Source organism: Sorghum bicolor, chromosome 2, assembly GCF_000003195.3.
Source record: "Sorghum bicolor cultivar BTx623 chromosome 2, Sorghum_bicolor_NCBIv3, whole genome shotgun sequence".
NCBI lineage: Eukaryota > Viridiplantae > Streptophyta > Magnoliopsida > Poales > Poaceae > Sorghum > Sorghum bicolor.
The window spans coordinates 41339776-41411864 of record NC_012871.2 but is presented as its reverse complement, the minus strand read 5'-3'; the positions used below and the strand labels follow the sequence as shown (position 1 = coordinate 41411864).

Below are 72089 nucleotides of genomic sequence, written 5' to 3'. Positions count from 1 at the left end.
ATGAAATGCATTTTGTTTACACCAAATTTTCTTTGTGGCAGACTACTGAACCACAGAGCATGCTGACTACAGAAAAGGAAGTTGTTGCACCTGATCAGACCATGAAAGCAAAGAGTACTTCAGCTAGGAATATTTTTTCAAAAAATATTGCTGCTGCTGGATCAACGATGAATTATGTTAGTTCCGATCAGCTATTGAGGACTCGTAATCAGAAAAAGAATCAACAGGTATGAATAACGTTTTGATTTGAATCCTCATAACTTGATCTACAGGTGATGTTTACTATGTCATTGCTAGATTTTTGCCTATGCCTTGTATTGTGTATGCTGTCTAGTAAAGAAACAAGTGATGTTTACAATGTCTATTTAATAAACTTTGTCATTCCAATTTCTTTACTGACTACAGCTGTTTTGCACTTGACATTTAAGTTGATTCAGTAACTGATCTGGTGTATACTGAAACACATTTATGTTGCTATTGCTTTTGTTTAACGTGTGGGGATAAATAAACTACATTTAACAACTCTAGTGTCAAATTGGATGCTCACAGAAATTATTTATAGATTGAAATGTTAAACATTTTTCCCAGCAATGACAAGACACAGCTGTTCTTGTAGGGCTGAATGTGTTTGGAATTGTTTGATCTCAATTGCTCTTGTTCTATGATTGCTAATTACTCCATGAATCTAATCATATATGTTTTCATGAATCACAGAGAAACTTAGACAGCCAAAACAGTTAGAGAATGCTTCTATGGCTTGATATTGATGGCCGACACCAACAAGAATGACAAGTTGCAAAGATGCTTATTTGTGATGGTGTAGCTGATGGGCGATGGAGCAACCAGCGAACTCATTTTTAGATCGATTTATTATATGCTAAACAATGTTGTAAACTTAGTTAAATATGGTGTCTTTATTTTGTTAGCTATGGTTATGTTCTTTTAAGCAGAATTCTGGTCATGTTACTTTGGTTTGAGACAATTTAATTAATGAATGCATCAGTTATTATATGTGATCTGCATGGTGTGAAAATAATTTAAAAACTGCTATTCAAATTCCTCTCGTTGCGATAGAATTATAGGCAACCATTGATTTTGGTTGCAATATGCATTATTGACACGAACTTTATGCGTTGCATTACCATATAATCTATTGCAACCAACAATTGTTTGTTGCATGTGACCTCTACTATCACCAACACAAATTCGTTGCAACCTACATATATTACCTCGAAGACTAGTTTGTTGCATTACCCTATCATCTATTGCCACCAACAAATCTTTGTTGCATGTGACCTCTATTACCACCAACACAAATTCGTTGCAACCTACATATATTACCTCGAAGACTTGTTTGTTGCATTACCATATCATCTATTGCCATCAACAAATGTTTGTTGCATGTGACCTCTATTACTACCAACACAAATTCGTTGCAATCTACGTATATTACCTCAAAGTCTAGTTCATTGCATTACCATATCATCTATTGCCACCATATATGATATGTTGCAAAAGCACTTTAATGCAATGGATCACACTTTGTGGTAATATGACCATATGCCCACGTAGTATTGGAGTGGCAATACTTTTCTATGGCAACACATTCATTCGTGGCAATCATGAAATATTGCAGCCAAGTGTTTCGTCTCAATAGAACCTTAGGCAACCAATCTAATCGTTGCAATATTTGTTCATGCAACCAACTATTGGTTGCATTAGGCTTTTTTGTTCATTGCAATAGCAAAGTCTTTTGCAACGCCACATAAGTGTGGTTGCCTGAGGCTATTGCACCATTCCAACTGCAACCATCTGTCGACCACCAGACTTAGATGCAATTGATTCCAGCTACAACCAAAAAAGCCATATTGCAACCAAATATAGGTGTTGTCCAAGACCTGATTCCTAGTAGTGAGTCCCTGCCGAGAAAACAACGAGTTATGTGAGCAAACTTTATTTAAATGCAATACATAAATAATATAAGAAGTAAAATCATACACAAACCTATGGTGAGGAAGAGGCGACAGTGACCTTCCTGGAATAATTATGAAGCGCTTGCGCCAACAAATAAACGTCTTCTTAGCTTCACCTAAGGTCTTCTCTCTGTCCCCCCCTTCTATTTCTAGAGGCACACTGCCACAACCTCTCTCAACCCTATCAACCGAGACGCTAGCATATCCAGCTAGTACTGGTCGATTATGGACTCTTGGCGTGCTCGTTCGGTCGATAGGGTTGACAACACCGATAGCCACCTTTTTTTGTTGCATTCCCATCTGGTACATGCAGCTCACAAGTAGTAAAAGCCTCTGTGACATCATCCACAGGGAAGTGTAGCTGCGTGTCATCCCAAATGGTTGGTACTTCCGTGGATGCACAACTGCTTTTCAACTGGCCCAAGGGGCTAATGTTGACCTCAGGCTGTGATGTACCTTGCTCTTTCGTCATTTGACTAAGTGCTTCTTGTACTTGCCTTTTAATCTCCGCCTGCATCCATTCTTCACAAGATTTCTTATGCTCTTGTGACTGCATAACAAAAGCTTCCAGCCCAGTGGATCTGCTCTACCTCCTCGTTCTTCTTTCTCTGGCGGCTTCTGTAGGTTTCTCGATCTGCTTCAAATGAATGTAGCCACGGAACTGCCTCATAGCCTCTCGTACGCCCACCGTGCTCAGGATTTTCAAGCGCATACGTGAGTTCATCCTTCTCCCTGTTAGGCCTGAACTCACCAGACTGAACCACCTCTTATGCATAGACTAGTATCTCTGCTGCTCTAGAGATTTCTTGGCCCCAAACTATCGCCCCGGTGTCTGGGTCCACGCTTCCCCCACGACCGTAGAACCAATGCTTGGAGCGCTCGCTCCAATTCTTTGCTATTATCTCGGGTGTAACCCTCCTAACAAGCATCTCCTTTTCCATTCGGTCCCACTTGGGAATGGCACTCTTATAACCACCTGATCCCATATGATGGTGGTATATCTTTTTACTTGTATTCTCTTGGTTCCTAATGGCTCATTCCTCGCCCTCTTCTGATGTTTTGTACTACACGAAGTCATCCCAGAAGCCTCTTAGCTTTACATATTGCTTGAGGTTGAAATTTAGGGCCTCGTTTTTCTTAACAAATTTATTGTACAAAGATTTCTTCCAATTCTGAAATAGTACCGCCATCTTCTTCATAGTCCAGTCATAAATTCGCGCCTTCAACTCTTCATCGTTGGTGTCGAAGGAGAAAAATGCGGTGACGGCTTTCCAAACTAACTCCTTGTCACGATTAGAGACAAAATTGATTTCAGGAGCACCTCGCTTCTCTCTCCATTCGCGAGCACTCATCGGTATTTGGTCTCTCACTAGGTAACCACAGTAACCAACATATTCAGTTGCATGTTCACCAAGTGGTCAGCCTATAGCTGTCTCAAACTTGGAGATTACGTAGCGGCCCTCCAACGGCTTCTTTGGCCTTCGTGGAGGTACGCTTCTCCTCGTAGAGGTCGATCCAGAAGGCTACACGTAGATATAGAAACAAAAACACTAAATTAATAACCAAGTAAGTCTAAAATCTAATGTAAGAGATGCATTATATATGTTTACATTTACATACCTCACCTGTATTTCCTTCTTATTGCACGACGAGTTGTTGCTCAGGCGCATTGCCCTCTTGTTGCTCAGTTGGATTGTCTTGCATGACCTCGTTGTAATCAGCAATGTACTGACTACCATCGTCGATCATATTTTGAATGGCATCTTCCATATAATCAGGATCATCGTGAGGACGGTCGGCCATTTCTATGGCTGCAACCATATATATATATATATATATTTCTATATAAGATAAGAAAACATTAATACTAGAATAATACTAGGATAATATACTAAAAAATAATTTCAGAAAATAATACTAGAATAATAGTACAAACAATAATATATACAGAACACAAGAAAATAAAATATATATTAGAGACTTATATACTACTACTAGTACTACTACAAACGAAAGTGTTGGAGTGCTCCAAAAAATAATAATAGAATCTTTTAAGCCAAGTAATACACTAGAATAATATACTAAAAAATAATACTAGAATAATAATACAAACAGTAATATATACAAAACACTAGAAAATAAAATATATATTAGAGACTTATATACTACTACTAGGTTAATGCCCGTATGTTGCTACGGGTTTTAAAATCCACATACTCTATATTTCTTCATTGTTATTTCATTTTTTTGTCTATATTATTTATTTTTCATTATTTTGTTTTGTTTTTTGATTTTATTTTATTTTCTGTCCTTTCCTTATTCTTTTTCTTGTTTTAGTTTTACCTTTTATTTCCTTTTTCTTTTGGTTTTATTTTTATTGTTCTTCCTTACTTCTATTTGTTATTCTTTTTCTTTTCAGGTTTTCTATGTTTCTTCATTCTTATTTTATATTTTATTTCCTTTTAATCTTCTTTTTATCCTTATTTAAATTATTCATTTGTTTTATTTGCTCTATGCACTTTTTATCATTTGTTAATCATGTTTGTTTTTATATTTTTCTTTTTAGTAATTTTATTTTTTATTTTTATTTTCTATATATATGTGATATTTATGTAGTATATATTTTAGTGTTCTGTGTTGTGTTATGTCATGTTTACGTTGTATACATGTGATGTTCTATGATGTTTCTTATGGTGTTCGCTTAGTATACATGTATATTCTATAATAGATGTGATGTTCTATAATATATTTAATGATATTCTATAATGTATTTAGTGATGTTAATGTTCAATAAATAAATATATTTATAGACATTATTTGAAATTTTTCTCCATTTTGTTATGCTTTTTACTCAAATTTTATTAATATTTTTATCTATGTCATGTATTTATGTATTTTTATGTATATTGTAACATCAGTTTCATAAACCTAAAACCAAAACACTATTCTTCTAAATCGATAACATATTTTTACAAAGACAGAACATTGTTTGTAGAACCTAGAATATTGTCTTTACTTAATAAAAGGAAATATTTTATCTTTATAATATAAATATTCATTAATAAAATTTTATCTAAATATATCCATGTGTGATCTTGTTTTAAAGGTTTTGTTATAAGAAATTTAATAGTGCAATGGGAATTTAATTTATATCTTTGATTTAGGAGTTATGACTTTTTTAATTCGCTAAAACAATTTACCATGCATAGGTGAGTGGAGCCTAGGTTGATGGGATAGCGTGTCATCGCGTAGTAAAAGGAATGAGAGTTGTGGACGGGTCCTCTCTATAATTTTTAGTTATAAAGATAAATATTTATTAATAAAATTTTATCTAAATATATCCATAGATCTTGTTTTGAATGATTTGTTATAAGAAATTTAATGTTGCAATCGGAATTTAATTTATATCTTCGGTTCAAGAGTTATGACTTTTTTTAATTCGCTAAAATAATTTTGCATGTATGGGTGAGTGTGGTCTGGGTTAATGGCATAGCGTATCGTGGCACAGTAAAAAGGACGGAAGTTGTGGCTTCACCATAGTATGATAGACGGGTCCTCTCCATAATTTTTAGTTGTAGAGAATAGTACCACTACAATTGAAAGTGCTGGAGTGCTAAAAAAAATACTAGAATCTTTTAAGTCAAGTAATATACTAGAATAATATACTAAAAAATAATACTAAAAAAATAATACTAGAATAATAGTACAAACAATAATATATACAAAACACTAGAAAATAAAATATATATTAGAGACTTATATACTACTACCAGTACTAGTACAAACGAAAGTGCTAGAGTGCTCCAAAAAATAATACTAGAATCTTTTAAGCCAAGTAATACACTAAAATAATATACTAAAAAATAATACTAGAATAATAGTACAAACAATAATATATACAAAACACTAGAAAATAAAATATATATTAGAGACTGATATACTACTACAAATGAAAGTGGTGGAGTGCTCCAAAAAATAATACTAGAATCTTTTAAGCCAAGTAATACACTAGAATAATATACTACAAAATAATACTACAAAATAATACTAGAATAATAGTACAAACAATAATATATACAAAACAATAGAAAATAAAATATATATTACAGACTTATATACTACTACGACAAACGAAAGTGCTCGAGTGCTCCAAACTAAAAAATAATACTAAAATAATATACTACAAATATACTAGCATAATATAATTTATAACCATTCAAAACACTACATGTATACTAGAAGAATATACTAAAAACTAATACTAGAATAATATACTAGCATGCATTATTTTTTAGTGTATATATATACTTAATATACGAGCAATCATTATTATTTTTTAGTGTATATATATGTATACTTTATATATATACAAAACACTATAGAATCATATATATACAAAACACTAAAATTGCAAAGTGCTCGGCATATAATTCATAACATTCATTTATTATATATATATATATATATATATATATATATATATATATAAACTGCAGTGCCATGCATATATATATCGATCGGTTTGGAGTGTCTAGTACGTGTAGGGGCCGGATCGGTGGTGGACGGCGCGCTGGAGGCGTAGATGGCGACAGCGGTGGTGGACGGCCGCGCGGCAGCAATGGTGGATGCCGGCGCTTGAAACGGTGGCGCGGCGGCGCTGGACGAACGGCGCGGGCACAGACGAACGACAGCGGTGAAGACGAAGGGCTCTACTCGACGAAGACGAAGGAACTGTTCAGATCCAGAGCGCCTATGCACTTGTATATGGGCGGACTCTTTAGGACCGGTCCGTAGCTGGAACCGGTGCTAAAGGGTCTTTAACACCGGCTGGTAACATGAGCCGGTGTTAAAGGATGACCCTTTAGCACCGATTCTAGCCACGGGCCGGTGCTAAAGGGTCCTTAGACGGGCTCAGGCGGGGTCCTGAAATTTTCAGAACCCTTTAGCACCGGTTCCGACTATGTGCTGGTGGTAAAGGGCGTATGCACGCCTATTTTTTAGGTTTAGCTTTTTAAAGTGTTTATATATACACTACACATTATTAATTGCATAGTAAATTAAATATTTTACATAATATTTTTTAAAAAGTGATATGTATTGTATTTGTATTTAATGTACATATGAAAAATTTTAACCTTAAATATCTTAATGTATTTTTTAAATTTTCAAAAAGTTTGTAACTAATGTTTAGTATTTTGTTAATGCAAAAATATATTATTCCAACAAATTAAAAAAAAACTATATCCAATCAACAGGAAATCTTTTTTCACATCATATTGACGTTAAACTTTTTATTTTTGTCATTTTGTGGGGGTATAAACCCCTATACGGCTAGACTTGGCACAGGAGACTTGGTCTATCGCGAGACAGATTCGAGGCTTGATCCAACTGCTCGGAGTTTGACGCAAGCAAACAAGACGTAGGGATCAAGTAGGATTCTAGTCGGTTAGAATAGGAATTGATATCGTGCTATCTATGGCAATTGTAACCGACTAGGATTAGTTTTCAGATCTGTAACCCTGCCGTCTGGACTATATAATGAGAGGCAAGGGACCCCCTAGGACAACTCATATCAACTCAACACAATCCAATACAATCAGACGCGGGACGTAGGTATTACGCCCACACGACGGCCGAACCTGGATAAAAACCTTGTCCGTGTCTTGCGTCACTATCGAGTTCGTAGCTTGCGCACCGTCTACCGATAAACTACTACCGTGGGTATATCCCAAGGTAGACTGCCGACCAGCTTTCGTCGACAGTGGCGCGCCAGGTAGGGGGTGTGCGTACAGCTCTCCCGACGAACAAGATGGTCATCGTTCCAGCTTCCGCGACCGTGGCTGAAGGCCTCACGTTCACCATTGGCAAGATCACTTGGACAACTCACATCGGCGGCTTTGCGACCACGACTTCGGAAGAAACCCAGATCCAATCTGGGACAGCAGAGGCGTCGACTCCGATCACGCCGACTCCGAGCACCCGACCTCCACTCCCTCGTTACAGGGCAATGCGGGTCGACAACTCGGATCTTCTCCAAGCCCTCGATCGTGCCGACCTCAAGCTCCTCGAAGCCTCCAACCTGGTGGATTCGATTTTATGAAGGTCCGATTAGGCGGCAGTAACAAATTTTTTCGACTACCATCGACCAACTCGTGTCTCCACACACGAATGGCTAGAGACGTCCCTGACCATAACGTTGACCACCGTGGGACGGACCGTCAAGCTCAAGACAAGCCTTCCAGACCAGCATTACCTTTACGGTCTGAACAACGCGACCGATCAGTTTTCGTGACATACCCAATCCCTATTCAGGAAGGCAGGCTTGTCGTCAAGCCAAAACAGGCAACCAGCTCGTCACTTCGTCAATATGGTCTCCATCCGCACCCTGCCAGAAGACAAGTCCAGCAGTACAAGCTCCAGCACAGGATCTGTCCCCACCGAGGTTCTACACCCCGAGGACGAAGACTACGATTTAGATCTGCCACCATACCCGCCGGGGTTCTCCTACTTCTCGGTCTTTCCACCTCGACAAGGACATCTGGTTTTCAACATCAGTAATGACGAACTAGTTGTTGATGGAGAAACTGACGAACAGAGACAGCAACGAGAGTAGAGCAACGCCGATCGCGCCCAACAACGAGCAGACGAGGAACGACAGCTCGCCCCACATAATCTCAATGATGCTTTCGACATGGTCGGAAATCAGTAGGTCTACAAGACACCAAGCGCCAACGTGGCTGTTGCCATGGCGAACTTGGATCGCCTTCCCGATGCTACTAAATATAAGGACATTCGAGCCAACATACGGGCGCATTTGATCGCGGCCATGGGACAGACCGCTACTTGGCTCAAAAGGGTTCAAGCCGTATCCTATACGGAGGTCACCTCCGACCAGACTCATCACAGCCGCACCTCACCGCGATCTGGTGGGCACCGTCGTAGCCGTTCATCTACCAACAATCGAAGGAAGGGCACCCGTCACGACAATCGTGGTCGGGACGCTGGCAGTTACCATGATCAAAGACGTGGACGTGGTCAAGTGGTGAACCAGGATCGGGATCTACGGCACAACATCCCCCCTAAGGATGCCCGCGAACGCATCAACAGGCGCGCTATGGAATGAGTGGTACATGAAAACATGCGACGCATTGAGTACGATGCAGCACATGGCCCCTCCGGCCTAAGATTGTTCTCCTCGCACCTTCGCCAAGTCGTTTGGCCCCGCACTTTAAGCTCGAGAAGCTTAAAAAATATGACGGCAAGGAAAACCCTGAAAACTAGATCACTCTTTACGAGATCACAGTCCGATCAGCAGCAGGAGACGAGCACGTCATGGCAAATTACTTCCCAGTTGTCCTTGACCAAGCTGGCCATCAATGGCTCCTCAGCCTACCCGAGGACTCCTTCGATTCATGGGAAGAACTGCGCCAGGTGTTTATTGACAATTTCATTGCTACCTATGAGCAGCGTGGAAACAAATATGATCTCGAGAGGATAAGGGACAGGAAGAACGAGCCCTTGTGCGATTACATCCGACGATTCTCGGATATGCGTCTTAAGATTCTAAAAATTTCTCACGACGAGGCCATATCAGCCTTCCTCAAGGGCCTACGCTTCCATGAAGCATTAAGGAGCAAGCTACTATGCAAAAGACCGACCACGGTTGCTGAGCTCCTCGCCACGGCCAAAAACTACGCTGATGCCGACGACGCTGCAAAACTCATCCGAGAAGATGTGAGAGAAGCCGATCAGCCTCCCCGGCGAGATGATAGCCGTGGACGCTTCGATAACCGGAATTCTTGCCACGGCGACAACCGCGACAACCGAGAAGGGTGGGACAGGCGCCGCGACAAGCGCGACGATTTCAGAGGCAAGCGACCTCGTGACAACGACCACGAGGTGAACACAGTCAAGCGTCCTAATGGATGAAGGGACTATCAGGAAGACTACAACAAGATGCTAAAAGGACCGTGCCAACTCCATCCCAAGTCCAATCACACGAGGGAAGAATGTCGTGTCCTCAAAAGCATCTACGCACAGCGGGCTGCTCAGGGGGATTCCGTCAAGAAAAACGGGTAGCATGATAAACATGGTCACGAAGACAAAGATGACGACTAGGATAGGGACCCACGACACCAGTATGTCAGTCCCATCGACGTGGTGAATTCCATCTTTGGAGGCAAACTTTCCATCGAATCTAAACGAGAAAGAAAGCTCCTGAAGAGAGCCTGCCTCAATGTGGACAGCACGGACGGCCCGATCACTGACCTAAAATTTCCTCCCTAGTCGCACAGAGAGATCTCCTTCAACAGATAGAACCAGTGGGCCGCTATCCCAGAACCAGGGCATTTTCCTCTGATCCTGCACCCTTGCATCAACAACTTGCTTGTCGACGGGGCAGCTCCATTGATATCCTTTTCCGCAACAGCCTGCCTGCTCTCAAGCTAACCCCAGCGCAACTGAAGCCGTATGATGCTGAATTTTGGGGCGTCCTGCCAGGTCAAAGTTTAGTACCCCTCAGGCAGATAACCCTGCCCGTCCAGTTTGGAACGCCAGACCACTTCCGCACAGAGTTCGTCAACTTTGTGGTCGCCGACTTCGACGGTACCTACCCCCGCAATTCTAGGCTGTCCCTCGCTGACCAAGTTCATGCCAGTCCTGCACTACTCATACCTGGTCCTCAAGATGCCAACCGAGAAAGGCGTCTTGACTGTCAGAGGCAACATGTACACCGCATACACTTGCGAGGAGGAAAGCTTCAAAGTTACCGAAGCAATCGATGTGTCGATTCGCATGGCAGAAACTGCGGTTCAAGCCGTGCAAATTCCACCCGACCAGCTCCAGCTACCTGAGCAAGAGACTCCAAGGAAAAGCTCCAAGTCCAAAGAGCATAAGGAAGTACAACTGGTCGACAGCAGCCCCGAGAAGACAGCTCTTATCGGGGCCAACCTAGACCCCAAACAGGAAGACGCGCTCGTCAGGTTTCTAAGGGACAACGTAAGTGTTTTCGCATAGAAACCCGCAGACATGCCCGGCGTCCCACAAAACCTGATCGAGCACTCCTTAAACGTCTCGAAGACCGCAAGGCCCATCAAGCAGAAACTACGACGGTTCGGTCATGACAAAAAGGAGGTAATTAGGACAGAAATAACACGGCTACTAGCAGCCGGATTTATTAAAGAAGTGTATCATCCTAATTTGCTTGCCATTCTAGTTCTTGTAAGAAAGAAGAATAATTAATGGTGAATGTGTGTTGATTACACTGATCTCAATAAACACTGTTCTAAAGATCCTTTCGGTCTCCCTCGCATCGACGAGGTGGTCGACTCAATGGCCTGATGCGAACTCCATTCTTTTCTTGACTGCTACTTTGGTTATCACCAGATCTCGCTAAAGGAAGACAACCAAATCAAAAACTTCCTTCATTACTCCTTTTGGCGCATATTATTACACCACCGTGTCCTTTGGACTGAAAAACACTAGGGCCACCTATCAACGCGCTATTGAGCAATGCCTCTGCGACGAGATACGTGACGACCATCTTGAGGCTTACGTCGACGACGTTGTCATCAAAACCAGGGTCGCGAGCACCCTGATCGACAACTTGGACTGCACTTTTATGGCGCTAAATAAATACAAGTGGAAGCTCAATCCCAAAAAGTGTATCTTTGGGGTCCCTTCTGGTCTACTACTCGGCAACGTCGTCAGCCGCGACGGCATACGGCCGAACCCTTCAAAAGTTAAGGCAGTGCTCGATATGCGACCACCCTAGAACGTCAAAGACATTCAAAAGCTCACCGTATGCATGGCTGCTCTCAGCCGGTTTATCTCTAGGTTGGGGGAAAAACGCCTCCCCTTTTTCAAACTTCTAAAAGCATCAGAGAAATTCTCCTGGACAGAGGAAGCTAAAGCTGCGTTCACCCAGCTCAAAACTTTCCTCACCTCACCACCCGTCCTCACTGCACCTCAACCTAACGAGGACCTGCTCCTTTACATAGCAGCAACCGATTGAGTTGTCTCCACGGCGATGGTGGTTGAGTGGGATGAACCAGGCCACGTCTACAAAATTCAGAGGCCCGTTTACTTCATAAGCAAAGTCCTAAACGAATCCAAGACCAGGTATCCTTAGATACAAAAGCTAATCTACGCCATCTTAATCACCTCAAGGAACGTGAAGCACTACTTCAACGGCCATCGGGTTTTAGTTACTACCAGCTTTCCTTTGGGGGACATTTTGCGCAACAAGGACGCCAACGGTAGAATTGTAAAGTGGGCGATGGAATTATGCCCATTTTCTCTGGATTCTAGAGTCACACTACCGTCAAGTCCCAGGCCCTGGTCGACTTCATCGCGGAATGGACGGATCTCAATGAGCCCCCCTCCAGATGCCTCCGAACACTGGTTAATGTTCTTCGACGGTTCCTTGAACATCAATGGAGCCGGTGCCAGAATACTTTTAGTTTTGCCAAACAAGGACAAACTCCGCTACGTCCTTAGGATCCTCTTTCCGGCATCCAACAACATCGCCGAATACGAAGCATGCTTGCATGGCATCCTATTGGCTGTCGAACTGGGAGTCAAACGCCTTTACGTCCACGGTGATTCTGCCCTAGTCATCAACCAGCTAAATAAGGAGTGGGACACAACTCACGAGAAGATGGACCTCTACTGCAAAGAAATCTGGAAGTGGGAATCAAATTTTTACGGCATAGAATACGTCCATGTGGTCCGGGACAAGAATCAAGCAGCAGACACGCTGTCAAAGATAGGATCATCTCGGGCCCAGATTCCCCAAGGCATTTTCGTTCAGGACATTCACACGCCAAGTGTTGGCACGGACCTGGTCGACAAGCCGTCCAATGAAACAATGCTCGTAGACAACACCACTCCGACAACCAGCAGCCACGACTGGCGCACAACTTTCATCAAGTATCTCTTGGACGGCTCGGGATTTCAAGACAAAACAGAGAATGAGCGCCTTATCCGACGATCCAAAAACTACATACTGGTCAACGGCAAACTTATGTGTAAGAATGCAAGTTCAGAAGTCTTGTTGAAATGCATATCCCAAGATGATGGCGTCAAGCTTCTAGATGACATACATGCAGGGTCCTGTGGCAATCACGCCGCCTCCAGAACATTGGTCGGGAAGGCTTTCTGTAGTAGCCGACGCTGAGAAACTGGTCCGACATTGTGAAGGATGCCAGTTCTTTGCCAAGCGGACCCACGTACCCGCTCATGAGGTCCAGACAATTCCGTCGTCCTGGCCTTTCGCCTGCTGGGGTCTCGACATGATCGGACCATTCAAACCGGCCCCCAGCAACTTCAAATTCGTGTTCGTGCTAATCGACAAATTCTCGAAGTGGATCGAGTACATGCCACTAGTCAAAGCAACCTCCGAGAAGGCTGTGGAGTTCCTCAATCAAATCATGCATAGATTCGGGGTTCCCAACAGCATAATCACTAACCTGGGCACTCAGTTCATCGGCACTACATTCTGGGACTTCTGCGATGATAGAGGCATAGTCATAAAGTACGTGTCGGTAGCCCATCCGCAGGCCAACGGTCAAGTCGAGCGAGCAAACGAAATGATCATCGATGCTCTAAAGAAAAGGTTGTACACGGAAAACGACAGGACACCAGGACGATGGATGAAAGAGTTACCGACTGTGGTGTGGGGTCTCCGAACACAGCCTAGTCGCAACACGGTTGTATCGCCCTATTTCATGGTTTATGGGGCCGAGGCAGTGCTCCCCTCGGATGTGGTTTTCGGATCTCCAAGAGTCGAACACTTCGACCAGTCTTCAGCTGATCTCGCCAGGGAGCTCGAAATCAACTGCACAGAAGAAAGACGCCTGACTTCTTGTCTTCGAACAGCGAAATACCTCGAGGTCGTTAGATGATACCACAACAGGAACGTCAAAGACCGTTCCTTCGTGGTCGGTGATCTGGTACTCAAATGGAAAACAAGCCAGGAGGGGATGCGCAAGCTATCTACACCCTGGAGGGACCTTTTGTGGTCACCGAAGTCACACGTCCAACGTCTTACAGACTGGCGTACCCAGATGGAACACGCTTGCCCAACTCCTGGCACATAGACAAACTGCGCCGCTTCTATCCCTAAGTTTCAGTACATTTTATTTATAAATCTGTTTTGATGAATAATATTTTTTGCCTCTTTTTCTATATACTTTTACATACGCAGAATACTCGACAAATACTACACTCACTTTTTAGGACAAGTTCCTAAAGGGCAAACAGCACGATTCAGTGACACATCACTCAAACAAATTCACAGCGCTCAAAACTATGGTTCACATAAATCACACATTATTACAAACTTTACATACAAAGTTTACAATAAACACCCCTCTGGGCGGATCCTAGTCTACTCTTATAGACTACTCTACACACCTACTGCCCGAGCTGATCACCCGCACGGTCTTCTTGCCCTACCGAAGGGGTCGCAGCCACCGGCACTAGGCTGGTCGAGACCACAGGCGTCGACCGCCCATCTCCAGCAATCGACGCACCCAATAACTCCCTGGTCGACCAATCTGATCTGGGCTAGTCGGGGGGAGTTGAAGTCCCGGAGAGATTTATATCGCCGATCACCGTCGACGACGGGTCGAGCAGGCCGACACGAAGGTCATCTGCCTCCCTCAGAACAACCTCTTTCGGATATCACCTTTCCAGCTGAGACAAATAGACCAGGGGATATTAGGCACGTACCATGCTGAGGACGTGCGCTCCGGCAAACTCCCCGGCGTCCTTAACGAACTGTTGAAGCCAGCCCCACGCTTGCTGCGCCTTTTCAACTGGGGTTAGCCTCGGCGCACGGGGCTGGTCCTTGGGGAGCTCGGGACTGATCAGGTCGAGCACCGGGGCTACTCCTTTCCAGATCTTGATACAGTTGGTCTTCCAGGAGTCTCGATCCTTGACCAGCTCATCCAGGTGCTTTTAGTGTTGAATTTGAGCACTGCGATTGAGTTTCCAAGAAAAACCAAGCAAATAGTCAGTTTAGACAAAAGGAAAAGAAAACTGTGTGATCGAAAAGGGCGAAATGGCTCTTACCAGCCAGCTCCCGACTCTTGTTATTCAGCTTCTCGCCAGCCTTGCGCCCGGTCTCCAGCGCACCAGCACGCTCCTAGTCGAGCCGATCCCTTTCTTCTCGGAGGCGCACGATCTCATCCTCCAGACCTGAAGCAACAATTACTGGTTGACCAAACCGACCATACAGTTAACTACAACTGCTCGAAACATTCGACTTACCCTTCTTCTCACGATCCTTATCGGCTAGTCGCCGATTCACATCCAATAGGCGCTCTTCCTGAGCCGCCTTCTCGGCTGCCTCCTTTTCGGCCTCCAACCAAAGGCGGTCCACCTCAGCGGCCAGGGCTTTATTTTCGGCAACTATACCTTCAATCTGATCGAAGCACCTCTTTCAGTACTTCGCCGTTTTCATTGCACCCTGTGAAAAATACACATGTCACGTAGTGAACAAGCAACGGTATATACATACTTTAGCAGAACACCAGACCACTTACCTTAACTTCATCAACGAGCCGCTTAGGAGCGCGCTCCACCCTCGCCGCCTCCTCGGTCTCGGTGAGCTCTTCGTGGCCGGCCCAGTGGTCACCACATTGGCGCCACATGTAAACATGTTGGCGACCATCGCGGGGATGCCCCTGGATCTCCTCCACTTCATCATTAGAGGCCGCTTGGGCCTCGGCAGCCTTTCCGCTACCCCCAGCCGTGGTAACGGGTATCATCGGACCCTTACCACGGCTAGGAGAGCCCTCTGGTGTGGAAGCTTCGACCGGGACCGGAGTCAGGGCCCTCTCCTCTTCAGCAGGAGGATGGTCGGGACCTTATCCCCCTCATCTGCAATGCTGCTCGGGGGAGGCGTCCTCTCTGTCTCATCACCCCTTGTCAGGGTCCTCGCCCCGGCTCTGCCTTGAGCCGGGTCCTCTTGGGCGGTTTCCGTCACGGACACAATCGTTGGCTGCTCCACGGGTTGCTCGCGGACGGTCTACTCGGCGGCATCCTTATCGGCAGCTGCCGGCTCGGCTGCTCCCAAGCCAGCAATATTGCCCCGGTCAGCATCCGAGGCCGCACTAACAAAGACAAGATGATGCTAACATCAAACTCTATACAAGACGCAAATATAGCGTAGAAGAAACGATCTTGAACTTACAGATCGGAGTTCCGGTGCGTCGCCGTGAAGAACCTCCGCCTGGTCCTCCCAGCCGCCGCCCCCGTTTCCGCTCCACCACGGCGCATCGGCTCAACGTGCGCAGTAGGCGGATCACTGGTCACTCGACCAGCGTCGATCGGCGTGATGTTATGGCAGCTACGCGGTCGTCGAACCAAAGATGGCGCAGTCTCCTCCTCTTCGTCCTTGTCGTCGGCGATCCTCACGAGCCGGCGACGCTTCGGGGCCTGGCTGGTCTCCGCCAGCACTGCCTCTGTGGGGGAGGGCTCCACGGCCATGGGCCTTTTTCCCGCCACCCTGTCTTCAGTGGTCGATGCTGGTCGGCCCTGGTCTTCTTCGATGGTGGTGTATTGGGGACACCGAGCAACATCATCCACCGGTGGGTCCACTCCAGCGGGCTGGTCCATACCGGCTGCTAGCGATACATACACTAAGCACCGGTCAATATCTCCTATCTACAATACAACAACGATAAGTCGTCAGTAAAAAGGCTACAACATTCACATAACAATGCAAATAAACAAAGGCATTCGTTCACCATAGGAGCTGGTTGGCCCAGCTTAAAGGCGTGCATCCGCTCATCGCTTCTAACGAGGTTGTCGTCGGTCAGGTTGAACAGCTCGTTCATCAACCGTTGGACCTCTGACTTCTCCAAACCGTCTCTATGCATCCTGGTCGGGTCTTGGCTTCCTGCGTACTCGTACGCGGAGTGCACCCTCCTCTGGCAAGGCATCACTCGTCTCACGAGGAAGTTGCCGACCACCCTAGGACCGTCCAGGCGGGACCAGTCGATCAGGCTCATCAGATCTGCTACCTGACCAGTGTATTCCGGATGGTCTGTCCAGCTAACCCTCTTCTCGGGAATATAGTCCATGTCGGAGAACGTGGCACTGCCCGGCTCTTCCCTGACATAGAACCACCTCCTGTACCACTCGGTGAGGGAAGTGTTCCATGGGCAGCTGAGGTAGCGGGTCTTCATTCAGTCACGAAGATTGAGGTATACTCCACCTGCAATCTTGGAGCCTCCAACTGCTCCCTTCTCCCTTAAACAAAATAGATAACGGAAGAGGTTGAAGTGCGGCTCTATTCCAACATAGGCCTCGCACAGGTGGATGAAGGTGGAGATAAGAAGAATAGAGTTCGGGTGCAGATTGCAAATCCGAATCTCATAGTAAAGGAGAAGACCTTGGAGAAAAGGATGAACGGGAACCCCAAATCGCCTCTTAAAAAAATCTTCAAAAACTACGATCTCATTGGCGCGAGGGTCGGGTTAGCTTCCCCCTTCGGTGCTCTCCAGCCGCCGAGCTCATGATTGTGCAGGAGTCCCATCCCGACGAGGTCGTTGAGGGATCTTGTGTTGCTCCGAGACTTTTTCCATTCCTTGGCCATCATCTCGGCCCTCTTCTTGGCATCACTCTTCGCCATTTCTTTCTTGACGACGGTTTCGAGCTGGAGTTTGGGTTTGAAGGTGCCGAGGAAGACGAAGGCTGGGCAATAGTACGTGATTGCCGGGTAAAAAAACAAGGGTGTGAACCTGGGCTTTTTATAACAACGGTTCCACCTCTACCACTTCCCGCATCATGGGGAAATGGGCCGATATTGCGGCAGGCGCGGCGTTTCGGTTTTCAATGATTATCACAGTTAATTTGGTGGTTTTTCTGCCAGATTAATGGTTTCCTTTCTTGGACCGCGCAAAGAGCGGCTGCACGGTTACCAGGCACACCTTTTTATACAAAAGCCTGACAATACAGCAGGATGCCCTGTCACATCTTACATTAATATGGCGATACGATTTTTTTCAAAAAGATAAGAAGGATCTTTGGTCAGACAGATATGATATACCTGGGGACTATACCGACCACCGAGCATTATATGCTCGGGGACTAGTCGACCAGTTCGCCTATTTGACATGCAGGGGACTATACCGACCACCGAGCATTATATGCTCTAGTTCGCCCATTTGACATGCAGGGGACTGCACCGACCACCGGGCATTATATGCTCGGGGACTGGTCGACCAGTTTGCCCATTTGAAATGCTGGGGACTGTATCGACCACTGAGCGCTATATGCTCGGAGACTGGTCGGCCAGTCTGTCCATTTGAATTTGGGAATTTACCGACCACTGAGCATGATATGCTCGGGGACTGGTAAATTCTATCGTATAACTTCAGCTCAGTAATTTTAATTTTTTAGACCTTGCTACAAGGCTCATACTTCGCATTCCAGCAAGCTCGGGGACTACATCGGTAAGATGCATCTGGCGATGCATTTAAGTGTCAGCTTTTCTATGGGGTTTTTCTTTTTTGACCCTGGCACCACGTGCCTATGTCACCTACTACCAGGCTCGAGGACTAAGTGGGCACACTTCACCTTGCGGTGAATATGCTTGCTTTTTGAAAGTCTTCACTTTCCAGAAAAGTAAAGTGGGCACACTTCATCGGGAAAGAAATATTTTTTCTCAAGAGCACCATGTATTCTTCGAACAACCTGCTTCTTCGATGTTAATGTTGATCAACTGTCTTTTGAGTTGGTCAAAATACCGTTGCAACTGTTTGGGCGACTTTCATGCTAATCGAAGATGTCAAGCCTCATTGGTCGAAGAAGCTCAAGACGGCGTGTTACATCATAATACATGGTGCTCGGGGACTAGCTGTGGGGGTATAAACCCCTATACCCTTATGGCTAGACTTGGGCCAGGAGACTTGGCCCATCGCGAGACAGATTTGGGGCTTGATCCAACTGCTCAGAGTTTCACGCAAGGAAACAAGACGTAGGGATCAAGTAGGATTCTAGTCGGCTAGAATAGGAATTGATATCGTGCTATCTCTGGCAATTGAAACCGACAAGGATTAGTTTCTAGGTCTGTAACCCTGCCCTCTAGACTATATATGGAGAGGCAAGGGACCCCCCTAGGACATCTCATATCAACTCAACACAATCCAATACAATCAGATGCAGGACGTAGGTATTACGCCCACACGACTACCGAACGTGGATAAAAACCTTGTCCGTGTCTTGCGTCACTATCGAGTTCGTAGTTTGCGCACCGTCTACCGATAAACTACTACCGTGGGTATACCCTAAGGTAGACTGTCGACCAGCTTTCATCGACACATTTATTACTCAGAATGCGAGTAGGGTACAATTTTCATCAAATAAAAAATCTATTTATCATATAAAAAATGTAGATCTTGATAAATACACACTTTGACCGAACTCTAGATGGCCCCAAATGGAAAAGTCATGAATACAAAGTTTGTTACACTCATCAAGTTCTACATTTGGTCTAATGGTCACCTTTTCATTTGGAAAAGTTTGAACCACTCAATTTTGAATTTTGAAAGAATTCATAGCCACGCATCGGTTTTCGGAACCCTAGATGGTCTCGAATGGAAAAGTCATAAATACTAATAGTGTTTCACTCATCAAGATCTACATTTAATATATAGACCATTTTTGCATTTGACAAAGTGTTGGGAAGGTGTAGTTGAAAATCCACAATTGTCACATATAGTTTCATATAATTTGTGTGAGATTCAAGATTTGGTGGGTATTGTTAACTTAAACTTTCTCAAATGGAAAAATTGTCTATATAAAAAGTTTAGATCTTGATGATATCTAGCAACTTGGTATTCAAAATCTTTTCATTTTAAGTAATTTAGTTTGTCATTTGACCAAGTTTGACAAAAACCCGTCTTGGATTTTAAACAAATGTGCTTAGGACTGGCTCAAATTTATCCGAATGAAAAAATGGACAATATATCAAATGTAGATCTTGATGATCTCTAACAACTTTGTATTCAAATTTTTTTCATTTCAAGTCATCAAATGGGTCATTTGACCAAGTTTGACCAAAGTCAAAGCATTGGTTTTTAGAAACACAAACTTTGACCGAACCTTAGATGGTCCCAAATGGAAAAGTCATGAATACAAAGTTTGTTACACTCAACAAAATCCACAATTCTCACATATAGTTTGAAACAATTGTCATAATTCTAACATTTTACAACACATACTATTAAACATGACTTTATATTAAGTGGGCACAACAATGAACTTCTTCTTGACGTATGCCCCTTGGTTATGATCCTGCCGTAACCATGGAGTATCCTCATGGTTTAACAGAATGCTTGGGTCTTTGTTGACTATGAAGGGCGGAATTCGATCATCGCTTTCGTAATCGCCTGACATGTCTGACTTGTCCTCAATTCCGACAATGTTTCTTTTCCCAGAAAGGACAATGTGGCGCTTTGGCTCATTGATGATTGTGTGGTCATCATTTTTTCTCTCTTTTGTTTCGTAGACATGTCTTTCACATATAACATCTGATTCACGTCTGCAGCAAGGACGAATGGTTCGTCTTTGAACCCACTATTGTTAAGGTCCACAGTTGTCATCCCATACTCCTTGTCGACTATTACCCCACCTTCAGTCATCTTCACCCATTGGCACCGGAACAAAGGAACTTTAAAATTAGCTACATAGTCTAGTTCCCATGTCTTCTATGCATCCGTAATATGTTTGTCTGTTCCCATTTGGATCAGTGGCATCTATGCATACACCACTGTTTTGGTTCGTGCTCCTTTTATCTTGGCCTACTGTGTAAAATGTGTTACCATTTATCTCATACCCTTTGTACATGAGGACATGCCACGATGGTTGCCTGCCCAACAAATAAAGCTGCTCATAAATGTTTTCATCACCCTGACATTTTTTGCGCAACCAATCGCCAAAAGTTTCCATGTGCTGACGCATTATCCAAGCTTCATTATTACTGGGCCACTGAAATAGTAGGAAATCTTTGTGTACCTCAACATATGGTTGCATCAATGAGGAGTTCTGGAGAACTGTGTAGTGTGCTTTATTGAAGTAATCATCTCCCGTACCAATATATGTTTTCTTCCCAAGTGTTCCCTTTCTGCTGAGTCTGCCCTCGTGTCGAGATTTAGGAATGCCAATTGGGTCAAGGTCAGGAATAATGTCAACACAGAACTCTATGACCTCCTCAGTTCCGTAGCCCTTGGCAATGCTTCCTTCTAGCCGGGAATGACTATGGACATATTTCCTTACGACACCTATGAATCTCTCGAACGAGAACATGTTGTGTAGGAACATAGGACCGAGAATATGAATCTCTTTCATTAGGTGAACTAGGAGGTGTGTCATTGTTGGGTATTCTTAACATCATTACTAAAAGTAGACTAAGTTCTAAATCTAGCAACGGTGCCAAAAATGCCAAACCTATCCCTCACACCACTTAAGCCAAGTTGTCATCCCCAGCATGATATAAGAGACGCGGTATTGAAATATGCAATTGCTCTTCTAAATAAATAATGAATGGGATCTGCAAACGCACAGATTAATACCGATGTAGCATTTTAACCGGGAAGTATTCCAGGTATCGTTATTTATATTTTTACCACTAGGAAGGGATTAGTCAATCATCACTATTGATTACAGAATAGAATATGAGATTGAGCATCTATCATTGCATGTATAATTGAGAACATTATATCTAACTCTTCATACAGGGATAAGTGTCACATAATAGATATATGAAATGATAATAGTGACAAGGATAACTAATCTGATCTAGCCACATAATAAATATGATAAGCACCTCAATTAGATACTCTAGAAAGTCATTAGCATGGTATTAGAACGAACTACAAGAATATTCCCTAAGTTATTCTCAACTATATAGTCTAGCATATCATAGTTAGTGCAAGCATACTTAGCAATCATTGCGAGACAAGACTACGCCCATGCATAGTGATATTAGCAAGGAATATGAGAAACATAGCAATCACTCCCCTGTAATAATGTTGCTCTGCCAGCCCAATACACGAGAGGGGGACTATATAAGAATCAATGAAGCTGTCACTATCACGAACTACCCCACGATCTGGCATATTGGGTACAATCGCAGATAAATACGGTATAAGCACCACGCCTACACAATATCTATCATTTACCCATGGATCCGATGGATAAACGCTATACGATCCTAAGCATGTATATAGATCGTATCTAACTAAGCCAAGTACATAACTATGATAAACTAAGAACAATATAATCTTGAATATAAGCAAGTAGAGCAAAGTCATAAGCAATATATTGAAGTAGAACAAAGTCATATTCATAATATTGAAGAACAAAGATAATTAGAAAGCAATTAGAAGCACAATTAGAGAATTACCAAGAATCCTCCTGACAGATCCGGAAACCAATCGAAGATTGACTCCTTCTAGTTCTAATCCTATGTAGCTATGCTAATCTAGATATCTAATTGATGTGGTGGCTCTAATCTTGATCAGAGGCTTCTTCTCCCTTGATGGAACAATGAATTAGGGTTGAGAGGCTCTCTCCTCCAGGGGCCAGGGGGTCTGGTTTTATAGTCCCTTCAAGTGAATATGGGCCCTTGGATCAAACCGACATAGATTGTATGGTTTAGATTCATCCTTTAGGTCGGTGGAGACTTCCCGCAAAGCAGAGTCCTGATTGGACTCCAGAGGTGGGCGGGTGCCCTGACCAACTGGGCGGCCGCCCAGGGTCTGGCCCCGTTTCGCCTCCGCTTCGGTCTCGTGGCTTCTGGAGTCTTCTAGATGTAAGATAATTGCGCAGCACGTTAATATCTTTACGTAATCCTGACATGTGGGCCTTTCTTCCATATTTCCTGATAACTCCCTGCAGAAATAGACAAACACCAAAACTCGTGAAATTCTGTCAGATAAAACCCTAAGTCTAGATCTTGATTTCATTTGGATCCTTTTCTTTATTTATTTGATAATTAAATTTGATACTTAAGGACCGTCAACAAACTCCCCCAAGCTTACCTCTTGCTCGTCCCTGAGCAAGGATAGACTCAGCTATGGATCATAAGTAGTTGCAATATCTTTAAAAATTTGACGGTACACATGCTTTTAAATAAGATCTCAGCTCTGAGTAAGAGTAAACTGTCAAGACTTAAAACTTACTTACTTTACCTTCACCATGGGACTTGTAACTGTCACTTCTGTCTTGAGTGGTTAAAAGATAGAACGGTCTAGCCAAGTGCCATGTCTCTTATTCTTGATCAGCTATAGCTCTGGGGTTTTTGCAGATTTTCAAATAAAACTCAGAATTCCTTGTATGATTCTCTCAGGTCTCTCTTTTGTGGTATTTTTGGATCCTTACCAAGGCATTGATGGTATATGCCTTCTCTCAAGATATGTGGTATTTGTGGTATGAGGCATAGTGACATTGCCTTCTCTCTAATCCTACTCTAATAAGGCTTTAATATCTGGAGCTCATAGGTGGGAGATAAAATATACATACTTACAAGACATTTATTGCATAGTCAAACCGTGGATCCAAAGAAACAAATCAATAAGCCAAATCAAGATGTGCATGTGTGGCGAATGAATGATGTATGGTGGTGATAGTGATAACAATGGTGAAAACAATGGTGAAAACAATGGTGGTGAAAGTCTAATTCTACTTTGCTCTTTTGAGGGGATACATACCTTTCTTGCTTTTGAAACTTTATGAGGAGAATGAGATGCTCTTCTTTTTCTTTTCTCTCAGGTGGGTATCTTGCACCCCTAATTCTACTGTCGGACACTTGTCCATTTTTACCTCTCGTCTCACTTTTTTCTTTTCTTTCGAGGTTCCGAGCACTTGCTCCTTTTTATTTCCTCGTATTTTTTTTAGAGCACTCATCTCTTGAGATAATATAGCAAGTGGTAGTAACAAGATAACTTGAGCATTTATTTCACAAGGGAAAACAGAAATATTTTTGGTTATTCTCTCCCGGATTAGGAGTAGAATATTTTTAGGTGGTTCTGGAGATGGAATGGGTGGATATATGTGGATGGTACTTCTGGAGTAGAAGTAGCATATATGAGTGAACGTGCAAGTGAAATCTTGATTTAACCACATGACAAGCTCCTAAGGGTCTACACAGCTTGACCATACTCAATGCTCATAAGCAGTAAATAGTAAATGCGTGGCTCAAGGTCTAGCAAGCATGTATATATGGCTGTGGTAGGAATTTAAACTCTCATCATACAGGAACTCATCATGCAACATTTTAAAGATTTTCAAAGATAAAATTCTCCAGAATTCTAGCATCTCTAGGAACAGATAAACAGCAGCTCAGCCTTTCCATATCGTATCCGTTAACAACTTAGACTTCAGATCAAGTTTTCATCCCACAAGTTTAGGTCTAGGGCAAGCTTTAAATTATAACAGTTATGTCTAAACTTGAGAGAGAACTTAAAATGTGCAAATTAGGCAGAGCAACTATTCATCATATCCATGCTTAAGTTTTATTAGATACAGATTAGCATAGCCACTTTATTTATTAATTAAACACACTAAGTAATATATATATAAGCATAAAATCTTTATTTGGTTTTCCCATAGTTTATGTGTATTAATATTCTAAAATAATATAAGTATAAAGATAGATAAAAATACTTATCGGAATAAATGGGGGTGCTCTCCCCCAAGCTGAATTTTGACGTAATTTCTCTTGATATAGCTAGCAGGTGGCAGAGGTGTAGTTGAAAGTCAGCAGTATTCTGACAACGATTAGAATGTCCTCCGTCTGCTAGTCTTCTTGAATTCTTAAATTCTGTGGAGCTCAAATAGACAACAAAGCTTGTGGAACTGATTAAGTGTTAGCATAAATATCTAGCCTTTATCATCTTGAGACTCCTTAATAATTATTACTCCCTATTTTTATATTTTTATTTTATAAAGCAGAAAAATATTTATTTTATTTTTATGCCACCACAGTGAATGTACGTATGGGTTTTATGCCACTCATCTATTCACATGGGGCTTACTATTTTTCACATTTTTATTTTCTTTTTAAGACAATATGAGCATGTTTAACTAAGTAGAAAGGATAACTACCAAGTTTACCTCTTGGCAAGGCGTTCGGTGTTTTTAAGTCCTCCGAACGGGACTCTCCAATTTCTTAATCGTCTTGAGGTTCGTTGGGTGGCGTAGTCGGTACTTCCGGCAGCGCCTCCTCTTCTTGTATAGTTATCTTCATTTTCCATACCTGACTCGGTGCTTCAATCTCCTCTGGATAATTCTGTTTAAACTCTACGTCTTCTGACCTTACAACTTCTCCTTCATAGTCTGTCCATCCGTCCTTGATGATCTGCCTCCTCTGGTTGCGGTTGCGTCTCTTTCTGACCTGCTTAGATTCTTCAACGATATAGTCAGGGTCAGTAAAATAACGGCGTACCTTCTCTGAGGGGAACTGCATATGGACTTCTCCGGTTCCAATATAGATAATTGCTTTAACGGTGCTGAGGAACGGTCTTCCAAGGATGATGGGTGGATCATATTCATCTTCTCCCATGTCAACAACTTGAAAGTCTGTGTAGACAAAGTGATCGTCTATTTTGACTGGGACATCAGATACTATTCCTTTAACTTCTCGAAATGTCTGATCTGCCATCTGGAGTTGAATGTATGTTGGTCTTAGTGGCATGGTTCCGAACAAGAGCCGATAGGTGACTGCGGCCATTATGTTGACGCCTGATCCGGTGTCGCAAATCGTCTTGTAGAAGTTATATCCATTTATGGAGCAGTAGATGCTTGGCATTCCTGGGTCGTCTTTCTTGGTCAAAAACGGCGACTTAAGTTGATGATCTTGGCCTCCATGGACTACAGTGACCATCTTAGCTGACTCGGTCCACACTTGCTTGTTCCTGTTTCTCCTGTTGGTCCTCTTCCTTGATTTACGTCTGGATTGATCTTGAATTTGTGTAGTCTTGTTCTTGAAGAAAAATATCTCCTTCTTCCCTTTGACGTAGAAACTGATCTTAGCAGCACTGGCGTAGATGATAGCTCCCGTGGTGTTCAAAAATGGCCTCCCTAGGATGATAGGTGCTCTCTCATCATATCCGGTCTCTACCACTACGAAGTCTGCTGGTGCATACAAGGTACCAACTCGGACACAAAGGTTCCTCACTATTCCTTTTGGAAAAGTTATCGTCTGATCTGCAAACTGCAAACACATGGTTGTCTCTAATAAAGGATATGTAAAGAATTTTTCATAGAGTACCCTGGGTATAATGTTGACACTGGAGCCAAAGTCACAGAGTGCTTCTGGGACATCCACCATGCCGATGGAGATAGGGATGACGGGGCGTCCTGGATCGCCTCTCTTGACCGGCAGACGGTCAGTAGAAAATTCAGTGACGGGGTTACTCCAATTACCTGCATCAAACATGTCTACAAGATTTGCAGATTCTAATCCTTCCGGTTGTGATGGTATACCGGAGTTAGTAGTAGGAACAGCAGCAGCTATTTGATTTAACTGAGATTCAATCATTTTATTAAAGCTAATTTGATTCTTGATGGCAGTAGAGAAATTATCCATTCTATTATTTATATTTTCTAGTATTTTATCATTAGATGCCAATTGCTTAGATAGATTATCCATTAGCTTACCTTGATTAGACACTAACTCTCTCAAAGGTGGAAAATTATTATTATTGTTGAAAGAATTGTTACCTTGATAATTACCTGAGTAGTTAGGTCTCTGTTGATTCCAACCTTGATTTCATTGAGGACGGTTGTAGTAGTTGTTGTTGTTGATGTAGTTCACATCCTCAAGTATCTCAGGGCAGTGGTTGCCTGAGTGTCCAGTGTCTCCACACTCCTCACAAGTCATGTGAGAGTCGTAGATGTGCATAACTTCTTTCTTGTCTCCAGCTCTATCATCGAGCTTCTTCATGAGCAGGTCTAGCTTTGCAGACAGCATGTCTACCTCTTTCAGCTGATGCATACCTCCACCTCTCTTGCGTGTCTGGGTCCTCTCTTCATTCCAGCTTTGATTGGACGTCATCTTCTCCACAAGAGCTGTGGCTTGTGGTATACTAAGTGATAAGAATGCTCCTCCAGCTGCAGCATCCATAGTCTCTCGGGCACTGTTGCTGAGCCCATGATAGAATGTCTCCATCAATAGCCAACTCTCCATTCCATGATGGGGACATTCTAGGATGTAGTCTTGAAAGCGCTCCCATGCTTCTGGAACAGATTCATCATTTTGTTGCTGAAAACTCGTAATTTTCCCACGGAGAGCATTGGTCTTGCCCATGGGAAAGAACTTTGCCAGGAAGTTTGTTGAGCAGAGTGCCCACGTAGTATTCTTCTCCTTTGTAGCGTAGAACCACTGCTTCGCTCTTCCTAACAGTGAGAATGGGAAGAGGCGAAGTAGTATAGCGTCTTTGGAAACTCCTGCTATGGTGAATGTGTTGCAAATCTCCAGGAAGTGTTGTAAATGAGCACTAGCATCTTCGTGTGCCTTCCCACAGAACTGGTTGGATTGCACCATGTTGATAAGTCCAGGCTTGAGCTCAAAGTTGCCATCGATCTCTGCAGCAGGTCCAGTGCGGATGTTGTCCGTAGTGGGAGCTGAGAACTCGCGGATTGATTTGTTCGCCATGGCTTCGAACTCTGAAGACAAGTTCCGGTGATCTTCTTGATTGGATGAAGCTTCTTGCTGAAGTGTTGATGATTTCTTTAGCTTGGCCCTCGTCTTCTTGAATAATGCTTCAGGATTGTCAACAAAATTCCCTGGAAGATGTCTTCTATTCATACATTCCCCTGCATAAGATAAAATAGAAAAATATCGGGGTAAAACTGTATGAGAGAATAGATAACCTCAATCATATTAGTGATGCGAATGATTACTCTAAATCTTTTATTCTATTCCTGATTGGTAATCAACCTTCCCCGGCAACGGCGCCAAAAATGCTTGTTGGGTATTCTTAACATCATTACTAAAAGTAGACTAAGTTCTAAATCTAGCAACGGTGCCAAAAATGACAAACCTATCCCTCACACCACTTAAGCCAAGTTGTCATCCCCAGCATGATATAAGAGACGCGGTATTGAAATATGCAATTGCTCTTCTAAATAAATAATGAATGGGATCTGCAAGCGCACAGATTAATACCGATGTAGCATTTTAACCGGGAAGTATTCCAGGTATCGTTATTTATATTTTTACCACTAGGAAGGGATTAGTCAATCATCACTATTGATTACAGAATAGAATATGAGATTGAGCATCTATCATTGCATGTATAATTGAGAACATTATATCTAACTCTTCATACAGGGATAAGTGTCACATAATAGATATATGAAATGATAATAGTGACAAGGATAACTAATCTGATCTAGCCACATAATAAATATGATAAGCACCTCAATTAGATACTCTAGAAAGTCATTAGCATGGTATTAGAACGAACTACAAGAATATTCCCTAAGTTATTCTCAACTATATAGTCTAGCATATCATAGTTAGTGCAAGCATACTTAGCAATCATTGCGAGACAAGACTACGCCCATGCATAGTGATATTAGCAAGGAATATGAGAAACATAGCAATCACTCCCCTGTAATAATGTTGCTCTGCCAGCCCAATACACGAGAGGGGGACTATATAAGAATCAATGAAGCTGTCACTATCACGAACTACCCCACGATCTGGCATATTGGGTACAATCGCAGATAAATACGGTATAAGCACCACGCCTACACAATATCTATCATTTACCCATGGATCCGATGGATAAACGCTATACGATCCTAAGCATGTATATAGATCGTATCTAACTAAGCCAAGTACATAACTATGATAAACTAAGAACAATATAATCTTGAATATAAGCAAGTAGAGCAAAGTCATAAGCAATATATTGAAGTAGAACAAAGTCATATTCATAATATTGAAGAACAAAGATAATTAGAAGCACAATTAGAGAATTACCAAGAATCCTCTTGACAGATCCAGAAACCAATCGAAGATTGACTCCTTCTAGTTCTAATCCTATGTAGCTATGCTAATCTAGATGTCTAATTGATGTGGTGGCTCTAATCTTGATCAGAGGCTTCTTCTCCCTTGATGGAACAATGAATTAGGGTTGAGAGGCTCTCTCCTCCAGGGGCCAGGGGGTCTGGTTTTATAGTCCCTTCAAGTGAATATGGGCCCTTGGATCAAACCGACATAGATTGTATGGTTTAGATTCATCCTTTAGGTCGGTGGAGACTTCCCGCAAAGCAGAGTCCTCATTGGACTCCTGGAGGGGGCGGGCGCCCAGTAGGACAGGGCGGGCGCCCTGTCTCTGGCCCCGTTTCGCCTCCGCTTCGGTCTCGTGGCTTCTGGAGTCTTCTAGATGTAAGATAATTGCGCAGCACGTTAATATCTTTACGTAATCCTGACATGTGGGCCTTTCTTCCATATTTCCTGATAACTCCCTGCAGAAATAGACAAACACCAAAACTCGTGGAATTCTGTCAGATAAAACCCTAAGTCAAGATCTTGATTTCATTTGGATCCTTTTTTTTATTTATTTGATAATTAAATTTGATACTTAAGGACCGTCAACAGTCATGATATCGAAGAAGGATGGAGGGAACACCAACTCAAAGATGACGAGACATTGAACGACATCATTCTGCAAAGGAGCTAGTTGCTCTGGATTGATTGCCTTCTGAGAAATTGCATTAAGGAGTGCACATAGCTTTGTGGTGGCTAGACGTACGTGTGGAGGTAAAATTCCTCTTAAAACCACCAGAAGCAATTGCATCATTAGCACGTGACAGTCATGGGACTTTAAGTTCAGGAATTTCTTCTCTAGCACATTAATTATTCCCATGATATTGGAGGAGAATCCCGATGGGACCTTGATGCTACTAAGACATTCAAACATGCTTTCCTTCTCTTCATTGCTCAGAGTGTAGCTAGCAGAGCTTAAGTAATGACGTCCGTCATCTGTCTTTTCTAGATGCAGGTTGTCTCGTTCTTTCATGCGCTGCAAGTCTTGTCGTGCTTCAAGTGAATCCTTAGACTTCCCATAGACACCCATGAATCTGAGCAAGTTCACACAAAGATTCTTTGTCAGATGCATCACGTCGATCGCATTGTGGACCTCTAGGACATTCCAGTAAGGTAGCTCCCAAAATAAGGATTTCTTCTTCCATATGGTTACATGTCCCTTAGCGTCCTTGGGAATGGGTTCACTTCCTCATCCATTTCCAAATACCACTTTTATATCCTTGACCATTTTGAGTACATCATCCCCGGTTCGATTGAGAGGCTTGGTACGGTGGTCTTCCTTGCATTTGAAATGCTTGCCTTTCTTTCGTACTCGGTGGTTCACAGGAAGAAACCGATGGTGGCCAAGGTACACGACCTTTCGACATTTTTTCAAAAATACATAGTCAAGGTCTTCATAACAGTGTGTGCATGTATTATATCCCTTGTTTGACTGGCCTGAAAGATTACTCAGAGATGGCCAATCATTGATTATTACAAACAACAATGCTCGTAGGTCAAAGTGCTCTTGTTTGTACTCGTCCCACATATGAACCCCTGGTTTGCTCCATAAAAGTTGAAGTTCCTCAACTAATGGCCTCAGGTAGACATCGATGTCATTTCCAGGTTGCCTCGGTCCTTGGATAAGCACCGGCATCATAATAAACTTCCGCTTCATGCATAGCCATGGAGGAAGGTTGTAGATACATAGAGTAACTGGCCAAGTGCTGTGACTACTGCTCTGCTCCCCGAAAGGATTCATACCATCTGTACTTAAGGCGAACCACAAGTTTCTAGCATCAGCTGCAAAATATGGGAATTGTCTGTCTATCGCTCTCCACTGGGATCCATCGGCACGGTGTCTCAGCATATTGTCTATCTTACGGTCTTCTTTATGCCACCGCAACAACTTTGCATTGTTCTTGTTTCTGAACAGACGTTTTAATCATGGTATTATAGGAGCATACCACATAACTTTGGCAACAATATTCTTCCTATGACGTTCTTCACCCTCAACATTGCCAGGATCTTCTCGCCTGATCTTATACCGTGATGCCTTACATACCGGACATGCATCCAAATTCTCGTATTCCTCCCCACAGTAGAGGATGCAGTCATTAGGACATGCGTGTATCTTCTAGATTTCTAATCCCAAAGGGCAGCCAACCTGTTTTGCGTCATACATAGTGGTGGGCAATTCATTGCCTTTCGGAAGCATCGTTTTTATGATCTTCAATAACTGTCCAAATGCCTTGTTAGATGTACCATTCTTTGCCTTCAATTGTAGCAATTCCAGTCTGGTACCCAGCTTTTTTTGCCCCTCTTCAGCGGAGGGATATAGCGATTTCCTGTGGTCCACTAGCATGCACTCGAACGTGGCCTTCCCTTTCTCACCTTCACATTCTCTTTGTGCATCCAGGATGGCATCACCAAAAGCATCATCGCCTCTACCTCTACCTCTTCTTCATTGTCTCCCCCCATTGCAACATCATTGAAGCCACTGTTCTGAGCAATAATGTTGGCGTGGTCCAATTCTTCTTCTTCTTCTTCTTCACCTTTGTCCATTATAATCCCGCTTTCTCGATGCTTGGTCCAACAAATATAGTTTGGTACGAAACCAAACTTTAATAAGTGCGAATGAAGAGTTCTTGAGTTAGAATATTCTATCAAATTCTTGCACACAGCATATGGACAACATATGAAACCATCCCACTTATTTGTCTTGGCCACACTTAAGAAATAGTGCATGTCATTAATGAACTCTTCGGAGCGCCGATCGGCATTATACATCCAATTACATGTTACCATATGCATTAAATATAACATACTAGTATAGTGCCCGTGCTAACGCTACGGATTTATTTAATGAGTGCACTTAAAAACAACCAAACGACGAGCAAATATTTAATTATTATAAAAATAATAGTAAGCCAAAAATGCTCCGCTAAACTATGAAATTGGCATAATAAACAATCAGGTAATCATCATTCACTAAACTCTGAACTCGGATTCATAAGTAGCAGATTCTTGGTATCCATGGAAACCACCAAAGTGGTAGAAAGCTGAGTGCAGCACCAATTTTTTTTATGTAATAAAAAAAATTACAAGGTTGCAATTGTTAGTCCTTGTGGCATGATGGATGAGTTCAGAGTAGCTAGAATAATAGAGAATCACATCACAGACATACAAATGCACATGTCTCAAGAACACGTCAAAACTACACTAAACATTTGACGACTCTGGACATCTCTGAGCATAATTACAGACATCTCTGAACATAGATTAGAAAGAAACTATGCCATCAGAAGCACCACCTGAGCCTGGAGGCGTGCTTCCAGCTTGTTGAGGGTTTTGCTCTTGATACTGGAGAGCATTGTTGGCAGCTGCCGCATAAATTCCATTTTGTTAACCTTCTTGCCGGTTCCTGGTAGACTTATCTTGAACCAGTAGAGCATCTGCTTCACGAGTAGCACCAAGGTAGAGAAAGCCAGATATGAGATGCCTGGTAAAGCATAAGTCATAAAGCGACAGAAAATATGCCAGTAGTTAATCAATAGTTTAGTCAGAAAAACGTTTGATACATACTGAATTTTACATACCATAAGTATATAAGATGTAGATATGGAAAACCGAAAAATACAGCAAGAAGAAGAGTGGAAAGAACAACATCGATATGGATGTCCGTACACTGAAAAACAAAGCTATAGGGATAAGTATTTAAGAAACATTAGCTTCAAAATTTTATCCTGCACAAAATCAATTCTGATAGATGCATTCATGCTAGCTGCCTTATATACTATTTCGACGAGAATAAGTACTTCAATTTAAGATTCAGGCATGAAAACAGGTATTGTTAGCTGCATATATATATATATATATATATATAATCATCTGATTATTCTGTTATTTTTGTGCTCTGTTATCAGCCAAGAGAAATATTGAGAACATATTCTTGTAAATGAATCATCCAACACAGGGTCATTGAGCACCAAAACAAAAGAACTAATAGGTGTTCAAAAGGAGTATCTGACAAGTTTATTTAAACCCTATATCATGTAGGAAAAGGTAAAATAGCTAGCAACCTACGACATATCATCATGTGCATAAATATGTAGATAGCAAGCCACTTAACCAATTTTCTATCTGTGTAATTTTTCAATCTTTTATAGTCCAAACTCCAAACTGAGAACAAAATTTCTATGTAATAGATGTATATGACAAGCAAGGCAATAATAAATATGACGTGGAATTGTGGATGCTGATGTCGTACAACCATCAGCCAGCAAAAACTAAATCTGTCGTGCAGCCAACAACCAGCAGAAACTGAATGTTGCTGTCTTGCAGCCAGCAGAAACTGAACCTATACAATTCTTCATTCACTTATAGCCCGAACTGAGATGCTAAGACTTAGCTGTAGAGCTAATACTGACGCCGCCATAGCCTGCTACAGCCATCTAATTTAAGACATGACAGAGGTTATTTCTCTGAGACAAACCTAATAGGTCATGTTAGTAGGCAGAAAATAGGAAGGTTTGATTGAGATTCCAAATATTGATACACCTATGTAACGTCAGATCAGATGGGGGAAAATGAAATAAAAACAAGCAGAAAATGGTTGTTTCAGCATAAGAGCATTCTTGGAATCAAGTGACATTAGCGCCCACAAATTTTAGGACCTTCGCAAATGATGTCATATGACTTGGGACAGTCATATACTCATATCGCTCACGCCTAAGAAGTCTGAACCCCTTGTTCTACAAACCAAGGCGGCAAGGGGGGTAATTTAACAGAATTGCACAATACATTCTCAGGGCATGCGTGCATCTGTAAACTGGTCAAGAAATATAGTGGTAGCATACTGTCCTACCTAGGCCTTAAGCAAACCGATGAACTGCGGGCTCAGCTAGATTGCAGGAGACGAGTCGCAGAGGCCCGACGGCACCACCCGTGTCCATGGCTACTGCTGTGATGATGATGTCACGTCCATCATCCCTACTACCACCACGTCAACGATCACTTCTACGGAGACAAAAGACAGAAAGAAAGGCAACCCAGTGGGTGCAACTCTGATGAGCAGTTAGAAGTGATGATTGCCATGCACTAAAGTCAGGAATTTATACCAAGATCCCCTTTAACCAACAAGATTAGAAGAGATGGTATGACACTTGTGGCAAAGCGAAGAAGTGTTTCTAGATCATAGCCATGTATCAGTGAGACCTAAAAAAATAGAAAATAAAAAAAAATCACAAGAATCGGTAGCATCAAACAAACAACTGGACAAACTAAGCTTGATATATAAAAATAGTCATCGCACCACTTTTTCAATCCAAGGTAAAAGCTAGGATCAAAGTTATCACACACTTGTTTCTGAACCTAAAAGGGGTCCAATAAAGCACAAATGAGTCAACACAACAGCCTTGAACAAGCTGATTTTAGCCAAATAAAATGAATCTTTTTATAATAACTGGATCTATATTTATCTTCTGAACAAGTGGACAAGAATGTAGTGATATATTAGAATGGAAGTGCTTGACATCTCTGCTACTTACTGAAGCCTGAAGGTGTTATATGGGGAAAAAGAAACAAACTAAATTAAGTAGTTTGATCTAAATCTAGTGAAATTGCGTATCTAAATAGACTGTAGATTCAAGAATTGATTTCAATCTAGCAAATCATGACAACAAATCCAAAAATTATAAAGCAAAGTAATTTCAGTAAATAAATAACAACATTGTGGAAAGATTAAATCTATAAAAAGTATTCATATTTAAAATAATAAACTTGACGACCCTTGCAAGTGTGTCCTTCCCTTTCGCAACCGTTGTACCACAGCCACAGGTGCGCCTCATATCTCCAGTCCATCTATGCCTAAAATAATTCAAAAGTGGTAGCTTTTTGTTAAATGTCTACTGCTATACCAGTATACCACAATCATCCCAGTACAATAGTGCTCCTAATAATTAGCGAGATCATCAAAAGGCTTCGATGGGCTCGGCATAGGGGCAAGTATTTCGATAGGAAAAGAAGACTAATGCAACTAATTCTTTTCATGGACAGCACCGACTGATAAAAATATAGATTTGCAATTATTCATGGACACCACACAATATGGAAGAATTGCACAATTTATATAGTAGATTACCTGTTATGGACTCAAATTTGTTTTCTTCTTTTGTCCTGAGCCTTATGTTGGCTGAGCGGAGCCTGATGTGCAGTTCATTATCCATGTCAATACTTGTTGGGGATTGGAGAAGCCTGATGCACTATGAAGATCGCCTATTTAGCACCAGCCATGTATTTGTACAGCTGAATCTGAATTAAAAAAGTGGAGGAGAGGGGAAAAGAGATGATTACTCTGTGAACTCACCACACCCGCACGGGGCCGCACACCGCTGCCAAGCACATCTTGCTCGGTCGATTCTCAGCGAGGGCTCGCACCGCTTGCTGGATGTGAATCTAGCACCGCACGCTGGTGCAGTGGACATAGTACTCGTAGTCGGAGGGGGGAGAGGAAGTGGAGCCCTTGCAGAGGTCGATGACGTTGACCGTTTGGAGATTCTGGTCGCGCCACCAGTACATCACGTGCGTGCCCACCTCCAGGGGAAGGTGTGGCGCCCACGACGTGGACACAGCCGAGCAAATCTGCCACGACCGCGTCTGCCCTGCACGGATCCATCTCCAGAGGAAGGTGCGCCTCCCTTAACGCGGACGCAGTCGAGGGAATCCGCCACCGCTGCATCCGGCCATCCGCCCTGCACGGATCTAGAGCCCGAGGGCGGTGCCAGTCACCGACACCCACGCACGCAAGGCCGTTGGGATGGGGAAGGGCGCAGCAGCCACCACAGGGAGGGGATGAGGTAGGGCGCTGCCGCCATGGTCATGGGGAGCAGGGGTAGATGTGCTGGGCAGCGCTGCCGTCGGTCAAGGAGAATGAGCCCGCCGCTGGTCGTGGAGTCGTGCGCCGCGTCCTAATCCCTGCCTCTTGATCATGGCATATTTTTTGTTTATTCCATTATTATCGCAGGTTTCGAACGGTGGTCGCGTGAGCGTCGTGCTCGCTGATGAGGCGGAGGGCGCGGGGGTAGGGTGTGAGTTTGAAGCCTGCATCAAACTTTTATCGGTTGCCATCAGATGTGATCTAGATGTGTTTTAGCCCTTGATTTTAATGGAAACGAAGTTTTGTGTGCATTTTTCCAGGTGCATAATGGTTGGTTGTCTCAGCGGGGGGACACAATTCTGGGTATACCAAGCATAATTTTGATTGGTCCATTATAATAGAGATATATTATGAAAACCATACACATATAGGGGGTGTTTGGGACTGCTCTGCTCCACGTTTTTCAGCTCCGCTCCACGTTTTTTAGCCAAACGGTTTCAGCTCCACGCACTCAGTTCGAGAAAAAGGGTGGAGTTGTGAGAGCACCTAAAGAGGTACTCCACAAACTCCAGTTTTTTGTAGAGCTGATCCACATTGGAGTTTGTGGAGCAGTCCCAAACACCCCCATAGTTTCTCATCTTATTACACAACATGTCTAACACACATAGTTGATTAATTCAAGCAAACTTGGCTACAACAAATACAATCGCAACTATCACTAAAAAAACTAAAACTAAAAGCACTTAAGCAACATAATTAGTTTGCGTCCGATCCCAAATATAATAGATAGATCATTCGCTTGACCAACATCGTTGAACTCCTTTCGCCGGCTCACTGCCTCATCACCTTCAGCCTCAACCGTCTGTGTAAAAGATTTCTTCATGTGTTGAATGTATTCTTCCTCCCAGTACCAACCTGCACATCCGCCGCTACCATCCCACTAAAATTAAAAGAGAGAATCAAAAGATTAATTAACATCATTAAAAAATAAGCATATATATAAGCAAATGTCTGGAAATAACTCACATTACGGTCCGGACACTTGTAGAATATACGACCCTTGTTTACTCCCTCTTTCGACACTTTGTACTCCATCACAATCTTCTGCCCACACTTGACACAAGTAATGAGAGGGAGTTCCGGCCGGTATCGCTTTTGAACCCGTTGAGAGACCGAAGACCCGGTCACGGTTGCCATCTACTATCCATACTCAATTTTTAAACAATTACAAATTCCACATTTTCTAGTAAACATGTATGGTTAAAGAAGAACCTAATAATATCCTTTATTTGTCTAGTTACTTCAACAAATTTTCTAAATTATACAATGGATATTATGTAGTAATATAAACCTATCAAGTGATATTGACAAACCAATTAATTTGAAATATCCTAATTTCTAAGATCATTAAAAGATACTATAATTCATTCTTGCAAACTACATTAATACTAGGTCAACCATGAAATATGATATGTATATATATATATACTAATTCAAGTGAATGATTCAAAATAACAAAGTAGATTTGAGCTAACAATGATGGGATAATCACAAGCCAAAAACAACATGAAAAAGACAAGAAAGGATGAAGAGTCACCTTCAAGCACGAAGAGACAATGACGTAGTCGAAGAAAATCAACGATGGGCGTCGGAGATGAAGAAAAAAGAAGAACAAGCAAGAACAACAAAATGCAAGCTTTAAGAACAACAATGGTGCTCTCTGATTTAAAATGATCCCCAGACAGAGGGGAGGAGGTAGCCGCGGCCTATAAACCGGACCTTTAACACCGGTTCAGGACACAACCTGGTGCTAAAGGGTCACCTTTAACACTGTTTTGTGCCACGAACCGGTGCTAAAGGGTTTGACTCGGCCCATGACACTGACCGCCGGTGTTAAAGGGAACCCCTTTAGCACCGGTTGGTAATAAGAACCGGTGCTAAAGGGTCCCTGCCTCGACAGCACCTGTCAGTAGCCATTGGGCCGGCCCCTTTAGCACTAGCCCGTGTTACAAACCAGTGCTAAAGGGGTCTTTAGCTCCAGGCCGCGAAAATACTGAGGTTTTTGGCGATTTTGGACATTGACCAATGTTAGCTATTGTAGTCTTTAAAGCTTTTTTGGCAATAGTGTTTGTAGGTGTCCATTTTTTACGGTATCTTCACTGTGATCTTCAGACTACAATCAGTGGATGACCAATGGAAGAAGACGATCATTTTAGTCTTCAGTGTACTCTTAATTTTTAGAGGTCATTTTATCTCTTGTTGTCCATATTTTGTATCGCCTTTTGTTTTTCTTGTGATATATGAACGGATACATACATTTATGACTGCGGAATTCGGTATACATATTATTAATGCGCACACAGGACTACCAGATGAAACAAAATTGAAAGCATACAACTAACTACTTTAATTCGTAGCTTTATATAAGAAAAAATAACTCATGAGTTGTTTTAATTAGCTAGCAAGCTCGAGAAGGTCCCCATGTTGTAGTCCCATGTTGCGGAAGATGGATAAGACTGGCATTCTTCTTGTTGCGCCGGCTCTTGTTACGGACCACGAATGAATAAACTGGGTAGACTGCAATGTAGGCCAGAACAGGGATGACCAGGCCGATGACGTTCTTGGTCGTCTGGATGTCCCTGTTGCTACCTGCTGCGTAGGCAGCAAGGAGGCCGAGCATGTCCAGCAAAATGGCTGTATGCATGGGCCACAATGGCAAGCGCTTGCTATGCAGTGTGGAGGGAAGTAGCAAGACGATGACTACAATGGACGCCACAAAGGAAGTGGAGTTGCTGTAGAAGAAAGCGAGGTACCGGCGCTTGTTGATGTCATGGAGAACTGGGTCGCCGGCGACATGTCCATTGCTGTCATCCGGCCATAGTGTAGGCCTCTAATTGTTGCAGGAGTCTAGTAAGTTTCGTATTAGTAGAGTCCAGCGTATTTGGTGATAGATCGTAGCTGAAGTCATGTTTGGATACGGTGTATTGGAGTCGGAGTCTGTAAACACCACGTCGTGCCGTCCAAGGCGCATGAGACGCGCGTCGCAGGGAAACGGCGTAGCGTACCAGGTCTGTACGACGTGGGGGGGGAGTCTCATGAGTATAAATACTTGAATAAAGATGTTATGAGGGCTGCGGTTGGGCAGCAACATAATCTCTCTTGCCTGTGTTCTTGTTTTCTTCTAGTTTTCAATCTACTCGCTGGTAGTCACGATCACCGCGACGTCGACGCGTTCTGCGTTCGTCGTTCCAATCTCATCAGTCGTGATCAGGCTCCAACAACTGGTATCAGAGCCGACGGGGCGACGTTCCGTGGAGGCGAGAGGTTGTAGAGAAGAGAGAAGCAAGCCGTCTATCTCGATACGTAAGGAACTCGCCGGAACGCTAGCAACATCACCATGGGCGACGGCAAGTCTGATATGGACAAGACGTTCAATCCGACCGCGAATTTAACGTGGCCGGTGCTGACCCGCTCAAACTATCAGGGTTGGGCGTCACATATTCAGTGCAATCTTGAAGGATTGAATCTTTGGGATGCCATCGAGAAGGGTGAGAAGGCGGAAAGACGTCTAGATCGGCTGGCGTTGGGTTCCATGCTCCGGGGCGTTCCACATGAGATGCACTCCATGTTACTCAACAAGAAGACGGCGAAGGAGGCTTGGGAAGCAATCAAGACCATGCGTCTTGGGGCGGATCGTGTTAAAGAAGTCAATGCACAAAAGCTCTTGGGTGAATTTGAAGCTATGACGTTCAAACCCGGAGAGTCTATTGACGACTTTGCGCTTCGCATAACCAAGCTGGTTACTGATCTACGCGGCCTTGGTGAACAGAGCGTAACAGATGCAAGGGTTGTGAAGAAGTTTCTTCGTGTTGTGCCGGCAAAATATTCTCAGGTGGCAGTGGCTGTTGAGATGGTAAAGGATCTCAAGACTCTCACCATTGAGGATTTAGTGGCACACCTCAGGGCGGCTGAAGAAAGACTTGAACCATCTGTAGATCAAGTAACAGAGAAGGCCGGGAAGCTATTGTTGACAGAGGAGGAGTGGACTGCACGAAATAAAAGCAGGATGATGACAGATTCATCTGGATCAAAGTACAAAGGAGGTGGCGGTGGATATCATAACAGGGATAAGAAGCCCTGGAAGCCGCGTAAAACCGGTGATGGCGACGCACAAGACTCTGGCCCGTCATCGGGGCCGCCAAGGCGGAAGGGGAAGTGCGGGAAGTGTGGCACCTATGGGCACTGGCGTAAAGAGTGTCCACTGCGAAAAGGCCAGGAAGAGAAACAGGAGGCTGCACACCACGTGAATCAAGATGGACTCAATGGTGCATTGTTGGTTGCACAAGTATGCAATGTGATGCGTACCACCACAGTGGGAGATCAAGGCGTACTTCTGAATCAAGACCGTGTGTTTCCCTCGACCTATGCAGTAGGATCCTGGGTGCTGGACACTGGAGCCACAAATCATATGACGGGGTGTCGAGAAGCTCTTGCATCGCTGGATGAGACAGTCAAGGGACAAGTGAAATTTGGAGATGGTTCCAAGGTGGAAATCTGCGGGATCGGGGCGGTGACAATCGCTGGCAAGAATAAAGATCACCGAGTACTCACCGAGGTGTACTACATCCCATCCCTTCGATGTAACATCGTGAGCCTCGGTCAACTTGAAGAGGCTGGATGCAGAGTGGAGATCGACAGAGGCGTCATGACGGTGTACGAACGATCTCACGGGAGCTTGAACATGCTGGTGAAGGCCGAAAGGAAAAACCGTCTGTATATCATGGAGGTAACCCTGACTGAACCGATCTGTCTGATGACTAAGATGGATGATATTGCATGGCTGTGGCATGCACGGTTCGGTCACCTGAATTTCAGGTCACTCCAAGATTTGGGGGTCAAGAAGATGGTTGAAGGCATGCCACTGATTCAGCGAGGAGAGCAGGTTTGTGATGGTTGTGCACTCGGCAAGCATCATCGCAAGCCGTTCCCAGGGGTATCGTCATACCGTGCAAGCACAGGTCTTGAACTGGTTCATGGAGATTTGTGTGGACCAATAACACCACCAACTCCTGGAGGCAAGTTGTATTTCCTTCTGGTTGTCGATAATTTCAGTAGGTACATGTGGATTGAGCTACTGAAGACAAAAGATGAGGCATTTGATTGTTTCAAGAAGGTGAAGGCAGCTGCAGAAGTGGAGTCTGGACGGAAGCTGAAAGCATTCAGAACAGATCGTGGTGGGGAGTTCAATTCAGGCATGTTCGTGGTGTACTGTAATACTCATGGTATAAAGCACAACACCACTGCCCCATATACACCGCAACAGAATGGTGTTGTTGAACGACGAAATCAATCTGTGGTAGAGATGGCACGGTGCTTGCTCAAGTCAAAGAATGTGCCAGGGCAGTTTTGGGGAGCAGTGTCGGTGGCAGTGTACCTTCTGAATAGAGCACCAACGAAAAGTCTAGATGGGAAGACACCCTTTGAAGCTTGGTTTGGGAGAAAACCTGGTGTACAACATCTGAGAACGTTCGGATGTATTGCCTACGCAAAGCGTGTTGGACCTGGTGTGACCAAACTTGAAGACAGGTCTGTACCTGGCATTTTTCTCGGATATGAGCCAGGAACAAAGGCGTATAGGGTTTACGATCCTGTGAAACGTCGACTAATGATCTCGAGGGATGTTATCTTTGACGAGAAGAGAAGTTGGAGTTGGGGGGTGAATGGAACAGATGCGGCAATTGAGCCGACGGATACCGATTTAGCTCCTGTTTTCTTATTTCCTGAAGATGCTGATGAAGTTGCTGTAGCCGGTCCGACAACAGGGGGCGGGACCGAAAATTCTGAACATACAGGGGGGATTGACGGTGCAGCTGCGTCGGGCTCGTCTGTTCCTGCAACTCCAACATCGCCTCACACCCCGGCACACTCTAGTGGAGGTAATCAGATTGCTTGGGCCACACCACCAACTGGTGCTGAAGAAGATTCTGATGGAGCACCACTTCGGTATAGAACCTTACCAGACCTGCTGGAATCGACTATGCCAGTGCAATTGGAGTACAGCGGCGTGTGTCTGATAGCGGCCGAGGAACCCAGCTCGGTGGAGCAAGCATTGACTGAAATTTGCTGGAGAGATGCTATGCAGACCGAGATGCAGGCCATTGAGGCCAACCAAACTTGGGACGTGAGTGACCTCCCGAGGAATCAGAAGGCTATTGGCCTCAAATGGGTTTTCAAGGTGAAGAAAGATCCGGAGGGGAATATAGTTAAACACAAAGCGAGGCTCGTGGCTAAGGGCTATGCACAGCGTCATGGTGTGGACTTTGATGAAGTTTTTGCACCTGTTGCCAGGATGGAGACAGTGAGGGTGTTGTTAGCATTGGCTGCACATGGTGGTTGGGAGGTACACCATATGGACGTTAAGTCTGCCTTTTTGAATGGTGATCTCTCTGAAACTGTCTATGTACAACAACCTCCTGGATTTGTGGTAGGTAAAGGTGACAAAGTGTTGAAGTTAAGGAAAGCACTATATGGTTTGCGTCAAGCACCTCGAGCCTGGAACTTTAAACTTGATAGGGAGTTGACTGCTCTTGGTTTTGTCAGGAGCAAACTTGATAATGCTGTATACAAGAGAGGCAGCAAAGAGTCCTTCTTGATTGTGGGGGTGTATGTTGATGATCTTATCATCGTGGGTCCAAAGCTTGAGGACATCAATCAGTTTAAACTGGAGATGAAAAGAAAGTTCAGCATGAGTGACCTCGGGCTTCTCAGCTATTACTTGGGCATTGAAGTGAAGCAGAGAAAAGGAGGAATTACCCTGAGCCAAGGAGCATATGCGGTCAGAATTCTGGAGAGTGCTGGGATGGGGCACTGTAACTCGTCCGACACGCCTATGGAACCAAGGTTCAAGTTGAGCAAAGGGAAGGAGTCTGATGCTGTAAATGTGACAGCATATCGCAGTATAATAGGGAGTCTACGATACCTGGTGAACACTAGACCAGACTTGGCTTATGCTGTTGGGGTGGTAAGCAGGTATATGGAGGCGCCTGGTAAAGCGCATTGGGCCGCCGTTAAGCGTGTCTTGAGGTATATCATGGGTACCACAAGCTATGGATGCAGTTATGAACAAGGAACTGAACTGAAGCCGGTTCTATTGGGGTTCAGTGACAGTGATTTTGCTGGAGATTCAGAGGATAGAAAGAGCACAACAGGTGTTGTATATTTCCTCGGAAATAGCTTGGTGACCTGGGCTTCTCAGAAGCAGAAGATAGTTGCGTTATCCTCATGCGAGGCTGAGTATGTGGCGGCAGCTGCAGCAGCTTGTCAGGGAATTTGGCTGAGCCGACTCATTGCTGATCTACTAGGAACGAAGCAGACACCGGTCAAGTTGCTGATGGATAACATGTCAGCAATAGCTTTGAGCAGGAATCCCGCATCACGATCGTAGCAAGCATATCGACACAAGATATCATTTTATCCGTGAGTGTATTGAGGAAGGCAAGATTGAGGTGGAACATGTTGGAACTGCGGACCAGTTGGCAGACATTTTCACGAAGCCACTCGGGCGTGTCAAATATGTGGAGCTACGAACTGCTCTTGGTGTGATTGATGTGCAACAATTAAGGGGGTGATTTGTAGGCCTCTAATTGTTGCAGGAGTCTAGTAAGTTTCGTATTAGTAGAGTCCAGGGTATTTGGTGATAGATCGTAGCTGAAGTCATGCTTGGATACGGTGTATTGGAGTCGGAGTCTGTAAACACCACGTCGTGCCGTCCATGGCGCATGAGACGCGCGTCGCAGGGAAACGGCGTAGCGTACCAGGTCTGTACGACGTGGGAGGGGAGTCTCATGAGTATAAATACTTGAATAAAGATGTCATGAGGGCTGCGGTTGGGCAGCAACATAATCTCTCTTGCCTGTGTTCTTGTTTTCTTCTAGTTTTCAATCTACTCGCTGGTAGTCACGATCACCGCGACGCCGACGCGTTCTGCGTTCGTCGTTCCAATCTGATCAGTCGTGATCAGGCTCCAACACATAGTCCACCCGGCGGTTTCAGGCCTGTCTGGTATGTTACACTTGCAGCGAGGATTCCCAGCAGCATCAAGTACTCACGCAGGCTCTTTTGCTTGTCGTCGGTGCTGCTGGTTCCAGTGCCTCCTCCCTCTCCACTAGTAGAAGTATAAGGTCGTTGTTGATGATGATCTCTAGATCTGTCGCCACAGATTTGCACATCTACTTCTCGGCGTCTGCACTTCCATCTCCTCCAGTAAATGAATACCTGCACGGTGACAAACACGAAAAGCCCAATAGCCAGCACCAGGACATAGATGGAGGTGCGCAGACGCCGGGAGCTCCCGGCGGTGTAGGCACCCACGAGGCCAAACATGCCCGCCACCATGCACACGTAGAGCGCATAGCATCGTATGCCAACCTTGTACAGGGCCGGGTTCACCAGCAGCAGGATGAGGGCTACAGATGTCATGAAGCTCGCCGCGTTGCAGTAGAAGAAAGCGTTGTAACGCTTAGGGTAGGTGTCATGGAGGACCGGGTAGCCCGCGTGGTGGCGGCCGGACTTGTCGGCGAAGGTTGCTGGCCAGAAGCCTCCAGGCGGCGTCAGCCCAGCCTGGTAGGTCAGTGTCGCCACTAGGATTGCAAGCAGCAGCAGCACTTCACGCTTGTTGTTCATTTCTTCAGGCTTGTCGTTGTCTGCTTTTTGGTCCAGTGTGAAGAAGATGATGTGGATGACCACGTAGACGAGGACGACACCTGCCAGGGCGACGACATAGACGGAGGTGCTTACGTCCCTGCAGCTCCCTGCGGCGTACGCGCATATGAGGCCGAACAGGTCCAGTATCAAGGCTGCCTCCAGCGTGTGGCGCTGGAGCAGGAACGTACTTTGGACCATCATGATGACGACCAAGGACGCCACGAAAGCTGCCGAGTTGCTGTAGAAGAACACCATGTAGCGTCCAGGGTGCGTTGTGAGGAGCACCGACTCGCCGGTCTTGTGCCCGTGTCGGTCGTCTTGCCAGAGGCCACCCGGTGGATCTAGTCCGGCCTGGTACGTGATGCTGGCGGCAAGAGTTGCCAACAGCATTACAAGCTCACGGGACTTGGCCGTCACTAATGATGTCGTTCTCGTTTCTTCTTGGGCGTCTTGTGTGCCACGCCTGCTAGTAATTAATCAAGGTAAATCGATCAAGGTAAAAAAAAATAATCAAAGATCAACATATATACAAGTATATATACCTGCTGTGGTCGTCGACGAATAGCCGTTGTATGCGTTCTTTAGCGGCATCAAACAGTGCTCGGATCGCTTTTGCTTGCCTCATTTCAATCTTTAAAGACAGCTGCAGGAGGATGCATGCAAGAACCGCGATGCCGAGGCCAATGACGTAGGCGGTATTGTCACGCTCCCTGGAGCTGCCAGCAACGTAGGCCCCCACAAGGCCCAGGAGCGCTACGACGACGAGCACGTAGAGAGTGACAAAGCGCGTGGAGACTTCCTTGGTGAGCTTCTTGTCCATGAGCAGCATGATGATGATGAGTGAGACGACAAACGCGGTGGTGTTGCAGACGAAGAAGGCCTGGTACCGCCTGGGGTGGTGGTCCTTGAGAACCGGGTGGCTCACGCGGTGAGGCTGAGGGAGAGCGACGCCACCGTGCACGGTGTTTCCCCAGAAGCCACCCGGCGGGTTCAGCCCGGCCACGTACGTCACGGCCACCGCGAAGGTGGTCAGGAGCATCAGGGTCTCGTGCATTTCTTCACGCCTGCTGTCGGCGCTGCTGCTGCTGCTGGTGTTGTTGTTGCCGTTGCTGTTGGCGGCCAGTTTCGAGATGGCAAAGGCGACGAGGGCAGGCATGATGTAGGCAAAGACGGAGGACATGAGCAGCAGGGAGTAGATGGTGGTGAACCTGTCCCTGCAGCTCCCGGCGGCGTAGGCTCCCATGAGAGCGAGCAGGTCGAGCAGCATGACGAGGCGCAGCAGCACGGCGACAGGGCCCTTGCTCTTCTTGTCCAGGGCGAGGACGAGGAGGCACACCACGAGCGACGCCGTGAACGCCGTGGCGTTGCAGTAGTAGAACACCAGGTAGCGCCGGTGCTGGGTGTCCGGGAGGATGGGGTCGCCCACGGTGTGCCCCTGCAGCGTGTCCTGCCACACGCCCCCCGGCAGGTTCAGCCCCGCGGCGTACGTCACCGTCGCCACCAGGGTGGCCAGCAGCAGCAGGTACTTCTTCAGCTGGTACTCCGTCGTCGATTGTGGCTCGTTTTTCTGTCCCTCTGACTGGGATGCTGCTTGGTCCTCTCTCGCCATTTCTCTCCCTGGGATCAATTCTGGACAATAACAATGCAAGCAAGGGAGATGAGATATGCATCTATTGATGTGGAGTGCTGGGTGCTCGGCTCAGCTCTACTATGTTTATAGAGCAGTGGAGGTTGCACGGCACAGCACAGCATCCTTGTGTTGTGCGTGTGTCTATTTTGGCATGGCGTGATGCGGTCGCAGCCCTGGATGCTGTTTGCCTTGCTTCCTCGGCTCATCCTATTTTGTTCGTGTTACTTTATTCCCGTCTTTCCTGTCACTGTCATCATATGATCTTGTCGTCTTTTTCTGTACGTAATTGGAGCTAGCATCGCCTTCGGCAGTCTTATTCAAGTAATCAATGTTCTCACGCAAAGGTTTAGATTCTTCGTGTCACTGCATGCTACTAATTTGAGTAACTTATTTTTTCTAGCCATACTTACACTACGGGACACAGATACTTTGTGGAGTGTCTCTGGACTCAGCAAAGAGCATATGGCAAAATTTTGGTCGGCAAAGGAATCTTTGCCGAGTGCTTTTTATTGGACACTCGGCAAAGGTTTTACCGAGTGCCGACACAAAAAAAACCAAAAAATAGGAAATTTTTTTTAGGGGGACAGCTGCCATTAACTAGCACCAGCCACTTTTTTCGGCATTTTTTTCCACAAAATTGACAAAAAATTTTTAGAAGCCAACAATGTTGTTCTCTTTTCTTTGCAAATACACTACAGGTGGGATTCGAACACCTATCTCTCTCTCAAGTGCCTCGCTCTTTAACCACTGCAACACACCATCACTACTGTTTATATTTTGTTTCGGTTCCTCATATATTTTACCAAATCACATATAAATTGATCATTTGAGCCTCTAAACGATTTCAAATCAAAAAGTTATCAAATATAAAGTTTCATAACTTTTCGAGATCTAAAATTTGCATGTAGCGAGTTTCTCCATCCAAGGTCATTTACAAAATTTAAATTTCAAATTTGAGAAATTTAAACATACTTTTTCCATAACAAGATGATTTCAAATCAAAAAGTTATCAACTACAAAGTTTCATAACTTTTCGAGACCTAAAAGTTTATTTAGTCAGTTTTGCATCCGAGGTAATTTCAGAAAATCAAATTTAAAAATTTTAAAATAAAGATGTAGTTTTGCATGACAAGATGATTTCAAATAAAAAAATTATCAAGTACATATTTTTTTTGTTATTACAAAGTTTATTTAGGGAGTTTTTCCATCCAAAGTCATTTAAAAAAATTGAAATTAAAAATTTTCAAATAAAGACGCAATTTTGAATGACATGATAAACTCAAATCAAAAAAATTGTCAACCATAAAATTTCATAACTTATCAAGATATACAAAGTTTATTTTGGATGTTTGATCATTTGCTCATCTGACACGGTAATCCTAACATTTTTCACAAATCTTATATATCTCTCTTATAATTCTAGGAATTATAAGAGAGATGTAAAATTTACCGACAAATTTATTTTCACTTTATCAAATGAAGAAATGACCAAAATAAAGATTATAGATCTTGAGAAGTTATACAACTTTATAGTTCAAAACTTTTTAATTTAAATTTGTTTAGGGCTTAAAAATTTGATTTGAAATTTTCTTTGCCGAGTGTTTCTTTACACGCCGAGTGTAAAAAAACACTTGGCATATAGGGTTCTTTGCCAAGTGCCCAAAAAACACTCACCAAACCACTAGACACTCGATAAAGAGCCAGATTCTGGTAGTGTTACTAGCCTGTCATACAATAATTACTTTATCTAAAAAGACAACGACCTTATATTAGCATTACATGTGAATCTTTATGTATCAATCTCCAACCATCGTCATCTAAGACCCATTCATTCTTTGGGTAGCACTATCCGCAAAAGGTTCAATATCTGACCCATTTGTCGGAGGACGTCACGGCGGCCGTGGGCGGCGAGGCGGCGTCCTCCTCGTCGGTGGCAGCCTTAGCCACGGCGGCGGAGGCCGGGGCCATGGCGGGCCGGTCGTGCGCGTGGCAGGAGGTGCTCGCGCTTGAGAGCTGTGGAGAGGCCCGCGCGTGGGTGGGACGTAACCTCGCCTACTTTCGCGCCAACTACGCGCTCGCCGCGCTCGTCCTCGTCTTCATCGGCCTCATCTACCACCCGGTCTCCATGCACGTGTTCCTAAGGCTCTTCATCTCCTGGCTAACGTGGACCCGCTCGTGTGCCTATGCCGCGAGGTCGACGATGGCGTCGTGCTGGCCGTGCTCTCGACGGCAACCGTCCTCGCCATCGCGCTCACTCGCGTGGGGCTCAACCTCCTTATCTCCCTCATCGCCGCCGCCTGCGTCATCGGTGTGCACGCCGCCTTCAGCGTCAACTTCTACCTCGACGAGAGGGACACGTTCGATGTCGCCGGCAACTCATTCGCACTCCCTAGATGATGATTGAAATACGGCTAAAAGGTCCTAATATGGCAAGAGGGGTGAATAGCCTATTTAAAAATTCTACAAACTCACTAGAGCAAGTGGTTAGTAAATAATAAAGCGAAGCTTTTTGCTCTACCTCTAAAAGGGGTGTTTGCAAGCCAACTATCCAACAATTCTAGTTGATATGATCAATAGGCAGACACACGAAAACTAGGTCACTACAAGCTACACTAGTGAACTATGCTACACAAGAGAAAGTAAGCAACTAAAATAATTACACTACTTGGCGGTGAGTAGATGAAGAGGATGAGATATTTATACCGCCGTCTAGGAGATGAACCAATCACCAATATATGAACAATCAAGCACCGGGAGAATGCCAATCAAACAAAATTGAGACACCGATTTTTCTCCCGAGGTTCACATGCTTGCCGACACGCTACATCCCCGTTATGTCGACCAACACTTGGTGGTTCGGTGGCTAGGAGGTATAGCATGAACCTCGTCCTCACTAGGACACCTCAAGAACCTACCCACAAGTGAGGTAGCTCAATGACACGCGCAATCCACTAAAGTTGCCTTTGACTCTCCGCTAGGGGTAGGCACAATCCCCTCACAATCACCGAGAGATGGCCACGAACAATCACCAACTCATGCTAATGCTCCTCTACTGCTCCAAGCCGTCTAGGTGGCAATAACCACAAAGAGTATCAAGAAAACCGCAGCCAAATCTATCCCCAAGTGCCACTAGATGCAATCACTCAAGCAAAGCACTTAGAATCACTCCCAGTCTCACAAAGATGTTTAATCAATGAAGGAGATGAGTGGGAGGTGTTTGCTTAGGCTCACAAGGATATCTAGTAGTCAAGAATGCCAAGATAGTGAGCCCTAAGCCGGCCAACAAATATTTATAAGCCCCTCAAGCAAATAGAGCATTGGCTCTTTCACTGTGCAGAACACCGGGTCACCAGACGCTCAAGCAGGAGCCACCGAATGCTCAACCCCTATGTCCGGTGCTTAGAACACCGTCACATGTCCACTATTTGAATCTCGCGCGTCAATCTCTAACGGTCATATTCAAACCACCGGATGCAGTCAAGTGAGCACCGGACGCGTCCGGGACACACCGGACACGTACGCAGAGAGGGTTGCAAAGACGCAGGATCACCAAACTCACACCACCGGATGCTTCCTGAGCGTCCAGTGCTCTCAGTCAGAAACCCTCACACTCTTACTGCTGATGTCAAGCCACACTGGACACATGAATAGGGTCTAGCCCGTGTCCCGTGCTGGGCATCCGGTGCTCCCTTCACCTCTGCTAGAAATGAGAGCGCATCGGACACTCAGAGGCAGCGTCCGGTGCCTCTGAGGCCAGCGTCCGGTGTGAAAAACACTCCCGTGACTTCTCCAAACTTTCCACCGACGTAATAGAAATATGCATTTCATTTTCTCAAAAACGCCGAATCTCAAACCCTGTCTACCCTTCAAACTCTACATCTTTCTCAAAGTGTGCCAACACCACCAAGTGTGTACCAACATGTGCAAGTGTGTTAGCATTTTCACAGTTATTTTCTTCAAAGGAGTTAAGTTAGCTCACTAGGTTCCAAATACATTCACATGAACAATGACACCTAGTGGCACTCGATAACCGCTTAGCCAAAGAACTCCTCTCTATATAGTACGGCTATCTATCCTAAATGTGATCACACCCTATGTGGTGTCTTGATCACAAAAACTAAAACCCTAAGCAATACATTTGCCTTGATCTCCATAGGGCTTTGTTTTTCTCTTTCTTCTTTTCCAAGTTGAGCACTTGATCATCTTGTGGTCATCACCATGATCATCACTTGCTCCATCACTTAGCATGTACCAACATCATCAAGTCTACACACACTTAGTATAAAGGTTAGTACTAGGGTTTCATCAATTATCCAAAACCAAACTAGGGCTTACAATCTCCCCCTTTTTGGTAATTGATGACAACCCTTTTACAAAGATTTTCAATAAAAATTTCGTGGATTCATGTTGCTTATCCAAGCATTTTACCATGTGCAAAGGTTATGGACAAGTTTCATAAGCCCAAATTGGTAGCAATTGCTCCCCCTACATATGTGCCAATAGTTTGGATTTGAAAGCTTGCACATATGCTTGAATAGGAAATATAGGAGTAAATTTCTACCAAATGATACTAAGGTGTAAATAATAGACCTTTGAAGCATGATACCAATCGGATTTGCCAATATACACCATCCTTAGCACCATTAGTAACTAGACATTCACAATACCAGAACACCCTATGAGATCAAAATTATAAACAAGGTTCTAGTACCACTTGTGAAACAACTAAAAGTCTAGTTACACTACCTATGCATGCTTGTTCTTCATTTCATCAATCAAACCTACAACTAGCATACACCACACAAGCAAGGTATCGGAGAGAAAGCTTCTAAAGCTAATGCAAATGCAAGCAAACATATGTGATGCACATTCAAATGCAACATACATGTTTATGAGCTTGCTCCCATTACTTGAGTGCTTCAAGATCCCCTTCTTTTATCATGTTACTCCCCTATCTTTGTACTTCTCCCTTTTTAGCAAATCTTTAGGAAATTCTCTCCCCTTTTGTCATCAATGACCACAAAAGGTGAGCTCCGATTTTAGATAGGTTAGTCTGAAACCATATGAAGTGAGATCATTTTTCTAAAATGGTCCAATCTAGATTACTTACCTAAGATATTTAACTTGGTTTGATCCAAGGACAAACTTCTTCACACCTCCAAATAAAGGGTTATCTTGTACCATGTTGAGTTAAACACTTATAGCTCATATTCTAGATCAAACATTAGGATTGCAAACCCAAAAACATGTCATATGCTACCACTAGATCAAGTCAAGCATAAAAGCAATAGTGGTACCACACAAGCATCAAATTCATTTGATTTTCAAAAATGAGCCTAAGACATATAAGGAATGACTAGATGCACTAAACAAGTCCTTAGCAAAGAATGAATGGCATGTCAATAAATTTTACCTTGCTTTGCTCAAAGGAGAGGCATGTCATATAATGGGGGTGCATCAACACATATTTGAGAAGTCAAGTATGTTCAATTCATTCTTTAGCTTGCAAAACCTCTTCTCATCAAGTGGCTTGGTGAATATATCAGCAAGTTGATCATCGGTGCCTATACTATCAATGCGAATCTCCCCTTTTTGTTGGTGATCTCTTATGAAGTGATGGCGAACATATATATGCTTTGTTCTTGAGTGTTGAACCGGATTATTGGTGAGCTTCATGACACTTTCATTGTCACATAGCAATGGCACTTGCTTGAAGTTGATTCCAAAGTCCTTCAAAGTTGCCTTCATCCATAGGATTTGTGCACAACAAATATCGGCCGCAATGTACTCTGCTTTGGCGGTTGATAGTGCAACACTATTTTGCTTCTTGGATGACCATGAGACATGTGATCTTCCCAATAATTGACATGTGCCCAATGTGCTTCTTCTCTCAACTTTGCATCCTGCATAGTCCGAATCAAAATATTCAAGAAGTTCAAATTTTGCACCTTTGGGATACCACAAACCAACATTTTGTGTATGCTTCAAGTACCTCAATATTCTCTTTGTTGCTTTCAAATGACTTTCTCTTGGTGAGGCTTGGAATCTTGCACACATGCATACACTAAACATGATATCTAGTCTTGATGTGGTCATATAGAGTAGGCTTCTGTTGACACCGTTTTTGGGCACGTGTCCAGGATGGCAAGACAGGGTGGCAGTATGATATGGGGTGCTGGTAAGGATGGTTGCCGATGAGGGAGGAGTTGATTGTGACTAAGTCCTCAGACAGTAGCACGGTACCGATGACCGAGTAAAAGGGTCTGCCGATGACTATGGCGAGAGGGTTGCCGATGACGCAAAGAGAGGAGTCCGGAAGTTGCCAGTTGTCATGTGGAGGAGTTTCGGTTTGTCACGAAGGGTGGTTTTATTATTTCCTTATGTTATTCGTGTCGTTTTGTGTACGGGTTCCGTGTAATTTGGAATTCGAATTCTAACCGTGTCTGGTCGTAGCTCTTTGAGCAGGGTATAAATATAAGCCCTAAGACCTTGTAATGAATATCAAAAAATCAATCAAATATACGTTTTACTCATATTCCAGCGTTTACTTTTCGACGACTTCGTCACCCTTTTTTCCTTCTTATTACGAGTTCTTAGGAATTCGTCGACTTAAGCTCGGCGTATTCTCGAGTTCCGCGTGAGTACCTCTTAGCCGTGACATCCGGGCGCATCGCTGTTGTCAGGACTAAAGTATTCGAGTTATCACCTTTGCCGATAGTAAGGTCAAATCGGCTGGCACGCCTTAACGTTTGAATCGGGTATTAGCCCTTTGTGTTTGCAGATCAATTTTGCATCAACACATCTTTTGGCACGCCTGGTGGGACAGATTTAAGATCAAGATCAACATGTCGATCTCTGACCTCGATCAAGACAATGTCATCCCCGTGACGGAAGCTAACCTCAAGGATGAGCAGAAGCAAGCTATTGCCCAAGCTATGGAAGAGTTCAAGCAGCAATGCCTGAAGTCTTTCAGCATAAACAGGAGCGGCGAAGTGGTTCAGAAAGATGCACTACCGGCACCACGGCAGGTCACCTTTGACGCCAACCCTGGCAAGCTTCAAGACATGGTTGATAATGCCATCAATCGAGCGTTGATTAATCAAGCTGGTGTACTATCTAATACGGTTTTCAACGCCGTGGCAAGAACCTTCAAGGAAGGACAAATCCCGCCGGATTATGTGGGCCCCTCCCATCATCAACCCACGGCACCAGAGGTCACGGCTCCATCGGCTGCTTTGACGGGTGCGAGTGCACAGACTGCCGTTCCTCCAAATACGTCGGGGGCTACTGGTGCACCATCTATGCCGATGGCAACTAACCCACAAATTTCTGTTGGGCAGCATAAACTGACAACAGATATGTTGGCATCGGCTATGTCGGGGTTGACTCTTCCTCCTAGCTGGTGGGGTTATGGTATGCCTCCAGAGTTGACGCCGGGAACGTCACAGATAGCTGATATGAGGGGCAAAACTCCTATGACATCGGCACCCTCCAATGTGCCGGTGAACCAGAGTCCTCGGTATACCACAACTACTACTGCAAGGCCTCACGCTGGAAATCCTCAAGATCCAATGTTCCAGATGCCTAACGCATCGGCAGAGTCAATGCTGATGCAACAGAGGCCTATGGCCCAGTCAGGGTATGTCAATTCAACGACGGTGCCCAATTACCAATCATCGGCAGCACCTATGCCGATGAACGCTAGTAATGGATGGCTTGGACAGCAAGCCTTTCCACAGTCGCCCCAGCAAGGTTATCAGACTACGGGGTTCCAGCAAGGACAGGTGTATCCCGGGTTCCAAGGTCAGGGAATTCCCAACCAGCCGATAAATTTTGGACAGCAACTCGGAGGACAGCCAATCGGTGGACAACAGTTTGGTAGTCCGCAGATTGGAGGACAGGCGACCAATACGATGTTCCATACAGGTCACGTCCCGAACAGACACGTGGAGGTTCGCCACCAAATGCCAGATCCGCAGCCGCCTCATCGGCAAGATGCCGATGCGTATTGGGCCGATAAGATTGCCGAAGTAATGAGGGAACAATTTGGGATAAAACCCAGAGTCAACACTTATTCTTATCGGACACCGTATCCTCCAGCGTATGATTTGATCCCGCTTCCGCATCGGTACAAAGTACCGGATTTTACAAAATTTTCCGGACAGGACGATACGTCAACCATGGAGCATGTCAACAGGTTCATTATCCAATGTGGAGAGGCTGGTAACAGGGACGAATTGAGAGTTCGCCTATTTTCATCATCATTATCTGGATCGGCCTTTACTTGGTTCATATCATTGCCTCCCAATTCAGTGATTACTTGGGCCGATCTGGAGAAGCAATTCCACAAATACTTCTTCTCGGGGGTTCATGAGAAGAAGATCACCGACTTGGTCAAGCTGAGGCAACGTAATGACGAGTCGGTTGAGGGATTTGTGCAGAGGATACGAGAAGTCAAAAATAAATGCTACAGCCTGGTTCTAGATGATCGGCAACTAGCCGATTTGGCTTTCCAAGGTCTGTTGCCACACATCAGGGATAAGTATGCCTCTCAGGAGTTCGAAAGTTTAAGTCACTTGGTGCAGAGGATATCTGATCAAGACATCAAGCCTTTCGAGCCTAAGAGGGCATGGAATAAGAAAGTCTCATTTGTTGATGAGGCCACGAGCTCAGATTCCGATGAAGAACCGGTAATCGGCTTAGCAGAGTGGGTAAAAAACAAGAAGCCGATGTCTTGTCCTTTCGGGCAGAAGGAACCAGAGAAGTTTGCATTTGATACCGCCAAGGCCGATAGGATATTTGACTTTTTACTCCAGGAAGGTCAAATCAAATTGTCACCTAACCACGTGATTCCATCGGCAGAAGAGTTGAAGAGGATGAGGTATTGCAAGTGGCATAATGCAACTTCACATGATACCAATGAGTGCAAAGTATTCAGACAACAGCTGCAATCGGCCATAGAGTCAGGGAGAATCAAGTTTGACAGTTCCAAAACCCAGAAGCCGATGAAGATAGACCAACATCCTTTCCCGACGAATATGTTGGATGCTAAGGGGAAGGCTAAGGTCTTGACGTCGGAGACAGCTGAGAAGGGTGCATCGGTAGATCCTCGGCATCAAGTTACTACCGCTGATGCAAGAAGTAAGGGCTTGGTCCAGGAAGGAACTAGCTCAGGAAGAATTCCTCGATCTGGTATTGTCATAACTCATAGAAGGCCTCGAGAGAGGTGGCAACAACGGGAAGATCGGTATCGGCGCCAGCAGGAAGATTATCAACGGGAAGAAGAAAGACGCCGACAGGAGTGGAATCGGCATAGGGATCATTGGAATTGCCCATTCTTCATCCATTGTTGGGAAGAAAATATCAAGCTCCCTACTGTCAGAGACTGCCCTGAATGCAATGGTTATGATCGGTACGATAGGAGCGATCGGCGTTATCATGATGAGGAACGACGATTTAATGGGCCGATCAGAGGAAGGGCATCAGTTCATGATCGGCTGGGGGGCAGGCTTGGCGTTCGCGATCGGCTTGGTGACCGTGTCCAGTATTTTCCCAGAAACCAAGAGGAGCTTGAAAGGATGGCTGATGCGCGGGTTCCCGATGAATTCATATTTTGCAGGGATGCCAATACGCATCGTATGGAGGTAAGAGAGGACCAACGTCCGACGGCAAGGCAGAGGCCACTTCCTCCATGGTGCCCTCAAGGATTAACTAAGACACAGAAAAGGAGATTGCAACGTGAAAGGCAAGAAGAGTTAAATAAAGGAGAGAGTTCTGAAAGTCGGCAGACGGCAGACACTAAGAGGGAAGGTCCATCGGCGGGCGTCAACATGGTATTCATGTTGCCGATGGAGTTTCTTGCACCAGCCAGTGACGATGGGTTAGGATTTTCTGATCAGATAGCTCAGTTGGCTCTGGATCCGATGACGGCTATCTTTGAGAAACCTGCCGATGACGAGAGGCAGCATCTTAAAGCTCTGTTCCTCAAAGGAAGGGTTGATGGGCAGCCAATGACGAAGATCCTAGTTGATGGTGGGGCTGCTATTAATATTATGCCGTATGCAGTATATCGGAAGCTTGGGAAAGGGGATCAAGATTTGACCAAAACCGATATGATGCTCAAAGACTTTGAGGGAAACGTATCTCCAGTCAAGGGGGCAATATGTGTAGAGTTGACCATCGGCAGCAAAACCTTGCCGACAACTTTTTTCGTGATCAGCGGAAAAGGTGCCTACAATTTACTATTGGGGAGAGATTGGATTCATGCCAATTGTTGTGTCCCATCCACGATGCACCAGTGCTTGGTTCAGTGGGTAGGTGACAAGATTGAGATCGTCCCAGGGGATTCTTCTTATGTTATCGCATCGGCAGAGGCGGATACTTATGAAAAGACTAGGTGCATTTCAGGAGAAGTTTGGGAAAAAGATTTTCTCAAAGTTGCCGATTATGAGATTCCACCGATCCAAGCAGTCGGTTCTGACGACGGTTTTTAATGGATAGATTCGCCGATGACGGGAAATTAGGCCAGGGATTCACATCGGCCGATGATTTGGTGGAAGTAGATATAGGTAGTGGTGATAAGCCTAGGCCTACTTTTATTAGTGCTAGATTAGATCCTGAGTGTAAACGGCAGTTAACTAGTTTGTTAAAGGAATATAAAGATTGCTTTGCTTGGGATTATACAGAGATGCCTGGTTTAGACCGATCAATTGTTGAACATCGGTTACCCATCAAGTCTGGGTTTCGGCCACATCAGCAACCAGCCCGCCGATGTAATCCTAACATTCTACCTGATATTAAGGCCGAAATCACTAAACTTCCAATGTTGTTCCGGTTTACAAGAAGAACGGGAAGCTTCGGGTGTGCATTGATTTCAGGAATCTCAATAAAGCTACGCCGATGGACGGATATCCAATGCCTGTCGCCGATCTACTAGTTGATGCTGCGGCTGGCCATCGGGTTATCAGCTTCATGGATGGTAATGCGGGTTACAATCAAATATTCATGGCAGAGGAGGATATTCCAAAAACCGCATTCAGGTGTCCTGGTCATGTTGGACTATTTGAATGGATAGTCATGACTTTTGGGTTGAAAAATGCTGGTGCTACTTATCAAAGGGCAATGAATTTTATATTTCATGAGTTCATCGGCAAGATCGTAGAAATTTATATTGATGATGTGGTGGTTAAGTCTGGAGGTTTCTCAGAGCATCTTGCCGATTTACGAAAAGTGTTGGAGTGCACCAGGAAGCATGGATTGAAGATGAACCCCAACAAGTGTGCATTTGGCGTATCGGCAGGGCAGTTTCTTGGTTTTATGGTACATCAGAGGGGTATTGAAATTAGTCGAAGATCTATTGATGCCATCAATAAAATAGTGGCCCCTACCAACAAAACCGAGCTCCAATCCTTGATCGGTAAGGTGAATTTTATCAGAAGATTTATATCGAATTTATCTGGGAGAATTCGTGCTTTTAGTCCTCTCCTTAAATTGAAAGCCGATCAGGAGTTTGTTTGGGGAAAAGAACAGCAGTTGGCTCTAGATGAAATCAAAAGGTATCTGGTAAACCCTCCGGTTTTAGTTCCACCTCAACAAGGGAAACCCTTCAAATTATATTTGTCTACCGATGGATCGGTTATCGGTTCAGCTTTAGTTCAAGAATTTGAAGGGAAAGAGAGGGTAATTTATTATTTGAGTAGGAGGTTGATTGATGCTGAAATCAGGTATTCGGCCATTGAGAAGCTGTGCTTGTGCTTATATTTTTCATGCATCAAGCTAAGACATTACCTGTTGTCAGCCGAATGTGCTGTTGTTTGCAAAGATGATGTGGTCCGATACATGCTATCTATGCCGATTATGAGTGGTAGAATCGGTAAATGGATTTTGGCGCTGTCGGAGTTCGATTTGCGTTACGAGTCGGCTAAGGCAGTCAAAGGGCAGGTCATGGCCGATTTCGTGACTCAGCATTGCGGTCTAGTGGAAACCTTGGAAATTGCACCCTGGGCGCTTTTCTTTGATGGATCTACCTGTGACCGGGGAGCAGGAATCGGCATTATATTAGTTTCTCCTAAGGGGAGGAAGTATGAATTTTCCTTGCCGATTGTTGCTACATCAACAAATAATCAGGCTGAGTATCAAGCTCTGATCAAGGGATTGGAGTTGCTAAGAGAAGTTCGTGCTGATGCTGTTGAAGTATTCGGAGATTCTATGTTGGTTATAAATCAATTGGCTGGAAGCTATGAGTGCCGAAGTGAGGTTCTCATAACCTATTTCGAGAGAAGTATGCAACTGTTGAAGGAATTCAAGAACTTCCGATTGGAGCATATTCCCCGATTGCATAATGAAGACGCTAATCGGTTAGCCCAGCATGCCTCGGGATATCAGCCAATGATTAATGCAACATCGGCAGTCACTGCCGGTGATTGGAGGGAAGAAATTATTGATTATCTAAAAGATCCGTCCAAAAAGGTTGAAAGACGGGTTCGATTTCAAGCAACCAAGTATGTGATCCTTGAAAATGAATTGTATTATCGAACTATCGACGGGATTCTTCTCCGATGTCTGGGTGATGATGAAGCCAGAAGTTTGATGGGAGAAATCCATGAAGGAGTATGTGGAGCGCATCAGTCAGCTTTTAAGATGAAGTGGATGATTCGAAGGAATGGATATTTTTGGCCAACCATACTTGAAGATTGTTTTAAATATTTCAGGGGATGTCAAGGTTGTCAAAAGTTCGGTAATATCCAGAGAGCACCGGCATCGGCTATGAATCCCATAATAAAACCTTGGCCGTTCCGGGGGTGGGCCATCGATCTGATCGGCCAGATTCATCCACCGTCTAGCAAAGGGCATAAATTCATTCTAGTTGCCACTGACTATTTTACCAAATGGGTCGAGGCTATTCCCTTGAAGAAAGTCACATCGGCTAATATGATTGATTTTGTGAAGGAGCATATTATTTACCGATTTGGGATTCCTCAAACGATTACCACCGATCAAGGCACCATGTTCACGTCAGGGGAGTTCGATGAATTTGCAATCGGTATGGGAATTAAAGTGTTGAATTCCTCTCCTTACTATGCTCAAGCCAATGGGCAGGCCGAAGCATCTAACAAGGGAATTATCAAGCTTGTTAAACGAAAGATTGAAGAAAATCCTAGGCGGTGGCATACATTGTTGAATGAAGCACTGTGGTCTTATCGGATGGCTTGTCATGGATCGACCAAGGTGTCACCTTATCAATTGGTGTACGGGCATGATGCAGTTTTGCCTTGGGAGATTAAGGCTGGGTCTAGGCGATTATCTTTTCAAGATCAATTGGCTGCCGATGATTATGCCACTTTAATGACCGATGAGTTAGACGATTTAGCAGGACATCGGTTAACGGCTTTAATGAGTATAGAAGAAAATAAGAAGAGAGTTGCCAGATGGTATGATAAAAAAGTGAAAGCTAAGGAGTTTGCCGATAAGGATTTGGTATGGAAGTTGATTCTGCCAGTCGGAACTAAAAGTTCAAAGTTTGGGAAGTGGTCTCCTAATTGGGAAGGTCCTTATCGGATAAAACGCTCAGCTCCTGGCAATGCCTATATTCTAGAAACTCTCGAAGGAGTTGAATTTCCCAGAGCATTGAACGGCAAATATTTGAAGAAATACTACCCCAGCATATGGGTCGATGCATAAAAAGTTAAGTGCCGATAACATTCCTATCGGCTGGATTTAAATGTTCAAGGGCAGGCTTAACGTTTCAAAAGATGCCGATAACAGTCTTATCGGCTAGACTAAAAGCTAAAAGCGAAAAATGAAGATGTGTCATTGGTGAAAGCTTCAGGTGTTCAGCAGTGCCTGGATTGCAGATATGGCGCGCAGCCGAATTTGGTTGGCTGTCTCTATCTCTTTGATATCATCATCGGCAGAACCTTCAATCGGCTTCAATTTCCTCTTCAGTTGCAGCGCTTTACGGCCATGGATGTTTCGTTCCTGTTCAAGATGCTTGATGGCCTCCGGCAGCTGACTATCTTCCTGTTGGGCTTGGGACAGGGCGTCTTCCACTTGCTTGAGTTCAGCCAACAGAGCTTCTCTTTTGGCCGATAGATCGGACATTTTCTGCTTCAGTGCGTCACCTGAGGACTTTAAGATGCCGATGTTCTTATGTTTCTCATCGGCTAAGAGTTTTTCTTTTACCATCTCCTCAGAAAGTTGGACTTGAGCAGCTCTGTCGGCAAGGCGTCGGGTAGCTCTCTGGTACTGTAACTGCCGGCTTTCTAGATGTGCAGCGTGGAAGAGTGCTTCTTCGGCATCAGCAGGGATTTGGCCTCTAAGAGTCTTGAACAGGGCTTTGGCTGGGTCGGAATCATCGACCAGTTGGGTTGTGTCTTGATGAAGTATGGCCGACAACTCCTCCAGTCTAGCTTTGGTTTCTGCCGATACGATTCCAACTGCCTGAGAAGAGCTTGCTTCCTCGCCCTCTTCTTCAAAGATATCAATGGCGAAGGAAAACAAGCTGTCGGGAGAATCTTGTTCCTGAAGATGAAATAAGTCAATTTTATGGTCAAGACATCAGCGGATGATACCGATTGAAAGGTGGATGACTTACTTGCTTCAGGGCAATTTCCTGCCTTTGACTCAGAGAGGCCGATAGAGCTGCAGGTTGATCGGCAGATGTTGCCGATAGAATGATATCGCCTGAAAGAAGACAGGAAGGATTATAAGAAGAAATGAAAATAAGTTTATCGGTAGGAGTATTGTTGGGATATGTTACCTGGAATCGGAACAACAGTTGTTTGGATTGAGGAGACCGCCGATGACATAACTGGACCTGCCGGGCCAGTTGTTTGTTCGCCTACGTCAGATAATGCGCCTGCTGTTCGAGGTACTTCTTGCTGAGGTTCTTCGGTCTGTAGTGCTTCCTGTATTGATGGAGGAGATGTTCCTTGCTGTGCTTGGGCTCCTGGAGGGGAAGGAGAAGATCCCACCGGGATTGGAAACACCGGAGGAGGAGGAGAAGTTGCCACTTTCTGACGCTTTGGTCCAGTCTTGACGCCTTGGACGCCTTTCCTCTTTGGCTGGCTAGACTGGGGGAGATCGGCACCTTGACGTTTGGCTTTTGCCGATGTACCAGTTTGCTGCAACAACGATAAAGAGTTTATAAGCACAGATAACCGATATAAAGATAAGTCAGCATAAATAAAAAGGGGTTTTAAACAGATTGCCTTGAAAGCTTGCGCCAGAGTGGAAGCAGTTACCGGTGGAGATGTCTGAGTTTTCCTGGTAGTAACTTTCTTGAGACGCGCACCCCGATGTACGATGGAGGCCAGAGTGGGAGCATTGTGGCCGATTGAGGAGATCGGGCCTGATGGGAATAAGTCGATCGGCTTGCCACTCCTGCTGACCGATGGGGGGGTGTTATCAATCTGCAAGAAGAATACGGGGGTAAATTATCAATGAGAATAGTATTGGAAAATGAGACATCGGTTTAAAGCACTTACAATGTCGTCAGGAACTTCATATTCGGGGTCGATCATGCCGCGGTATGAGAGAGCCGATCTGCAGAATAAATTCTCCTTCCATTCTGCCCACCATAGCTTGTATGCTTGAGTGATAAAGGCAGCTGGAACCCATTCTGACAGATCTACATCTGTATCGGCATTTGGTGGTAACTGAGCTACTCGGGTCCACTCGAGGAGGTTAGCAATGGGTTCTCTGGGCTTTATTACATCGGCATAAGGAAGTGCGATCGGCAATTGGCCGAAAGCCAGCTGGCGAGCTAATGCCGATGGGTTATAGAATTCATAGGTTTGGGGAGAGGTTTTTGTGCTGCCAAAGAAGTTCACTGGTATGGCTCTGGGAGTCACGATTGCCATCATCACCTCATTGTCCCTATCAAGAGCGTCGTCGAATGGATTGAAGGTCAGAGGGAGCATGCTGTCTGGGTCGTCATAAGCTAGCCACGGTCGTTCATCTCTGGCCAGACCCTCATACAGCGTTTCGAAGAATCGGCCGATCTGATCCGGAGCGTTCCCTGAACCGGGTAAAACTATAACGGCTTCGCCGAAGTTCAGGGGGGCACGTGTTGCCGATTCCTCTTCGCCCAACACATGGTTCTCGGCTATATCTCTTGGGAAGTGCTGAGAGAACAAGTTGAGATTAAGGCGCTTGTGCAGGTGCAGATTGAGCCACATATTGATAAACCACCAAGGACCTCCCAAGTTGCCGATAGGTTGGCCGAGTAGGAGTTTCTGGGCTACCTGATGAAGGAGGTGATAAACAGCACCGAGCAGATAGCGGCCGAGAGGAAATTGACCGCCGCTAGCCAATCTTTCTGCTGCCGATAGGTAGACAGAAGTCGGTCCTGCCGATCGACCACAGAATACGAACTTGTCTAGCCACATGTTCAGAAAAGTGGTTTGTTCCTTTAAGGTAACAGGCCCTTTCCCGCGGTACTTCTGGATGTACCCTGACCAGCCGCCGATAGCGCGAGTCTCCACTTTGGCGCTGGGGGCGGTATCGAAAAAATGGGTGCTATCGGCAGAAGATATGTCTAACCCAGTGAGCATGGCTACATCGGCAAGGGTAGGAGAAGCAGGGCCGTGGCCGAAAACAAAAGCGTTGAGAGTATCTGACCAGAAGTAAGATGCGGCTATCAGCAACGACTCGTTTCTGTGCATATCGGCAATGGACAGCCTGATGCATTGAGCTAATTTCCTCTCACCCCATTGAATTTCATAAGAGTTGCTGACCCTCAAGAACCAGTCTTTCCATCCTACAGTAGGGCTAGGCCAAGAACGAAAGGTGTCTTTCCATAGATCTAGAGTAAAGTTTTCAGCTCTAAAGGGAATCCTGTTGGTTTCTGCGTTGATGAGGTCGGTTGGATCTGGATCCCCTAGAGGGCCGAGACACTGAAGATGTGGTTGATCGGTAGGGATGACAATTTTGTTGGATAATTCCTGGTGTTTTGGGGGATAAAAATACAAAGAAAAAAGGGGAAGGAAAATATTCGGTAAGGTAAATCGCAGATGAACAGGAATGCAGGAAAAAGGTACAATGGATGAGATGAAAGTCTGACCTCGGGGACGACGAAACCGACGGCCATCTTGTCGTGAGGGTGGGCGCTGGAAGACGCCGGAGTTGACGAAGAAGGATGCTTGTCGGAGATCTTGAGGGTTGAGAAGGGCGCCGCCGCTGGAAAAGTAAAGTTGAATGGCAGGATGGTGTAGTGGGAAAGGAGTACCCAAGAAGGAGCTATTTATAGGGCAAGATGGACAGGGGCAAATCTGACTTATTTCTTTGCCACATCCGAGAAACCCGAGGTACTCAAGTAGATATGGCAACTGTTCGCACGATAATCCAGGGATTGTGCAGGTGATTTGACAGGAAGCGGTCATTATCTAAAGATATTTTACTGTGCACAATCTTTTGGTCGGTCCATCGGTAATGCTCTATAACGGTCATCTTGCCGATGGGCGGATAGAGGGGAAGTGACCGTTTTTGCGGACATCCTGGGCAGAGCATCGGCAGGTCTTGTAACGGTATTGTTGCCGATGTACGACTAATAGGGATGCCCGTTTGGGAAGTTGTGGATTTCGAGGGATCTGCGGAAGATTAGGATCAGAGTTGCCCAGATTGAGGTTGTCGGTTACCAGATTAGGAGCATTAATTGCGGAAAAGACATCATTACTGCAGAGAATTTCGGAGCATTAATGATCTTATACTCCGAAACTGGGGGGCATGTGTTGACACCGTTTTTGGGCACGTGTCCAGGATGGCAAGACAGGGTGGCAGTATGATATGGGGTGCTGGTAAGGATGGTTGCCGATGAGGGAGGAGTTGATTGTGACTAAGTCCTCAGACAGTAGCACGGTACCGATGACCGAGTAAAAGGGTCTGCCGATGACTATGGCGAGAGGGTTGCCGATGACGCAAAGAGAGGAGTCCGGAAGTTGCCAGTTGTCATGTGGAGGAGTTTCGGTTTGTCACGAAGGGTGGTTTTATTATTTCCTTATGTTATTCGTGTCGTTTTGTGTACGGGTTCCGTGTAATTTGGAATTCGAATTCTAACCGTGTCTGGTCGTAGCTCTTTGAGCAGGGTATAAATATAAGCCCTAAGACCTTGTAATGAATATCAAAAAATCAATCAAATATACGTTTTACTCATATTCCAGCGTTTACTTTTCGACGACTTCGTCACCCTTTTTTCCTTCTTATTACGAGTTCTTAGGAATTCGTCGACTTAAGCTCGGCGTATTCTCGAGTTCCGCGTGAGTACCTCTTAGCCGTGACATCCGGGCGCATCGCTGTTGTCAGGACTAAAGTATTCGAGTTATCACCTTTGCCGATAGTAAGGTCAAATCGGCTGGCACGCCTTAACGTTTGAATCGGGTATTAGCCCTTTGTGTTTGCAGATCAATTTTGCATCAACAGCTTCCAATCATAGACCGATACAACTTTTTATCCACCATATTTCCACTTGTATCACTATCTAGGCTTCCATTTGTTCCCATTGGAGTACTAATTGATTTTGCATCATCCGTACCAAACTTCTTGAGCATGTCTTTTATGTACTTGCCTTGACTCACAAAAGTGCCATTCTTCAATTGCTTGATTTGAAGACTAAGGAAGTAACTAAGCTCTCCAATCATTAACATATCAAACTCATTAGCCATCATGTTTCCAAACTCATAACAAAATTCTTGGTTGGTTGATCCAAATATGATATCATCAACATATATTTGTAACACAAATAAGTCCTTGCCAATCTTTTTAGTGAAGAGAGTGGTGTCAACCTTGCCCATCTTGAAATCTTTTGAGAGTAAGAAGTCTTTCAATCTCTCATACCATGCTCTAGGTGCTTGCTCCAAGCTATACAATGCCTTTCTTAGCTTGTAAACATGGTTGGGTTTCTTGTCATCTTCAAAACTGGGAAGTTGCTCAACATAAACTTCTTCATTGATATAGCCACTGAGAAATGCACTTTACACATCCATTTGATATAACTTGATGTTATGTGCACAAGCATAGGCCAACAAGATCCTAATTGATTCCAATCTTGGAACTGGGGCATATGTTTCACCAAAGTCAATACCTTCAACTTGAGTATAGCCTTGTGCTACTAATCTTGCTTTGTTTCGTACAACTATCCCATCTTGATCTTGTTTGTTACGAAAGACCCATCTAGTACCAATGACATTATGATCACTAGGCCTCTCAACTAATTCCCATACTTGATTTCTCTTGAAGTTGTTAAGCCCTTCATGCATAGCATTAACCCAATCGACATCTCTCAAAGCTTCATCAATCTTCTTTTGGCTCAATGTGAGACACAAAGGAGAAATTCTGACAAAATGATGCTAATCTTGATCTAGTTTGCACTCCTCTTTGAATGTCACCAATGATATGATCTAATTGATCTTGTAATATTTATTGGTTGGAGTATTTGCACTTGATTGCTTGCATTTGGTAGATCATGAGATGATGTACTAGCTTGTTGATCTTGCACTTGTGTATCACTTGTACTAGCTTTATTTAGATCATGAGAACCACTAGCTTGCACATTAGAGGTAGAAAGCACTTGATCTTTGTAATCTTCAACATCAATCACCTCTGTAGGCCTTAAATCATCAATATCCATATTCTTTATTGCATCGGCCAATTGAGTGCCTCTCACATCATCTAGATTCTCATCTTCTTCTCGAGAGCCATTGGTTTCATCAAACTCAACATCATGCACCTCCTCAAGAGTACCACTAACAAAATTCCAAATTCTATGAGCTTTGCTAGTAGTGGAGTAACCAAGCAAGAAACCTTCATCACGTTTCTTTTCAAATTTGCTCAATCTAGTGCCTTTCTTTAATATGTAGCATTTGCAACCAAAAAACCCAAAAATATGCAATATTAGGCTTTCTATCATTCAAGAGCTCGTATGGTGTCTTCTCTATCATTGGGTGACAATAGAGTTGTTGACACTTCTTAACACAATTACTAAAGATAGACTTTTGGACCTATCCCTAGCAATGGCGTCAAAATTACTTAACATCACTTAAGCTAGGTTGTCATCCCTATCATGATGTAGAAGTGCTGGTACTAAATCTATATGCTTTTCACTACTATGGAACGGGGCTTTGGACGATGCCCGAAATCTACAATTGTCTCTGCTTTTTTGTGCCTTGGGGTTATAAAGAACTTTAGTCCCGGCTCGTAAAACGCGTCGGGACTAATGGGTCCTGTCTAACGGCTGCCCAACGGCTACCTGTCAGGGCTGTCGGGGTAGGGACCCTTTAGTCCCGGGGAAGCCACCAGCCGGGACTAAGATTTTGCCCCGGTTGTTGGCTTGCCCCTGGACTAAAGGGACCTCTTTTCGTCCTTATTCTTTCTTTAGCCTGGAAATAAAAGCCACACTATAAATCCCTTCCCTAGCCAAGACTGAGCCCATTCAAATTTCAGTGAGCTATTCTTACTTGTTCTTGCTCTTGCCATTGCTTGTTCTTGCTTGTTCCTCATCTCCGACGCCTATTGGTGATCTTGTTCGACGCCATCATCGTTTCCTTGGGTCTAGGGGTAACTAACTTTATCCTTTCTTATCTTTTTAATGTTTTTTGTTTTTATGATTTCTCCTCCATTTTAAGCTCAAAATCAATTGTTATAGTTTGAATTGACATCGCCGGCGCCCATTGGTGATCTTCTTCGACTTATCATCGACTCTTCGTGTTTAGAGGTAACTAGCTTCATCTTCCCATAACATTTTAATGTTGTTTTTGTGCTTGTGATTTCTCCACCACATTTAGCTAAAATTTACTTGTTAGTTTGAATTCATTGCTTAAATTAGTATTCATAGCCTAAATTAGTAACCATATATATAATATTTCATGGTTTCCTATAAATTAAAGAATTATAGTGTCTTTTTTAATCTTTCTTCTATATATAATTGAGATTATAAAAGGAATTTAATTAATAGGGTTCATCAAATCATCTTGTTAGCTAGACTTGTTAGTTTGAGCATGTATAAAGATTTTGAGCATAGAGTTCATCAAATTGACTTGATATTTTTTTATTGCTAGATAGTATCCATTATATTTTTCATGTTTAAAACAAGACAAGTATAGAATTTTTTTATTAGTGTCTTTTTAGTTACTTTTCTTTAGATAATATTATGTTTATAATAGAGAATAGAAAAAAATTAAAATAAAAATAATGCATAGTTTAAATAAATGAGTATGGATATAGTAGATGGAAACCGTGACCGTGTCCTTAGTCTCTTATCACCGAGATCCAAAGTGTCTGCGGCCGGATCTTCCTCTCATTGCTTGCGGTGAGTGTAAGGAGAAGATTGAAATGGAGTACCGAGTGAAAAAAGAGGGAATCAACAAGGGTCGTATATTCTACAAGTTTCCGGACCATGAGCTGGGTTATTATTTCCCCGCATTTGATTAATATGGTTAATTTCTCCTGGTTTTGCTTGATGATGTTATTTAAATTCCGTATTCTTTGTTCTAATTGCAGTTGGAGGGCACCGATGGATGTAAAGGTTGGTACTGGGAGGAAGAGTATGTTCAGCACGTGCGGAATTCTATTACACTAGAGGTTGCAGCTGGAGGTGATGAGGCAGAGAGCCAACGGAAGAAGCCCACCACCCTGCCAGGAGATGTGCAGTTGTCTATTGTCGAGGGTACCAGTAAGGGGTACCCTAACTGATGCACATAACGAGATTACCCATGCACAGATCGAGGCCCTCGACTCGACGTTCTAATAAGCCGCACAGTCGTCGACGGCCACAACCTCGAAGACGGAAACGGCGTCGAGCGAACCGCTCAAGGGTCGAGCGCTAACCACCGTCGAATACGAAAATGGGCTCGACCGAATCGGGAGGCGTCGAGCGCAAGGACACTGTCAGCCGCCTGACGCGCACACGAGAGCCAGAGCATTTAATGCGCCTGCCGCTTTCCCACCTAACACGCTGGTCACGGGAAGCGTGATAGGGAACAGGTATCCGTCCCATCATCCTTTTTGCAGCTTTCCCCACCAAACAACCCAGAACGTACCAGAACGCAGGAGGCAGGAATGGAGCGTCTAATCAGGACCCCCTCGAGACATCCAAAGGTCAGCGCTTTGGACAACGGGGCACTGTACGGCGTCTGACCCTCGACCAGGCATAATCCCTTCCGGGGGAAGAGTCGGGCGTCGACTGAGAACACTGCAGCCGCTGCGCCGGGTTTGTCGCTACACCGTACAGGCGTGCGGCCGATGAACCAGCCCAGGACGGCGCGCAGAGCAGGAAACGGGGGCATGCATAATCATCATCAAGCTACCAAGACGGGACGGCTCGAGACCACGCCGGTACGGAAGCCTCGAGTAGCTCAGCGCGCCATGCCTCTATCGACCCCTACTCTGACGCCTATACGTGTACCCTAGGTCTCTCCTTGGAGCTATAAAAGGGGAGACCCGGGAATAGAAGAACGACACACGCAACACTACACCATACTCAGTAGAACTCCCATACTCCATCTTATTCCATACCACGCTTGTATTCACCCCTGTACAAGCACTTAGGTGCAAGATAATACAAACTTCCCTCCCCCGCTAGACGTAGGGCCTTCTCTTGCCCGAACCAGGATAAATCTTTGTGTCTTCTTGCATCACCATCTAGGAAAGGGAGCACGCATACAAATTCACTCGTTGGTGTGACCCCCCATGGGGAAAACACCGACAGTTGGCGCGCCAGGTAGGGGTCCTACGTGTTTTCATCGATTTCCCACTCCTTTCCAGATGGCCACTCTCGCCTCACCGATTCCGCGCTCCACGATGATTTGGTTTGGGAGCCTCGAGTTCATGTCGACTGGCTCCGGCTACGATATGATCTTGCTCTCGATCAGAGGACCGGGAGGAGCCCGCGTTGCACCAGTGCGAACGAGGGCCCCGAGACGCCCTCGACATCACGCCTCCCCGCCCAAGAAGAGGCGTGGGCGGCACCATCGTCACTCTTCTGCCTCGTCACGACCGGCAGTTCGTGCTAGGCAGGAGGTGGCACGGGAGCCGGCCGTGCCGCGTACCGGAACCGTGGGCATGCCGGCCCTGTAACAGAACCGACCAAATTATAAGAGATTAAGCCTAACAGTGACCATTTGCATAGTCAAACCATCACGCTTAAGCCCATATAATCCCGGTAGTCCGTGAAATCTCGAAGGATTTCAAACCACATATCGCACAACAACCAAGATCGTAATAAGTTTAGCGGTCGCCATTCACAAATACATCCAGAGTACAAAATTCATAAAATACATCGGAGTTCTTAAAATTATTACAAACCAAGTTCTTCAAGTAGCGGAAGCTTCATAACTCGAAAATACAACACACACATTTAGTCTGATACAGTGCCATAGTTCGGTCAATCCCACAAAAGCAACAGAGAAGACGGAGTGACCATTGCCCTTGGTCTAGTCATCACCCATGGCTGGGTACAGACAGAGGATGCAATAACCATAGTACATTTGACCATCTGCAAAACAACATGGGAGTAGAACCCTGAGTACGAGAAGGTACTCAGCTAGACTTACCCGTCATAAACTTAAAATAAAGACTCATCAAGGATCATGAAGGCTATATAGTGGGGTAGCTGACAACCATTTTGCAAAACCGTAGGATTTTACTATCATAACCTACATAAGTCTTTCTTCTTTTAATTTGCTCAAGTTGAAAGTATCATTACCTATCATCTAGGTTTGCACCTGCACTATTACAAGCAAGTATAAGAATATGATAGTACCTTATCATAGCATTTCTTAAAACCATTCATCAACATAACCCAAGTGTTCCATAGTCCTTACTACGAGGACGAAGCTCATGTCAAGTGCTCACTATCCAGGAGCAATGGCGATTCGAATCGATTTCTAACCAGCTGGCGAGGTATTCCCCACACAAACCACACTCACTGATCAAGTGAGCTACAGATCACCGTATTACACTATCCAGGACCAATTCGCGGGTTCGGCAGGCACCGCCAGTACCCAAGGACCGTTCCGGCGACCGAGGTATCCAAGGTATACCAAGGTTGCGCGCCGCGCCCTCGTCGTTCTCCTCAACCATCACCAATACAGCGCATGGCGGCTCGATTCCCGGCCCGGATAGTGTTAGTGCTTCGCGGTCGGAACGACTTATCCTTCCAGCTAAGTGTGGGGCATGCGTTCAACATGACAAGAGGGCCGTCAACGATCGGTCCTTAATCGACGCAGGCAGGGGCACTATGGTCAACCCACCATAAGACCCTGCCCGGTCTCCAGTTACATTCCACACTCGGTTATTCTTTTCCCCAAGCAACCAATGCTTAATCAAACAGGTATCCACCTATTTCTCGTAGGTGACAGGAAATCACCCGACTTCTACCGGACTAAGCAAGCTAAGCATAGACTCCGTGCCTATCTACATAGGACAAGGTAGGTGAACGAGTAGGGATAACAAAGAGTACATATGCATCAACGGTATCAATCAAATCCTATCACTTAGATGCAATATAGTAGAACAATTATAGCACATCATATAAGTTAGCGAGAATAGGGAGACTTAGAATGCTCTGAGGCTTGCCTTTCTCAAACGTGCTGGGTCGGTGATCCGGACACTCCTGTAGCTCTTCTCCGGGTTCCGGTGCTTCCGGAGGTTCCTGCTCCTGAATCTCCTCGGGTTCCTCGGGTCCCACTTCGTTCTCCTGCGAGCCTGTATGATGCATGTGTGCTTATGAGTGGAGTGCGAGATGCCCGAGTGGATGCTTGTATGAGAAAGTACCAAAGGAGTCATGACATGATGCATATGTAATGTACTCGGTCATGCTCATTACAAGGTAGTCAACATCATCCAAGAACAACAATTGAATCAAACATCTATTGCATTCTCTTCTACAATTTATTTTTCAAATGCAACCAGCAACCCACATGATGCTTCAAAGATACACCAAACCCAACTTATTCTATTCAACCTATATACACAACAATTCATAATTTTCTTTATTCATTTCTAAGCCCATTAAAAATCACATGCAATTCTGTTCATCAATAAATTCCACAAAAATTACAGGAGACTACCAGCTAAGCATAAAGTCTACTGTAAATTTTTCATAATTTTTGGATACTTATTTTGAGCCACAAAAATCACAAGATTAATTCATAGGGTAAGTATAATCACTCTACTATGATATAAGTGTCAAACAACAGATTTCATATTTTTACAATTTGTCTAATATCATAAGAAACACCCACAAAATTTTCCAGATTTATTTCATGATCCAATTAATTATTAAAAATCATAAATCACTGCCATGCAAGCATTTAAATTACCATAAATTCATTTATACACCAAATAATATGTAGCAATATTTTCCCAGTGAGTAAACATACATGCAGAGCCAACAAATCAAATTTCACATTTTTCTGAACCATATTTTATTTACTATGCATTTTCCAACTTTAGCAAAAACATAGATTAAATATATTCATTCAGAAAAGTTACTCAAACATGACATGCAATTACATCAAACTGTAGATCTGGAAATATAGAGCACACCAAAATTTATTTCGTCCAATTTGGAGCTGTAGAACTCAAGATATGAATTTTACAAGTTTTGAATCAATTTCTGGAAATCATTTATTCAAGAAAACCGACGAAAAAGGCTACGCGCACCCAGATCTACACCCACCGGGGTCCGCCTGCGACTGACAGTGGGTCCCCGACCCCACCGGTCAGCGAGACCGAGAGGGAGCTCACCTCCGACGAGCAAATCTCGCCGGCGGTGAGGTCTCCGGCCACGGGGTAAGCACCAACGTGCTCCCCGCAGCGAGGCGCACCCAACGGTACCCTTGGATTGGCCGAAGGATGACC

At 44.4% G+C, this 72089-nt stretch overlaps 1 protein-coding gene, 1 long non-coding RNA gene and 1 pseudogene across 13 annotated transcripts; 1 reads left to right on the top strand and 2 right to left on the bottom strand.

The window, feature by feature from the left end:
• LOC110432949 lies at positions 32078-36203 on the bottom strand. Of its 11 annotated transcripts, none has more exons than XR_002450247.1 (5): positions 35380-36203; positions 35168-35288; positions 33893-34893; positions 32625-32713; positions 32078-32527 (listed from the first exon to the last, which is right to left on the bottom strand). It is a non-coding gene; the product is annotated as an uncharacterized LOC110432949 (long non-coding RNA). The 11 variants fall into 11 exon arrangements; XR_002450252.1 differs by having other exon boundaries at positions 32078-32480; XR_002450249.1 differs by having other exon boundaries at positions 32625-34044; positions 34146-34893.
• LOC8062018 lies at positions 43748-46308 on the bottom strand. Of its 2 annotated transcripts, none has more exons than XM_021452899.1 (2): positions 45148-46308; positions 43748-45071 (listed from the first exon to the last, which is right to left on the bottom strand). In XM_021452899.1, exons 1-2 carry the CDS (start codon positions 46212-46214, stop codon positions 43919-43921), a joined length of 2220 nt encoding a protein of 739 aa, XP_021308574.1. In that variant the 5' UTR covers positions 46215-46308; the 3' UTR covers positions 43748-43918. The 2 variants fall into 2 exon arrangements, with proteins under 2 accessions (XP_021308574.1, XP_021308575.1); XM_021452900.1 differs by having other exon boundaries at positions 43748-45068.
• LOC8062017 lies at positions 46248-48632 on the top strand (annotated as a pseudogene).

Coding starts and splice junctions, on each gene's coding strand:
- LOC8062018 (XM_021452899.1), bottom strand. CDS start 46,214: ATGGCGAGAGAGGACCAAGCAGCATCCCAGTCAGAGGGACAGAAAAAC. Junction 45,072..45,147: donor TTCGTCGACGACCACAGCAG/GTATATATACTT, acceptor ATTAATTACTAG/CAGGCGTGGCACACAAGACG.